The 72089-nt window shown below is 44.7% G+C and overlaps 3 protein-coding genes and 2 long non-coding RNA genes across 7 annotated transcripts; all 5 read left to right on the top strand.

The window, feature by feature from the left end:
* Positions 1-34169: 34169 nt before the first annotated feature.
* LOC133713356 (uncharacterized) lies at positions 34170-34967 on the top strand. Its single transcript, XM_062139351.1, has one exon. It carries the CDS (start codon positions 34283-34285, stop codon positions 34793-34795), a length of 513 nt encoding a protein of 170 aa, XP_061995335.1. The 5' UTR covers positions 34170-34282; the 3' UTR covers positions 34796-34967.
* Positions 34968-43780: 8813 nt separating this feature from the next.
* On the top strand, positions 43781-47594 carry LOC133714069 (zinc finger CCCH domain-containing protein 30-like). Of its 3 annotated transcripts, none has more exons than XM_062140081.1 (2): positions 43781-44080; positions 44801-47594. In XM_062140081.1, exon 2 carries the CDS (start codon positions 44820-44822, stop codon positions 46998-47000), a length of 2181 nt encoding a protein of 726 aa, XP_061996065.1. In that variant the 5' UTR covers positions 43781-44080; positions 44801-44819; the 3' UTR covers positions 47001-47594. The 3 variants fall into 3 exon arrangements, with proteins under 3 accessions (XP_061996065.1, XP_061996066.1, XP_061996067.1); XM_062140082.1 differs by lacking the exon at positions 43781-44080 and adding an exon at positions 44512-44651; XM_062140083.1 differs by lacking the exon at positions 43781-44080 and adding an exon at positions 44553-44697.
* A 5912-nt stretch (positions 47595-53506) lies between these two features.
* Positions 53507-58598, top strand: LOC133713371 (uncharacterized). The gene is made up of 3 exons (XR_009847958.1): positions 53507-53846; positions 54059-54125; positions 58489-58598. It is a non-coding gene; the product is annotated as an uncharacterized LOC133713371 (long non-coding RNA).
* A 510-nt stretch (positions 58599-59108) lies between these two features.
* LOC133714545 (proteasome subunit beta type-6-like) lies at positions 59109-62660 on the top strand (the record flags this gene model as incomplete). Its single annotated transcript, XM_062140681.1, has 9 exons — positions 59109-59304; positions 59549-59625; positions 59718-59773; positions 59885-59957; positions 60061-60172; positions 60644-60717; positions 61565-61663; positions 61743-61941; positions 62307-62660. Coding segments are annotated over 8 exons (768 nt in total), but the record flags the coding sequence as incomplete, so codon positions are not given.
* Positions 62661-63464: 804 nt separating this feature from the next.
* Positions 63465-65528, top strand: LOC133718654 (uncharacterized). Its single transcript, XR_009850458.1, has 6 exons — positions 63465-63505; positions 63846-63956; positions 64304-64461; positions 64562-64690; positions 64803-64906; positions 65185-65528. It is a non-coding gene; the product is annotated as an uncharacterized LOC133718654 (long non-coding RNA).
* The last annotated feature ends 6561 nt before the right edge of the window (positions 65529-72089 follow it).

Below are 72089 nucleotides of genomic sequence, written 5' to 3'. Positions count from 1 at the left end.
CATAATCACGGATAATGGTACCCAGTTTGACAATGATGAATTGAGGGCTTACACAGAGAACCTGGGCACCCGGATTCTGTATGCGTCCCCGGCCCACCCCCAGACCAACGGTCAGGTCGAAGCTGTCAACAAGATCATCAAGAAGATACTGAAAAAGAAGCTCGACGATGCCAAGGGACTTTGGGCTGCTAAACTCCCGGAGGTGTTATGGGCTATCAGGACCACGGCAACAGAGGCCACCGGAGAGACCCCATTCTGCATGGCTTTCGGGACAGAAGCGGTACTCCCTATCGAAACACAGGTCCAGAGTCCCCGGATCGAATACTTCGATGCGGGTACCAACTCGGAAGGCCTACAACTCGATGCCGATTTACTAGAGGAGCGAAGGGATGTGGCACACATGCATAACTTGGCTAACAAGCGCAGGATAGCTCGCTACTACGATGCGAAGGTACAATCCCGCACACTGAAGTTGGGGGACTGGGTCATGAAGCAGGTCTACCCAGAGCCCCGGGGGCTGGATCCATCCTGGACAGGCCCTTACGAGATCATTGAAGAGGTAGGCCCCGCAACCTTTTTTATCCGGGACATGGACGGAGTCGTATCCCGGCATCCATGGAATACCCAGCGCCTGCGGTACTATTACAAGTAGCTCCGGGAGCATCTTGTCCTAGCTTTTGCTTTTTGACCATACAGCTATGGCAAGCTACCCATCGGGTACTCATTCTGTATTTAACCACCATGTGGTATTTGAATGGAAAAATGAATTATTCAGACCATTTCTAGCATTTTTTTTTACCTACCCCGGACATGCCCGGACATAGCTATTGTCAGTTACTCTATTCCAGTAATAAGTGATGCAAGTAAATGCTTAAGGTACAAAATCCTAGAAATTTTAATTCCTTTCCAATTCCCATTCAAATTCAAAAAATTTTAATCCACAAAAGCCTGGACTACCAAGCACAGGAATTACGCCATTGTTCAAGGCAAGGGTTACTTCTACTAAAAAAAAAAAAAAAAACATATACAAAAAAAAAAGAAAGAAGGGAATCCAGGTATTACTGCTCCCCACCGGTACTCTGGGATCCACCGGCACCAGACCTGGCCGCCGCATCCTTGTCTTTCTTCTTCTTCTCAAGAAGGCCCCGCCTGAATTTGGCCTCGTCCAGGTACCCGGCCGCCACCCATTCCTTGAACTTCATGATAACTGTTTTGTCTTGGGCAGCAGCCAGCATGGCAATGAGCTCTTCGGAGGCCTTGTACTCCTCCACAGCCTCGTGCTTCTCCGCGGGAAGACGCTCCTCCAGGTAGTCTGCTTTCTCCTTCCAGGATGTGGCAGACTCCGCAGCCTCTTTTTCGGAGTCCCGGGCACTTTTCACTTCTTCCCGGGCCTCTGAGATTTCAGATTCAAGCTCCGCGATCCGCTGCTTGGCCGCGTCCATCTCGGCAACCAGGGGAGTCAAGGACTCAACCTTCTTCTTCAAGGAGTCCCGCTCCTTCTCCAGCTTGGCCTTCTCGCCATGAAGAAACTTCACCTGCCCGGAGAGATTGCTAACCTGCTCCTTCAGTTGAGTGTCTTCCTCGCTAGCATCCACCGCGTAGACATTGAAGAGTGCCTGCAAGCGCACCGATTAAAATATATATATGATAATAAAAGGCTACAAGGGTAAAGCCAACTCCGTACCCGCATCATGGATTCCCGGGCGATACGGCGATTCTCTTTGGGAGTATTGTCTTTCGCCCGCACCCGGTCGAGATCAATATCCTTCAGGTCACTAAGCATGGACCGCACGAACTTCTCGTCAGCAACCCCGTACTCACTCAGCAGCTGCTTGATGGGCTTTTTGGGGATTACCGGAAGGGCAGGAGAGAACAGGGCAAGCGAAGGCGACGACTCGGGTACGGGTGATCCTTCTTCTGTCTCTTAGCACCGGACCCCTTAACGTCAGCTGCCACTTCTTATTTTTGATTTGCCACCGGCCCCCGGCTAGAAATACTTTGTTCCTCCACCTTTTGCTCATCGAGGAAGGCATATCGGTAACTAGCGGTTCGTAGTCCCTAGCAGCAAATGTCACCGTACCCGCACAGGACAGCTTCCTCGAGTACAGGATCCTGTGCACCGCGCGGAATTCATTTACGGAAGGCCACCCTTGTTGGCACAAGTCCCACATGGCCAACATACTGTATATTTGACGAATAGAATTCGGGGTCAACTGCCCCGGTGACAGGTTCAGCATCCGCAGCAGATACTGTAGGCACCGGGGCAGAGGTAGCGATAATCCTTGGTGGAACTGGTTCTCGTGCAGCGCTACCCACCCCGGGGCAGGATTTGCGGCCATCTCTCCATCCTTGAGAGGCCTCAGCTCCACTGTATCCGGTATTCCCCACTTCAGTCGCATGGCGATGATCTCCTTCATCGTCATACTTCTCCGGGGTTCGTCGCACACGGTCCCGTCAGCAAGTATATACCTAGGCTTCGGTATGCCCTCGGGAATTGCCACTGTGACTACCGGGGCCTCCGCCGACCCTCCCTCGCTCTCACCCTCGTCTGACTCCTCACTGCTCTCCGAGAACACCCCAGTCGAGGATCCGGTGTTCTCTGCTAATTGACTTACTTGCGCTAAGTACCGATCGATGTCCACTTCAGCTTGCCTGGCAGAGGACTGGTACGACGATCCCGCATCCCCACCCTTGGTTTCTGATTCCATCCTAACTACGATACCGGGGACTTCAAACTCGATGTATCTGGAATCAGAAGCACAAGGGTTAGCCTAGCCAGATCTAAGACCATGGTGAAGCGCGGATCACTCCCCACTTCAAACGAAAAACCCAGAAAAACCCAGAAATTCAAGCAAAGTCCATAAACACCCAATCGGCTGTAGCAATCCCTACCCACTTTCACATATTGCTTATTCTGAAAAACCCAGAAAACGCAAACAAACAAAACCCAGAAAACGCAAACAAACAAAACCCAGAAACGCAAACAAACAAAAACCCAGAAAAAACCCAGAAGCGCAACACAAAAAAACCCAAGAAAAACAAAAAACATGCCAAACGAAAACCACATTCTCTTACCTTTTTTCCTGCAGTCGCTAATCCGGCCAAGGCCTTCTCTGTGATCGCACCTCAAGGCTTTCGTCTTCACTCCTCACAGCAACAGAAGCACACAGAGAGAAGGTGAAAAAGCAAACTCGCAAATACTCAGAATTTTGGAAAAAGTGAGAAGGGAAACAGTCTGTTTCCCTCTTAAATTCAATCTCCAAAGCATCAGGACCGTTGAAGACAAAAAGACTTCAACCGCCAGATCACTACACGTGTCCCACGTCTCGAAAACCGTCAGTTGAGGGGACGGGCATTTATTGCACTCAGTCTGCCCCACGTGGCTGACATGCACCGCCTACCTCATTGGGTACCGGAGTCTTACTTCCTCTACCCCATCGGGTATCAGAGCCACGTCCTCTCTCTACCCCATCGGGCACCGAAGACTCGCATCCTCTACCCCATTGGGTACCGGAGTCTCACTTCCTCTACCCCATCGGGTATCAGAGCCGAGTCATCCTCCACCCCATTGGGTACCGGAGTCTCACTTCCTCTACCCCATCGGGTATCAGAGCCGAGTCATCCTCCACCCCATTGGGTACCGGAGTCTCACTTCCTCTACCCCATCGGGTATCAGAGCCACGTCCTCTCTCTACCCCATCGGGCACCGAAGACTCGCATCCTCTACCCCATTGGGTACCGGAGTCTCACTTCCTCTACCCCATCGGGTATCAGAGCCGAGTCATCCTCCACCCCATTGGGTACCGGAGTCTCACTTCCTCTACCCCATCGGGTATCAGAGCCGAGTCATCCTCCACCCCATTGGGTACCGGAGTCTCACTTCCTCTACCTCATCGGGTATCAGAGCCACGTCCTCTCTCTACCCCATCGGGTACTGAAGACTCGCATCCTCTACCCCATTGGGTACCGGAGTCTCACTTCCTCTACCCCATCGGGTATCAGAGCTTCTCACATCCTCTACCCCATTGGGTACCGGAGTCTCACTTCCTCTACCCCATCGGGTATCAGAGCCAAGTCCTCTCTCTACCCCATCGGGTACCGAAGACTCGCATCCTCTACCCCATCGGGTATCAGAGTCGAGTCATCCTCTACCCCATTGGGTACCGGAGGCCCAACCCTCACCCTATCGAAGCGTGTAGATTAGCTACCTACCGCGTAACCCGCTCAAGATATCCCTTGAACGGGAACTTGGGGGACTCCCTATAGGCACACTAGTGCCAAACTTCCGAGACAATAATAAGTCCCCACCCAAGAAACATCTTGAACGGGAACTTGGGGGACTTGTACATACTAGGGAAGTCTCAACTAAGTTTGGCACTATCGGCTTGGCCCATCGGTACTCCCATGTACTATGCCATGGGCCGGGTTCACGACCCACCATGGCGGGGCTCATTTGGGATGCCACCCCGGGCACCTAGGGCCCTGGGCAAGGCCAGCACAGCCCAACTATTTACACACAGGAGAACTGATATGGCATCAGAAGAACAACTAGTGTCCCACATCGAAGATGGGGGAGACTTCCTTGACATGCTCGAGTATAAAGGCATTAGCACAACCACCTTTTACGGGTAATAACTCCTTCGTCTACTATTTACTTACTGTACACTTATATTAGCTTCTCACTCAGGCATCGGAGAGGTGTAAACCGTCCGGTACGGTTTACCCCTCTAAGCGTGTGTTCTTGGTACAGGATTTAGAAGGTGCATCGGTACCCCAGACGGTATAGCATTCTGTGTGAGGTACCCGGAGAAAGCCACCAGAAACAGTAACCATTCTCTTGGCCTATGGTATGCGCCTCAACCCAGAAAAATGTTTCTTTGCAGTCACCGCTAGCAAATTCCTGGGATACATTGTCAGCGAGCGGGGCATCGAGGCTAACCCAGACAAGGTACAGGCCATCCTTAATCTGGCGGACCCCGAGTATAAGAAGGACGTCCAGTGCCTCCAGGGCAAGTTAACCGCCCTTTCTCGATTAATCTCTCGACTCACTGATAAGTGTGCCCCATTCTTCAAACTCCTCAAAACAACGCACAAGAAGGTCATCGACTGGAATCCAGAATGTCAGGCGGCGTTCCAGGGCCTGAAGGAATACCTGGCGGCAGTCCCTCTCCTTTCTGTCCCTGTGCAAGGAGAAACCCTATTCATATACCTAGCGGTATCCGCATCGGCGGTAAGTTGCGCAATTGTCCGAAGGGAAGGCCAAGATGAGCTCCCAGTTTTCTACGCCGGCAGAGGCATGAACGGAGCAGAAACAAGATATCCTCCCTTGGAGCAACTGGCCCTCGCAATTATCGTTGCCGCCAGACGCCTCCGCCAATACTTCCAGGCTCACACGATCCATGTGTTAACCAATCAGCCGCTGAGGCAAGTGATGCAAAACCCCGAACATTCGGGGCGCCTCAGCAAGTGGGACATTGAGCTCAGCGAGTTCGACATAGAATATAAGCCAAGAACCGCCATGAAGGGCCAGGCAGTGGCGGATTTCATCGCTGAACTCACTAAGCGTCAGCCAGAACACGATACTGAGCTAGAACCCGGACCAGAAATGGTAACCGTTGAGGCAACTCCCTTATAGTCAGAGTGGAACCTGCATGTGGACGGCTCCGCCAGTGCCAAGGCCAGCGGCGCCGGAGTCATTTTAGCAGGACCCGGGGGACTGAACGCGGAGTACGCGTTGAAATTCAACTTCAAAGCTTCAAACAACGTGGCGGAGTACGAGGCACTTATCGCCGGTCTGCTCCTCGCCATTGACTCAGGGGCTGACAGCGTCAACATATTCAGCGACTCTCAATTAGTCGTTAACCAGGTCAACGACAGCTTCCAAGCCAAGGACCAGCAGTTAGCGGCATACTTGGGATACGTCAAAACGTTGCTAAAAAAGTTCAACTTTCACACCATCACACAAATCCCTAGGGAAAAGAACGCCAAGGCTGATTCACTGGCGAGACTGGCAACCGCCCAGCCGCATCAAAGTCCAGCGGACACAAAGGTGGAATGCCTTGACAAGCCAAGCATCACAAAGACCCTAGCGGAGATCTTCAACATTGAAATCAACCCCAGCTGGATGGACGAGATCACTGCATACAAGCGCAGCGGCACATTACCAGAGGATAAGGTCAAGGCACGCCAACTTCAGCGGAGAGCAACCCGCTATAATATCCAGAATGGCAAGCTTTACCGCCAGGGGTTCACTCACCCCAACCTCCGCTGTTTAACCCCGGAGGAAGGAAAGGTCGTGTTGGCAGGAATCCACGGCGGGGAGTGCGGAAACCACTCGGGCGCCAGATCCCTGGCCAATCGCACAATGCGACAGGGCTACTTTTGGCCTACGCTTGGTGAGGACGCCCGGCAGGTGTCAAGATCTTGCCACAAATGCCAGCAGTTCGCTGATCTCCCATATGCACCAGCGGAACCACTTTCAATCATCATCGGTCCATGGGTTCACTCTACATGGGGCCTCGATTTGATGGGAAAATTCCCAACCGCCAAAGGACAGTTCAAGTACATCATTGTTGCTATCGACTACAACAGCAAGTGGATAGAGGCAGAGCCACTGACGGCCATCACTACCGCCAAGGTCATTCACTTCCTCTGGAAAAACATTTACTGCCGCTATGGTGTCCCACATACAATCATTACAGACAACGGCACACAGTTCAACAACGAGGAGTTCATTTCATTCACCGCCAATCTGGGCACCAAGATGAGCTTCGCATCTGTCGCCCACCCCCAAACCAACGGCCAGGTCGAAGCAGCAAACAAGATAATCAAGAAGCTCCTAAAAAAGAAACTCGACACTGCCAAGGGTTTGTGGGCGGAAAAGCTTCCAGAAGTGCTATGGGCCATCAGGACGACTCCATCCTCCGCCACTGGTGAAACCCCTTTTTGTATGACGTTCGGAACTGAGGCCGTTCTGCCTGTTGAGGTAACTCAACCCACCGCTCGGGTCGAGTGCTACCGCCCAGAGACCAACGGCGATGGCATCAACCTGGACTTGGACCTCCTAGAGGAAAAACGACACAAGGCCCATTTGCAAAACCTGCAAAACAAGCAACGAGTATCGCGTTTCTACAACGCCAGAGTCAAGGCCCGGAACCTCCAACTGGGGGACTGGGTAATGAAGGAAGTCATTCCACCGCCAACAAAACTCCGCCCAACTTGGGAAGGTCCATACAAAATAGTAGAAGTCGTTAGCCCAGGCACCTTCTACTTAATGGACAAGGATGGCGTCACTACGACCCACCCTTGGAATACCGAACACCTTCGGTATTACTACAAATAGTCATGTCGCTACCCAGGAGCATCTTGACTTAGCTAAATTTTTGTTCAATATTTAGCTAAGGGAAGCTACCCAACGGGTACATCCCCACTTTTGTAAACACTGACCAGTCAGTGATCAATGAAACGAGGAATTATTCAAACCATTGTTACCAAGTCTAGCACTGAGGGCAGCTGGCAACGCCAGTAATCGTCAGCGGATCACATCCGCTATGTTGTGCACTTGGACCAATCTTAATTCCTTTAGTATTTCATTGATTGCAAAAGAAAATCCTAAGTCAAAACTCTAGCGGTATAGACATGTCATCACAAAACATCAAAAATTCCATAATTCATATATTCAGGGCTGGGACTCCCCACCCAAAAATATTCCTTACATTCAAAAAAAAAAAATATATATATATATATATATATATATATATATATATATATATATATATATTCAGCCTCAGCGGCTACACAATCATAAAAGAGCAAGTCCAGCATCTCAGGGGTTGGCCCCGGCATCGCCTACTTCGGACTGCGGCGGCTGTACGCAGCTTACTTGGTCAGTCCCTCGAGCGGTGGGACTTGGCGTCTCTATGGTCCCATCCGCCGGAGTATGGTACCCACTGCCTGAGCTGCCGCCTCCTGCTGAGGGACTGGGTACTGGCGGGATTTTCTTCGTCGGCGCTACATTCTTTGCTTGCGGCGCCTTGGGCAGGGACGCCTTCGCCCAGTCAATGGCACCCTTCGCTTGCAGCATCTCCACGTTCGCTAGGGCGCCGGCCTTCGCCGATTCATTCATCGCCTTTTTGTATTCCGCCGACTGTTTGAATTTTTCCACAGCGGCAGCGGCGGCTCGGCTTCCCTCGTCCCTCAGCCGGGTCACCTCACCCTCCAGTCTCTTCACCTCCCCTTGCCTGGTGGCAGACTCCCACTGCAGGATATCAATTTTCTTATCCTTGGCGGCCACCCGCTCTTGCAGCAAGGCCATGTCCTGCTCCAGCTTGGAGACATGATCATTTCGTTCTATGTCCCGCTGGATGGCCACTTCTAGCTTGCCACGAGCGTCCGCAGCATCACAGTCCGCCTTCATCAGGCGTCGCTCCACACCCGCCAGCCTGTCCTTGGCATCCACCAGCTCCCTCTCAAGTCTCTTAACCTCCTCCCGGAGCTGTACCTCAATTCGGGGTTGCTTGGAGGCCGCCAAGAACATTTCGTTCAGCCCAACCGCCAGGTGCCCAAAGGCTGAGCTAAAGGGCGACTGCTCGATCGCCGTTGGCCGCGTCATCCCTGCTAGACCGCTGAACCCCAACCGCTCGCACAGATGATAGAGAAACTCCTGCTCACTGTCGGTCATGAACTCGGTGAAGGCGGCGAAGGAGTCCAGATCGCTCACAGGCATCTCTCTCTCGGCCGTCAGGGGGGCCTTCAATGGGTCTTGTCGGGCCTTCTTCTGCATATGGACCTCGAGGGTCTCGTCATCATCCTCCTCCCCGGCCGAGTCACATTGGCGCCGCTTCCGCAGGATCCCCCGTGTATCTCCAGTGGGCGCAGCCCTGGACCCCTTGTGCGGTTGTCTCTCCACCGCAGTAGCGGCAGCCCCCGCCGGCTCCACAACTCTTTCCTTCTGTGGCCCACGTCGAGTGGCGACCACTCTTTCCTTCTGCGGCACTGTAGAGGACCCCTTTTTACCCCCGCCCGCATTTCCATCCACCTGCACGGTGGGCAGACCGTCGGCCCCTAGGTGGGAGTGGTGCGGCATGGGCAGCACCACCGGAACCTCGGATGCGCTCACCGCCAGAGTCTCCGGGTTCACAACCGTCATTTGGGCCGCCTCCCCTGAGGCATACATCGCCTCCAAGAAATTGTCGATCTCAGCACGATCCATGGCTTTGTCAAAAGCGTCGCGGCTCGCTTTGTTGCCTGGCGGAGTATCTGAGAATATGCAAACACCCGTCAGCTTTAACCAAGTTATCGAGAGATACAATGTGGCGGAGATCTCTTACCAATAGCGCGCGTTAGTTGTTGATCGACCAACAACTCCCAGCCGGTGAGGAGACGGAAGTCCAGCAAATTGTGATTCCTCCAACAGCCTTTGATACGCGCAACACGGCACACTTCCTCACGCGTCAGGTTATAACGCAGTCCCGCTACAAAACAAGAAGCGAGGCGTCAGTAAAACGGTTGCAATACATATACAATAAACCGCCAACTATGTTCAGCGGAGATCGACGGACAACCTCGGATTGGCTGAAACTCCGACTTAATCCTAAACGTCGGCTCCCCCTCGTTGGACTCCGCTTGATACTCCCACCCCGTCATTGCCACGCAAAACGTCCCCCGCCAGTAGGACATCGAATCCCTCAAATTCTCTATCAGCTTGGGCGCTCCCTACCGGCGGCTCAAATTTACTTGCCCTCTGCAACCTTGGCGATTCACGTACACCAGTTCGTAGAAGTGCAGTACCTCCGCCACAGTCGGCCCCTCGCACCCGGATAGCAGCCACAGTGAGTTCATCGCCAGCATCAACCGCCACATGTTGGGACAGATCTGCCCAAAGGCGACGCCGAACTCGCACACCAAGATCTGAAGGTTGGGTACAAGCGGCAACGTCACTCCTTGGCGGAATATTGCCTCGTGAACAGCGGCGAACCCCGCTGGAAGAATTGAGGCCTTCTCGTCCGCCGTCAGTTGACGAAGTTTCACCACTCCCGGCAGCCGGTATATCCGCTTCATCCAGCTGACAGCGGCGGCAGTCATCCGCCCTCCCGCCTCGTCAACGGGGGTCCCATCCTGGAGAACCCATGCCGACTCTGTTTCCTCCCCCGTCACATTTCCCCCGTCAGCGGAACCACTGGCGGCGCTGTTACTTGCTAGCCGCTCCTCACGCCTATTCCGCGCAGCAGCATCCTCACCCGCCATAGAACTCTCCGGACGCGACGTACGGCCCATGACTACTTCCCAGGGTATGGTTTGTAGCGGCTCGATGTCTAGCGGCTCTGGCAGTGAGGTTCCTGCACGGGCAGACGGACGCAACGAGTCAATAAAAACCCTATCCGCCGCACTGATTGACACGTCAGACCCGGAGTCCTCACTGCTCGAGATCTCTATGACGTTGGCCATCCCAAACCCTAAAACCCAAATCAGTTAGCCCACAGAAGGATCTAACCTATCCCTACATCAGGTATAGCAAAGAACACCAAGAACAGCTACCCAGAAAATACCAAAATATGAACACACCCCCTCAACCCAGATTCCACCATCTAGCAAAACCCTAAGTGTCAACTCTCTGTCAAACACCATAACCTACCCCCAAATCTCACCCTACACCCCCAACGAACACCAAGATAACGAGTTCACACACCAATCCCAGAAACAGCCACCAAACCCATAAATCGACAAAAACGAATGCGACAATAAGGATAACCAGAACACTAACCTCAGTCGTGAACTCTCTGGCGTACTGATGCTCGCTATGCCCCGACGACGGAAGTTTTCGTCTCTCCGACCACGAGAACCCCACCAACGCGCGGCACTCTCTCTCTTCAATCTGGGATGGGCAGAGCTTGAAGACGACTAAGGTTCGAATGGTTTTCGCAGTGTCCATTCTCGATGCGTTCCCCTCCTTTTATGTCCACATCAGAGGCTTTTGGGCCGTCCGCTAGAAAACGACATCACACCCCAGCCGTACACGTGTCCCCTGCTCGCACTAACCCTCCGGATTAACTGAGGCGTCGCCTCGGTTACGAAATCCATCATTACTCGCATTAATGGCGAGAAGTCGGCCAGACTGAGGAGACGCGTCTCCGCACGCTAACCCTCTAGTTATTTGCCACGTGTCAACCGCCGTCAGACGAGGGGTATCATGGAAGCAATCACAAATACACCCTTCTACAAGTGACTGTCTCCGCTGAGCGAAACCCCGCCAGCGGAACTTCTCACTTGTCCTCTCCAAGTGACTGTCTCCGCTGAGAGGAACCCCGCCAGCGGAACTTCTCACTTGTCCTCTCCAAGTGACTGTCTCAGCTGAGCAGAACCCCGCCAGCGGAACTTCTCACTTGTCATCTCCAAGTGACTGTCTCCGCTGAGCGAAACCCCGCCAGCGGAACTTCTCACTTGTCCTCTCCAAGTGACTGTCTCCGCTGAGCGGAACCCCGCCAGCGGAACTTCTCACTTGTCATCTCCAAGTGACTGTCTCCGCTGAGCGAAACCCCGCCAGCGGAACTTCTCACTTGTCATCTCCAAGTGACTGTCTCCGCTGAGCGAAACCCCGCCAGCGGAACTTCTCACTTGTCCTCTCCAAGTGACTGTCTCCGCTGAGCGAAACCCCGCCAGCGGAACTTCTCACTTGCCCGCCAGCGGAACTTCTCACTTGTCCTCTCCAAGTGACGGTCTCCGCTGAGCGGAACCCCGCCAGCGGAACTTTTCACTAGCTGTCATTCACGAAGTCTCCCAACAGCGGAACTTCTCCCTTGTCATCATGCAAACGGGGCGCCTTCCGCTACACACCTCTAGCGGAACCCTCTTTTATCTGGCAAGTCGCGTACTTTATTCAGCGCGGTACCGCTCAATAAAGTAACGCCAAGCACGTTTACTGGACGCTGTTTACTGCTATAAACCAGCGGGGGGACACCCGCCAGCGGCGGATCCCGAGGCCACGCCTCATTCTGACAAACGACCGCCACGCGGCGTTACAGTCAGATTGTCCCTACGGGACACGGGGACTAGTCAACAGTCTACGACGGCCCTGATCAGGTACGTTGACCCCCGTCACTCGGGTACTAAAGATTGGGCTCGCTACCCAACACCCTCTGCTCCGTGCAGCTCCCCCTCACCAAACAAATTTTGCGACCATCCGGAGGTCCATCTTAGTCGGGGAGTGGGGGACTCCCTGGGGGGCCTAGCAGGGGTCCGCCCGAAAGGGTATAAAGCGTTTGCTCAGTAATATCCATGGCTGACAACGCACTGACGCTAATTATGCTTTTGCAAAGTCTAGCGGAAGAAAACGCTTCAAACCGCCGATCAACTCCCCAACCAAGATTGCCCTCCTTGACTGGGGACTTGGGGGACTTGTACCTACATGTACATTTGCAAAGCATAATTAGCTATAATAAGCCACGCTCATTGTACCGCCAGAGGTACCAACTACCGTCAAAAGGAGTGACCCACGGATAGGCAGCCAGGCGGGCTACGGCCTGAGCACAAGATTACCCCGGGATCACCGCTGACGCGCCGCCACGCGCTGTGCCAAGACGGCATCAGAAGCTACTGAAACTGGGAACTGAAGCACTTCAGTCCCACATCGAAAACAAGGAGAAGATCGGACCTCTCCTCACCTATAAAAGGTCCTCTTCTCTCTTCATTAAATTACGCATTAACTAATTTATTATTGTGCTGCCTATATGTATCAACTGACTTAGGCATTAGAGAAGTGAAGACCGCCCAACGCGGTCTCCCTCTAACGCCCTGTCTTTCATTTGGTAGCCAGCGAAGATCATCAAGTATACAGAGTAGCGGTCCGCCCACCGGACCTGCGTTAAACGGAGGTTTGGCTACCGCCAGACTTTGAGCATTAACACATATAATTACTTTCGATAATGATTCGTTTCCGAAGTTGCTTATGATTTATTATTTTATTTGATGAATTATTTATTTCCGAGGTGATTTCCGGAATTTTACTTTTTAGTTATATTCCTATTCATGGATTTGAGATTTTTGGAAAGGTTTTCGAAATGGGATTTCGATGGAATTATTTTCTTGTTTATTTATTTGATCCTTGGTTTTGGCATTGGGAATGCCTTAGCAATAATGTCGGTTTGAGAACTTTGATTATTTGAAGATTTTATGGCGTGCGGGGTCACGTCATTGGACTATGCTTATTTTCTTTTATTTACTTTTGAATTTGAGTTTATCTTGGCGTGTGGGACACGTCATTGGAAATTCTTTTACGAGAGATGGGGAAGCCTTATGTATTTATGGATTTACTTGGTTTTCGGATTTTCTGTTGCCATACTTTGGGTGACTATTATCATTGCTAGCATTGATCTTCCGCCTTTGTGGCGAGGTGATGGGATCACCGAAGCCCTCCGCCTTTGTGGCGCTGGTTACTGTCTCTGTGATAGTAATTCTCAAGCCCAGTATCCTATCGCTACACATAGTGGCGTAAGGGTATATTACGGGAGTAATGGGAGTACTTTAGCCTGGGAGACTATCACCCGAGCCTGGGAGGCTCACTCGTATGGCTATCGTCTTCCCCTACTCATTATACTATTTTCGACTAGCGGGGCTAGTCCGATTTATTTTAGCCAGCGGGGCTGGTTTTATTTCCTTGAGTATCAGAGTTTCAACCTTTTCTTTTAATCGTTTGTGACTAGCGGGGCTAGTCGGTTTTCATGAGCGGAACTCCTCTTATTTTATTTTCGTTAATCATTACATGCATCGGGAATTTTTTTTAAGAAATAAATGTGGGAAAGTATAAAATCCATTTGGTTTAAAATTGTTTATTTTTGTCCACTCACGCTAACGTGTTTTTCAATACTTTTCCCCTGGGCCCTTCGGTTTTCAAATGCCCAGTTTGCAGGCGAAATTAGATGAGGTCGGGCGTACAATAGCCAACAGCATTGCTTCCGCGTACTCATTCTATTTCTGTGTTCTTTGTTACCTAATGGAATAGTATTGCTCTGATAATTTGTGAAATTAATCTTGTAAAATGTGGGTTGAGACTGTTATCCGATGAAATTGGAGTTGTGTTTTGGGGAGCAGGTGGCTCCAGGAGGATAAGGATGGGTTGATTTAGAAGTGTAAATGTTTTCCTACAGGGTTTGGGTAGCTTACTTTTAGGGGAAGTTCTGCCAAATTTTTGGTAGAGTTTCTTCTAAGGTGGGCCCCGCAGGGCCACTTCGGATTTCGGGGTGAAATCCGGGGCGGGTCCTGTCACTTATTGACATCGAGGAAGAAATAACCACAACATTTCCTCGAATCATATTTCGTGGCACAACTTGAACCTATAGAGCAGTCTTACTCTACCATTCCCAAGGAAAAGTGCAAAACAAGTAAACAATCCGATAGGCAGTGAAATTCCTGTGAGGTCGGCGTACAAGAGGCATAGCACACGAAGGGAAACCAACTAGACATGTATCTTACACACTTGATGAGTACATCAGCACCGAAGAGTAAATGATGGGGAACCGCTGCAGTCGGGCCATCACTCAGGAGGTACTGTGTAACATCAAGCATATGAGGTGACAAGATAGAAGATGGTCTACAGACTCTGACAACCTAATGCTCTGATACCAACTGACAGGACCTGCCCTGGATTTCACCCTGAAATCCGAAGTGGCCCTGCGGGGCCCACCTTAGAAGAAATTCTACTGAAAATTTGGCAGAACTTCCCCTAAAAATGGACTACCCAAAACCTGTAGAAAGACATTTACACTTCTAAGCAATCCATCCTTATTCTCCTGGAGCCACCCTGCTCCCCAAATCACAACATCTTCCAATTCACATTACACAAATCTCAACTTAATAACATTAATCCCACAGGTTATCAGAGCAATTCTAAAACAAAAGGTATAATAGAAATAAAAGTAAAGAGGGTCAAAGATCGATAGATCCAACAATGCGGAAACAGTGACAACTACGCCTCAACCCGTGTACGCCCGACCTCAACTAATTTCGCCTGCAAACTGGGCATTTGAAACCGAAGGGCCCAGGGGAAATGTATTGAAAAACATGTTAGTGTGAGTGGACAAAACTAAATAATCAAGGTAATTTAAATGAAGCAAACTTGAATACTTTCCGACTTATTTAGATTTATAAAACCTCGATGCATGCCACGTTTATAAAACGTATTTCTTTAAACTCAAAATCTCGTGAAAACATATCATCCCCGCTGGTTAAAAGAAATCGGACTAGCCCCGCTGGTCAAGTAACAGTAGGATATGGGGAAGAAGAAATTATCACCATACGGGTAAAGGAGCCCCTTAGGCTCTACCTACCCTCGACTGCCACTCACACATAGATTGTGTGAGAAGGAGAACTAATAACCTCGACTACCACTCACGTGAGGAGGAGAATCCTCGACTGCCACTCACAAACACAAAGTAAGTGAGGAGGAGACACTATAGAACGACCCCAGTATGGTGAAGAAAATAATCGAAAACTAGTAAGGCTTCCCCAATATCTCATGAGAGAATACGACGTGGCCCCGCACGCCAAAATATTCTTGAAATCATAAATAAATAGGCGAGAAATAATAGATAATTATAATCCCCTCAGAAAATCTCTTGCCAATAATATTTCAGAAAATCTCAAAATCGACGAATAAAATATATTACTAAATTCTGGAAATCACATCGGAAAATAATTCGTCGAGAATCACATAAATCATGATTTCAATTAAAATCGTATATCGGAGATAAACTATTGAAGGCTCAAAATCCGTTTCCAAAACATAATTGAAATAAATCATAATTAATCTCCGAAAATTAAATCATATTTCCGAAAATAAATCATCAGTCCAAATCCGAGTATAAGAGTTTCATATCCGAAATTCATATGGAAAACAATGCCAAAATTATAATCCAAAGCAAAATATTATGCTCGATAAATAAATTATTATTTCGGGAAAAAATAATTGCATGCATCATTCTTTGAAAATAAAAGTCCGCTCACAGTACTATTTAGGCGATCACGCATACGAGTTCCTTTGTCGAGCAATAGCTCGGTACGTCGCCATGTACACAATTATATTCCGTGAATAACTATTCAACAATTAAATACGATTCCCAAAATCAAATCCTCATAAATCATCTCTCCACTTCTTCTCGGATTCAACCCAAACTTCACTACTAATATCAATCAGTCGATTAACACATTCCCTATTGGAAACAAGGGAAATCCGAAGCTCCACCAATCGACATTCGAAACTCCAAACTTCAGAAATTCACAATCAATGTCAAACTTCACCAAAATCACATGTTCAACCTCTACAACAATTATAGGATTTAACTAGCTAAAAAATCGAAGCCAGAAACATGCTTTACGCGCCCCTATGCGCCACCTACCATGGCTGCACGTGGCGCGCCGCCGGCCACCAAATTTTGGCAGCAACACCTACTCAACAAGCCTAACAACTTTCTCAACTGTGACAAAGTCAGAAAATACCTCGAAGTGGTCGAACAATTAAGCAACCCGATTGTACAGTGAAATCTTCCAATTATGCTTTCTTCCTCCACGCTGCAAATCATTGCAAGAGGTTTGGAGAGCATGTAGAGTGGCTCAATGCGCTTCTAATGGACCTGGGTTTGTGGCCGGATTCACATCTGCTACAGTAACGACATGTTTCTCGGTGTTGATTCTTCATTTTCCGGCCATGATGCCGTGAAATACCACCGTAGGCGTCGAGAGGAGGAGGAGACGAAGCCAACGATGCCGGTTGCACGCCGTCAGGTGGCTTAGAGGCGGAGAAAGAGAGAGTTGCAGCAGAGAAAAAGAGTTGCAGAAGAGAGAGAGAGCACATGGGGAAGGAGAGAGAAAGAAAAAGAAAATTACTGTGCAGCATAGTAGAAATTCAAATTTATACCAACTTATCATGAACAGTAACTTCTGTTTTCCGCTTATAACTTTTGCATACGAACTCCGATTTTTACGTACCACATATGCACACACTCGGTTTAACGTCCTCTACGACTTCCATGAAGGAAACTTTCTCAAAATTTGACCCAAACAAAAAGTCAACTTTTAGAGCCACTAAAAGTATCGAAACAGAGTAAAAAGTGAAAGTAATTGCCGTTTACCGTCCAAATGACTAGTAAACTGGTAAATTGAGGTACGGGACGTAACAGTAACCGCCAAAATAGGCGAACATGGAACTGAAGTGGTAAATGTGGAAAGAGAGAGGGAGGCAACGCCTCTGGCCATGTTGGTGGCGCCACCAACACTAAGAGCCATCTAAATGACGCTTTCAAAGCTCCTCAATCAATGGAGTCTGAGCAAAGAGATGTATGGTCTCGATTTGGAGTATCCGGTCATTGGGCACACATTTGTAGAGCTCGTGAAGAAATTGTCACCGCATACAAAGCATATTGTGAAGCAAGAGAAGCTCACTATGTGTAACAAAAAGATCAAGAAGATGATCTAGAGTGAAGGGTTGAAGACTACAAATCTGGCTGGGATCAATAGATCGTCAATTCTGTTTAAGTCTTTATTTTTTCAAGAGATGTAATAGGCAACTGCCATATACTTTGTAGTAAATGCCATTGGTTTAGTTTTTCTTCACATAGGCTCATCCAAAATGAGTATGATGTCTAGGAAGGTTTTGAGATAAGTGGTACTTAAGCGAGATTTGCTCCACCGACATCTCTCTACTCACCTGGTCATATTTATTTTGGAGTTTCTGAAAGAAGTTAAACGACTACCTTTGTTTTGCATTAGCTAGCATTTGAATTAGATTCTCCTAATGGTTAAGAGACAATGATGTACTCTGTTGGCTCATGAATAAAATTTCGAGTTCTTTTCATTATTCTGAGCATATTACTTTTGTGACTACGATGGACATGGAATAGCTCAAGTTACCCTGCCAAATGGCACCTTGATTATTGTCACAGAAACTCTCTACGCTCTAAGGGCAAATCACACCTATGAATAGCCAACGGATTCCATGCGAAAACGCATGTAGAGAATGAAAATAAGTTCCTTTGCAATACCTCTAATGATTGCGAACAAATGCACATCTTAGAGAAGTTTGTGTCTCTCTAGTGGACTCTATGTCACTATTCGAGCTATTAAATCCAATAAAGTCATGAGAGAAGATCTCTTGGATTTAGACACATATTGGCTTTGTCACGAAAGGATAGGTCATCCTGGTCTTGATATGATAATCCATCTACTAAAGACTTCGCACGGACACCCATTCTCTCGAGCAAAACGAAGCATGAATTAAAAGTTGATTCTTGGACTAAGTGTGACCGCCGCAGCTGCCTCTGGCGCCGCCGCTGTCCACCACCAGCCTAGGGCTGGCACAGTCCCTATCCATGACGCCATGGATGGCGTCCATCATGGCCATGGCGCCTTAGGTGATGCTGCAATCACCAACTTTCTTCAAATAGCGTTTCAGACGCTCAGGGCCAACCAAAATCCTCATTGGTTGCTTTTAAAGCCTCTCGCTTGTTTTACAAAGCCTGTTCCTTAGGAAAATTAGGACTGAGACCATCGTATGCAAAGGAAATGAACATACTCATTCTACTCTTACATAGAATTCGTGGGGATTCTGTGGACTAGTTCAACCAACTTGCGGACGTTTAAATATCTCATGATGTTGGTTGGCACGCAAACACGCTGGTCACGTGTTGTGCCATTGTCCACTTGTAATGCTGGTTATGCTACACTCCTAGCACATATCATATGACTACGGGCTCACTCCCCGAATCATCCTATTCAGTCAATTGGATTTGACTATGCTAGAGAGTTTACATCGAAGACTTTCGATGGTTATTGCAATGGGACTCATGTTGGACATCATATTCCTATGTGCACACCCAAATGGTCTCGCGGAAACAACTACAATGGTAGTCAGGACATTGGTAATGCGCACCAATCTCCTTATATCCGCTTGGGGTGATGCAATATCTCATGCAGCTATGCTAATTCGTCTACGACCCACCGCCACTCAATCTAACTCTGCGTTACAGCTAGTGATTGGGTACAAGTATCGTACTTACGCATATTTGAGTGTGCAATTTATGTGCTAATTGCGCCGCCACAGCGCTCTATGATGGGTCCTTACAGACGAATGTGCAACTATGTTGGATTTGAGATTCCAACAATCGTCCGCCACTTAATGCCCTTGCTAGGCGATCTCCTTACCGCTAGATTTGCGGATATCACTTTGATAAGACAGTCTTCCTGTCGTTAGGGGTAGATAAGAACACGAATGTTCAGCAGGAACGACAGGAATTGTCGTGGCCTGTCCCCACTATGTCTCATCTCGATCCCCGTTAAAGTGACGAGATCATACAAATATACTGCAAACATGCCTGCAAGGATGGACGTCCCTACGAGAGGACATAGCGCCACCCTACACGGAGGTAGGCATGGCGCCAACGCCAAAGAGAGTGGCACTCTAGCGTTATAGGTCATGGCCCCAGCTAGGATGCGTGGGAGGCCCGTGAGTTCAAAGGATAATTTTGCACATTCCAATCCTTTGATCATCAAGACTCAAAATCCGTCTCATGAGTTTCTTCCGGGTTATGGTTATCGTTGGGGGATGCCTCAACGTCAGAACTTATTCCTGAGAATATAGAGCTCTATGAAAATTACACTAGTGTACATGAGACGTGGGATAGAAACTCCATCATAATTGATGATGTAGTCACTCATTTTGTTGCGCATGAGTTTGTTGAGTCCGATGATATCGAACCACACTCCGTTGGTGAATGAATGCCAACGTAGAGAAATTTGGCCTAAATGGAAAGATGTGATCCAGGTTAAGTTGAATCCTCTAATGAAGAGGAAGGTTTTTGAGCTAGTGATGCCAACACTTCCTGACATAAAACCTATTGACTAATGGGTCTTCATTAGAAAGCGTGCTGAGAAAAATAGATGGCAATCTTGCCTTATGGCGCAAGGCTTCTCGCAAAACGCCCTGCAATCGACTACGATGAGACATATTCTCTCGTATTGGATGTCATTGCACTCCACTACGTACCCTTTCAGTTTGGTAGTTTCTGAATAACTAAACATGCAGCATACAAATGTGGTCACTACGTATCTCTATGGGGATCTAGATACTAAATATATATGAAGGTTCATGGTGAACTTCATTTACCCAAGTCAAGTGGCTCTAGACCACGGAGCGCGTTTACAATAAAGTTGAAATGCTCACTAAAGTGACTACTTGATTGGGAAGGGATATGCCCACGCGTTTCTATATATAACAAGTTTCGGATTCTATCGCTGTTCATGTTGGACATGATCTTCATTGGAAGCCCTTAAAGAGTTAAGGAAAACCGCTGAACACTTGAGATCCGATTTTGAGATGAATGATTTTGGGAGAACACGATTGTACTTACATAGGCATTTGCAAGCATAATTAGCCATAATGAGCCACGCTCATACCACCGCCAGCGGTACCAACTCCCTCCTTAGGTCAGTTAGGTGTGACCTATGGAAACACAGCCAGGCGGGTTACCGCCTGAGCCCCGGCTCACCCCCAGATCACCACTGACGTGCCGCCACCCGCATCGCCAAGATAGCGGCAGAAGCTGGGGACTGAAGCACATCAGTCCCACATCGAAAACATGGAGAAGATCAACTCTTTCCTCACCTATAAAAGGTTCTCTCTTCTCTCCTCATTAATTACGCATTTAATACTTACCTACTGTTACTTTGTCAACATAAATACATTGACTAACTTAGGTATCTGAGAAGTGAAGACCGCCCAACGCGGTCTCCCTCTGACGCCCTCTGTATTTTACTTGACAGGTAGCGGAAGCTCTGAGAACATCGTAAGCAGCGGTCCGCCCATCGGACCAGCGTTAACAAAGGTTTAGCTACCGCTGAACTTTAGACATTAACATTGGCGCCGTCTGTGGGAACCTTGAACAAAAGGCCATCCCACCACAACATCCACCATGACTAACGGTAGCGGGGGAAACGCGGAGGAGCAAGCTGATCAATCCGCCAACCCCCACCCCACCAACCCAGCGACTAACGTTAACCCAGCGGTTAATGTTAATCGTGCACTGTTCAGCACACCGGCAAACCCCGGCGTGGAACCCCAGATCATTCCCAAGATCCCGCAAACCCAAACTACAGCGGAGGCTTAACCGAGCGGCAGCCGCCCACCGGTGCAGGACCTCGCCGCTATGTATGAGCTGGCACTGGCGGACCTTCACAAAGCAAATACAGAGCGCGAGCAGGAGCGCAGAGAAAAGGCCGAGGCCCAAAAGCAGGTGGCCACGCTGATGTCAAGATTTGACGAGTTGAAGAGAGCGCTAGAGGCAAACGCCAACCCAGTGTAAAGCGAGCAATCGCGGAGCACCAGACGCAGTCAACCCAACACCGGCGGACTGGTACCTGGGCCAATCATACAGATGCAGGTACCGCTGAACCCGCCAGAGCTACGGGGAATGGGACCACCTCCACTGCCCCAGCTAATGTTGGAGCAGGAGGCGGAGTCACAACCATACACTAGCCGCTCGGCAGTCAGGGCTAGAACGGAAGGTAATCCACCCGCTCCCAGACGGGAGCCGATTCAGCGGAACCTCCAGGAAGGACCCGCTGGTGACGCAACCGCCCTAATCCTGGAGCGAATGCAACAACTAGAGCAAAGGCTAATCCGGGCAGAGGCAGGCGCCCCAGCGCCAATTCCAAATCCACTCTTTGCGTCCAGGCCAGGACCATTCACCGCCAGGATCCTGCATGCCATCCGCCCAGCACACGCAAAGACCCCAAAGATGTCACATTACGGCGGTATGACTGACCCCTTTGTCCATATGGACACCTTCAAGAAAGTCACCAATAACAAGGGATTCGATGACGCCACCCTCTGCCACTTATTCAGCGAAATGTTGGATAGCGAGGCAATGAGTTGGTTCTTTGAGTGCCCGCCCGGTTCCATTGACTCATTCCACGCACTGTCAATTGCTTTCATTTCTCGGTTCATCCTATTGATCGCCGGACACCACAACACAGCTCAACTATTCAACCTCAAGCAGGGAGCGGAGGAAACATTGAAGGCGTTTGTCACTAGGTGGCGAGCGGCAACATCCCAGTGCTGCGACCTTGATAAGACAATGGCGCTGGCAGCTTTCAAGTAGGAAATCCTCAAGGGGCCATTTCTCTATCACCTAAATTACAATCATCCAAATGCCGCTTACGACCATGTCATGAGCGAGGCTGTCATCCATGCACAGGCAGAATTCATCACATATAGAGAAACCCCCCCCCCCCCCCACCACCACCAACACCTGTAAAGTCCACCCAACCCTCTGCTTGTCATCAGGAAACCGCTAGCAAAACCGCTGCTGCGTCGCCAACTGATAAGAAGAGAGAGTGGCAACAAAGCAGCCACCAGGGCAAACGGCAGAAGGACCAGCATTACAATAAGGGCAACCGCTCATCTCATGGGGATAACCGTAATAAACAGACGGAATCCTCCCAGCGGTATGTAGTGTTTACGGTCCTCACGGCCTCGTATGAAGAAATATACGACCAATGCAAGGACCAGATTCAGCCACCACCCCCAAGAAAGTACCCAAGGGTGGGTAAACCGCGAAATACTGGCAAGTGGTGCAAGTACCATGAGGACAGCGGTCACAACACCAACAACTACAATGCGCTCAAAACAGCCAGACTTTGTACCGAGATGGTAAGATGGAGCAATTCAAGGTGCACCAACCGCCACCTGTGATTGCCAACATTGAGCCCCTGGGCCTCATCAACACCATTGACGGCGGTGCTCCAATAACCAACATGTCTCATAGGGCAAAAAAGCGCTACGCACGTGCTAACCACCCCAATGAGGTGTGCAATATCCGCTACGAGAGGTCCGCCAAACTCCCAAAATCTGGTTGGGAGCCCATTACCTTCTCAGAGGAGGAGGAGTGCGGGGTGCATCTGCCCCACGACGATCCATTCCTGATCGACGCCATACTCGGTAAATGGTCAGTGGGAAGGGTCCTTGTCGACAGCGGATCCGCTGTAAATGTCATCTTCAACGGCTGCTACGACAAACTTCAGCGGAATAGAAAACTACTACAGGACCATGAGCCATTGCTTAGCTTCACCGGTGACGTCACACAACCATTGGGTTCTGACTACATGCGGCTGGTTATCGGCGCCAGTCCATGTATGGCGGAAATCCATACAGAGTTCATCATTGTGGACTGCTTCAATTCATATAATGCCATAATTGGTCGATCGGCACTTAACAAGCTCAAGTGCATCATCGCCGGCTACATGCTCCTCATGAAGTTCCCTACTCCCAATGGGACGGGCTGTGTGAAGGGAGGTCAACAGCTTGTACGCGAGTGTTATACAACGACTGTGTCGCGGTCGACGCGCCGCCACGAGATCCTTACAGTAGGAAACCATGCACAGGCACCAGATATCTTTGAGGACCCTAGGGATGACGAGAAGAAATATGTCAAAAAGGAGCCTATCAACCCAGAAACATCCTTGAGGGTTATCAGCATCTTCGACGAACACCCTGAGCGGACAGTCCGCATCGGCGCTCAGCTAGACCCAGAGTTAGCGGCTGAACTCACCCAGTTTCTACGTGACAAGGCCGCCGTCTTTGCATGGTCCTACACTGACATGCCAGGCATCTCCCTAGAGGTCATCACACACAAGTTAAGTATCAAGCCATCCGCCTACCCTATCAAGCAGCGGCGGAGGGCCTTCGATGAGGAGAGATACCGTGCAATAGGGGAGGAGGTTGCCAAGCTCCGGGGCATCGGATTCATCCGCCAAGTCAATTACCCTCAATGGATTTCCAACTTGGTCATGGTCAAGAAGCCCAGCGGAAAGTGGCGGATGTGAACGGGGCTTCTTCGGCGTCACCGCCAGCAAATTTATGGGTTACATAGTCAGTGAACAGGGTATAGAGGCCAATCCTGACAAGGTACAAGCCATCCTCAACATGAAGGCTCCAAAGTGGAAGAAGCACATTCAGAGCCTCCAGGGCAAACTAACCGCCCTCTCTCGGTTTATCTCCAGACTCACTGACAGATGTCTCCCATTTTTCAAAGTCCTGAAGACAACCCACAAGAAGGTCATCGACTGGAACCCAGACTTTGAAGCGGCGTTCCAGAGCTTGAAAGAGTACTTGGCAGCAGTACCGCTTCTCTCTATTCCTGTGCAGGGGGGAACATTGCATATATACCTAGCGGTATCACAGTCAGCGGTAAGCTACTCAATTGTCTGGCGGGACGGCCAGGACGAGCTCCCCGTATTCTACGCCGACAGAGGCATGAACGGGGCTGAAACAAGATATCCCCCTCTGGAACAACTCGCTCTCGCACTCATCATCACCGCTAGACGCCTCCGCCAGTACTTTCAGGCACACACAATTCATGTCTTAACAAATCAACCGCTGAGGCAGGTAATGCAGAACCCTGAACACTCGAGCCGCCTCAGCAAGTGGGCCATCGAGCTTAGCGAGTTCGACATTGACTACAAACCAAGAACCGCCATGAAAGGCCAGGCGGTGGCAGACTTCATTGCAGAGCTCACCGAGCGTCAGGTTGAACGCAACGCAGAAGCAGCCGCCAGTACGGAAATGGTAACCGCTGAAGAACCAGCTCCCCAGCAGTCGGACTGGAACCTACACGTGGACGGCTTCGCTTGTGCCAAGGCCAGCGGCGCCGGAGTCATCTTGACAGGGCCAGGGGGACTGAACGTGGAATACGCGTTAAAGTTCAATTTCAAAGCCTCAAACAATATGGCGGAGTATGAAGCGCTCATCGCCGGCTTACTCATCGCCATCGACTCAGGAGCTGACAGTGTCAACATCTTCAGCGACTCCCAGCTTGTCGTTAACCAGGTCAATGACAGTTTCCAGGCCAAAGACCAATAGTAAGCGGCGTACTTGGGGTACGTCAAGACACTCCTCAAGAAATTCAAATTTCACACCATCACTCAGATCCCCAGGGAAAAGAACGCCAAGGCAGATTCACTGGCGAGACTAGCAACCGCTCCGCCACACCAGAGTCCAGCGGACACAAGGGTGGAATGTCTTGACAAGCCGAGCATCACAAAAACCCTAGCGGAGATCTTCAACATTGAGGTCAATCCCAGTTGGATGGACGAGATCATCGAATACAAGCGCAATGGCACACTGCCAGAGGACAAAGTCGAAGCATGACAGCTCAAGCGGAGAGCAACCCGCTACAACATCCAGAATGGCAAGCTATACCGCCAGGGGTTCTCTCACCCCAACCTCCGGTGCCTAACCCCAGAGGAGGGAAAGGTCGTTCTGGCAATGATACACGGCGGGGAGTGTGGAAACCACTCAGGCGCCAGATCCTTGGCCAATCGTACAATGCGACAAGGCTACTTTTGGCCCACGCTCGGTGACGACGCCAGGAGGGTTTCAAAATCTTGCCACAAATGTCAACAATATGCGGATCTCCCATACGCCCCGGCGGAACCACTGTCGATCATCATTGGTCCATGGATTCACTCCACGTGGGGCCTGGACTTGATGGGCAAATTCCAAACCGCCAAAGGCCAGTTCAAGTACATCATTGTGGCCATCGTCTACAACAACAAGTGGATAGAGGAGGAGCCATTGACGGCAATAACTACCGCCAAGGTAACTCACTTCCTCTGGAAGAACATCTATTGCCACTATGGTGTCCCCCACACAATCATCACAGACAACGGCACACAGTTCAACAATAGGGAACTCATATCTTTCACCGCCAACCTGGGCACCAAGATGAGTTTCGCATCTGTCGCTCACCCCCAAACCAACGGCCAAGTCGAAGCAGCAAACAAGATAATCAAGAAGCTGGTAAAAAAGAAGCTCGACGACGCCAAGGGTTTATGGGCGGAGAAGCTGCCAAAAGTTCTATGGGTCATCAGGACTACTCCAACTTCCGCCACTGGCGAAACACCATTTTGCATGATGTTCGGAATTGAGGCCGTCCTACCTATTGAGGTAACTCAACCTACCGCTAGAGTCGAAGTCAACTGCCCCGAGACCAACGACGAAGGCGTCAATCTCGACAGGGACCTCCTAAAGGAGAAACGACACAAGGCCCATCTGCACAATTTGCAAAACAGACAACGGGTATCACGTTTCTACAACGCCAGGGTCAAGGCCCGGAACCTCCAACTGGGGGATTGGGTAATGAAACAGGTCATTCCACCGCCAACGGCACTCCGCCCAACTTGGGAAGGTCTATACAAAATTGTAGAAGTCGCCAGCCCCAGCACCTTCTACCTGATGGACAAGGATGGCGTCACAACGACCCACCCTTGGAATACCGAACACCTTCGGTATTACTACAAATAGTTATGCCGCTACCCTAGCGCATCTTGACTTAGCTAAATTTTTGAATCAATATTTAGCTAAGGGAAGCTACCCAACGGGTACAACCCCGCTTTTTGTAAACGCTGATACATCAGCTATCAATGAAACGAGGAATTATTCAAACCATTGTGTCCAAGTCCTAGCACAAGAAACAACTGGCAACGCCAACAATATTCGGCTGACCACGTCCGCTACATCGTGCACTTGGAACAATTTTAATCCCTTTAATGTTTCATTGAGTCACAAAACAGCAGTCAAAACGCTAGCGGTTCAACAGTATTTAAACAATACAATCGGAAAACACATTCATCTCGGAAACAAAGAAAAGACATCTGTATATTACGGGTCGGGACTTCCCGCCCAGATATATTGTCAAAATACAAAATAGGCCGGCACACACAAAAAAAAAAACAACAAAAAAGAAGACAGAGGCCGCAGCGGCACTACATCAGGCTTTGGAGCTATCTTCATAGTCGTGGAGGGGCAATAGCGGCAGTCTCGTCCTCCAGAGGCAGTTGTTGCTCAGACTGGCGGCTCATCTGGTCAGACCCACGAGCGGTAGGGCTCGGCGTTATGATGGCACCATCCGCTCGGGTGTGGGCGGCCAGAAAGCCAGCACGAGAGATTTCGGACTGAGTCGGAGGAGGGGTCCGCTGCGAGTCGTCCGCCGAACCCACGCCACTCTCTCCGCTGCCTGAGCGGGCACCCTCAACCTGGGCGGGAACCACACCCTTCGCGGGCGGTGCGTTCTGACCTGACTATCCAGCGGGCTGCGACGCCTTGACCCAGTCGATGGCGCCCTTTTGGTTCAGCAGTTCCACGTTGGCGGTGGCACCAGCTTTCGCCGCCTCAGTCAGCGCTTTCTTGTATTCCGCCGACTGCTTAAACTCAGCCACAGCGGCAGCAGCCGCACGGTTCCCCTCAGCCTCCAGCCGAGCAACATCGTCCTCTAGCCTCTTCACCTCAGAGGATTTGGCGGCAGAATCCCGTTGAAGGATCTCAACTTTCTTATCCTTAGCCGCCACGCGATCCTTCAACAGGGCTATATCCTGCTCTAGCTTGGAGACGTGGTCATTCCGCTCCAGGTCCCGCTTGAAGGCGACAGCTAGCTTGCCGCGAGCATCCGCAGCATCACAGTCTGCCTTGGTCAGGCGTCGCTCCACATCCGCCAACCTATCCTTGGCCTCCCCCAGCTCCCTCTGGAGACCGTTGACCTCCTCCCTGAGCTGCCGCTCAACCCGGGGCTGTTTCGACGCTGCCAGGAACATCTCGTGCAGCCCAACAAAGAGGTGCCTAAAGGCCGAGCTAAAGGACGATTGAGCAACGGCGGTCAAGCGCACAATCCCCTCTAGGCCGCTGAACCCGAGCCGCTCGCAGAGGTGATAGAGAAATTCCCGCTCATTATAGGTCAGGAACTCTGAGTACGCGGCAAACGAGTCCAGGTCGCTCGCTGGCTCCTCCCTATCGGCGACAGCAGCTACCTTGGGCTGAGCATGTTTTGCCCTCTTCTGCTGAAAGGCCCCGATGGTCTCCGCGTCGTCTTCTTCCTCCTCCTCATCGGCGTCGTTTTGGCGACGCCTCCTCTGAAACACCATCCGCGTGGATCCAGCGGCGGAAGGCCTAGGTCCCATCTGCGGCTCCGGCCCCGCCAGAGTGACTACTCCAGTCGGCGGCACCACCTTCTCTTTTTAGGGCCCACACCGGTTGGCGGGCACTCTGTTTTTGTGCTGCACAGTTGCAGCAGGGGCCTTACTCCAGCCGGCGGCCCCGCGGTCCACGCCAGCTCCCGCCTGAATAACGGGCGAACCATCGGCACCAAGGTGCGAGTGGTGCGGCATCTGTAACACCACGGGCGTCTCAGACTGGCTTAGCGCCAGTGTCTCTGGGTTAACGACGGTCTTCTGGGCCGCCAGCCCAGAAGCGTACATGTTCTCCAAAAAGTTGTTGATCTCAGCGCGATCCATGGCTTTCTCAAAAGCCTCACGACTCGCTCTGTTTCCGGCGGAGAATCTATACAAAAAAACAACCAGTTAGCTCGGTGAAAACCGAACGAAATGACACATCAGCGGAAGGTACTTACCAAGGGCTCGTGTCAGCTGTTGATCGACCAACAACTCCCACCCAGTGAGTAGGCAAAGATCTAGCAGGTTGCGGTTCTGCCAACAGCCTCGAATCCTGGCCACGCGACACTCTTCCTCACGCGTCAGGTTATATGGTAAGCCCGCTACACAAAAACAAACGGAACGATCATTACAACATAAGGAATTATTATACAACAGACCAACCATGAGTAGCGGGGGCCAGCGACAACCTCGGATAGGTTGAAATTCTGACATAATCCTAAATGTCGGCTCCCCCTCATTCGACCCCGCTTGATACTCCCATCCTGCTGTAGCAACACAGAAGGTCCCCCGCCAGGGTGACATGGAGTCCTTCAAGTTCTTGATTAGCTTTGGCGCCCCCTGGCGACGACTCAGATTCTCTTGCCCGCTACATCCTTGGCGCTTCACGTACACCAACTCGTAGAAGTGCCGCACCTCCGCCACGGTTGGACCCTCACAACCGGACAATCGCCAGAGAGAGTTGAGCACCATCAGCAACCGCCACATGTTAGGGCAAATTTTCCCAAAGGCGAGGCTAAATTCACAAACCAAAATCTGGAGATTTGGCAGCAGCGGGAATGTCACTCCCTAGTGGAAGATCGCCTCGTGCACGGCGGCATGCCCCGCTGGCAGGAACGACGCTCTCTCATCCTTCAGCGGCGGCCGCAGCTTCACCACACCCGGCAGGCGGAACACACGCTTAACACGGTTAACGGCGGCCACCGTCATTGGTCCCCCCGCCTCGTCAACCGCTGTGCTATCCTTGAGAACCCAGGCTGACTCAACCTCTTCCCTGCCAGTCTCTCTCACCCCATCAGCGGAGCCGCTAGCGGCGCTACTGCTCGCCAGCCTCTCCTCCTGCCTTTTGCGATTAGCGGCATCTTCTCTTGCCCTAGAACTCTCAGGACGACCAGCACGACCCATGGCAACTTCCCAGGGTATGGTCTGTAGCGGCACAATGTCTAGCGGCTCGGACAGTGAGGTTCCTGCAGGGGCAGACGGACGCAACGAGTCAATAAACACCCTATCCGCCACGTTGAGCGACTCGTCAGACCCGGAATCCTCACCGCTCGAGATCTCTACGACGCTAGCCATCACAAACCCTAAAACCCAAAACCAGTTAGTTCCAACAGAATCTAAACTCACCCTTATCTCTGTTTGCACCTAAGAACACCCATGCCCAGAAAACCCAGAAAATGCCAAAACAAGAACAACCCGAATCCACATTCAAGCCCAGATTCGACCATCTAGCAAGGCAAGAATCCTCCACCTCCTATCAAACACCTAAAACCCACCCCCAAACACAACTCTAGACCCTCAGACACACCGAAGAGCGCGAGAAAACCAATACAAAACCAAAAACCCAGAAATCGACAGAAATAAACAAAAAATCCAATACAACAGGGAAGAGATTTGGGATACCAACCTCGGGGATGCAAACTCTGGTATGCTCGAAGATTCGCGTCGCCGCTTCACAAAGTCGCCGTCCTCCAACAATCGACAGCTTCACGGAAATCGCAGGGTATGCTCGGATCCCAGAGCACGGCTTAAAGACGACGATAATGAACAAAGGGTACAAAGTGTTAAACCTCCAGGTTTCCCTATCTTTTATGTCAACATCAGGCCAATCTCGGCAGTCCGCTGAAAAACGACATCGCACCACGGCCGTACACGTGCCCCTCGAACGAACTAACTCCCCCGATTAACCGAGGCGTCGCCTCGGTTACAAAATTAATAATTACTCGCATTAATGGCGAAGAGACGGGCGTGCTGCGGGGACGTTATTCCACACGCTAACCCAATACATGTCAGCCACGTGTCGGACGCCTTCAGACGAAGCGTCTGTACGAAGTAATATTTCACAAGGCGAGAATACTAACCGTCAACAGTGAGATAGTCTCCGCTAAGCGCAACACCGCTAGCGGAACTTCTCCCTTCGCATCCCGCAGGCGAGATAGTCTCTGTTAAGCTCAACACCGCTAGCGGAACTTCTCTCTTTGCATCTTGCAAGCGAGATATTCTCCGCTAAGCGCAACACCGCTAGCGGAACTTCTCCCTGTTCATCTTACAAGCGAGATAGTCTCCGCTAAGCGCAACACCGCTAGTGGAACTTCTCCATTTTCATCTTGCAAGCGAGATATTCTCCGCTAAGCGCAACACCGCTAGTGGGATCTCTCGCTTGCAAACCTCGCAAATGAGGTCGTCCCCGCTGACCACAACTCCATTCACTGGGCCACCGCCAAGGTCCCACAACACTGTGGGCCACTTACTCTCAGCGGAGGGACTTCCGCCAACGGCGATTCCCGAGGCAACGCCTCACTTTGACAACGACCACCACGCGGCGTTGCAGTCAAACCAAGGTCCTCCGGGACAATGGGGGACAGGCATGTTTGACCCCCGCCACTTGGTTATCCAAGATTGGGTCTTCGACGGCCCTGATCAGGCATGTTTGACCCCCGCCACTTGGTTATCCAAGATTGGGTTCGCTATCCAATACCTTCTGCTCCGCGCAGCGCCCCCTCAACAAACAATACACCGGCCAACCGGAGGTCTATCTTAGCCGGGGAGTGGGGGACTCCCTGGGGGGCCTAGCAGGGGCCCACCCGAAAGGGTAAAGCGTTTATTCAGCAAGTCCATGGTCAACAATGCACTGACGCTAATTATGCTTTTGCAAGTCTGGCGGAAGTAACGCTTCGAACCGCTAGGCAACTCCCCAACCAAGATTGCCCTCCTTGACTGGGGACTTGGGGGACTTGTACTTACATAGGCATTTGCAAGCATAATTAGCCATAATGAGCCACACTCATACCACTGCCAGCGGTACCAACTCCCTCCTTAGGTGTGACCTATGGAAACACAGCCAGACGGGCTACCGCCTGAGCCCCGGCTCACCTCCAGATCACCGCTGACGCGCCGCCACGCGCCGCGCCAAGACAGCAGCAGAAGCTTCAGAAGCTGGGGACTGAAGCACATCAGTCCCACATCGAAAACATGGAGAAGATCAACTCTTTCCTCACCTATAAAAGGTTCTCTCTTCTCTCCTCATTAATTACGCATTTAATACTTACCTACTGTTACTTTGTCAACATAAATATATTGACTAACTTAGGCATCGGAGAAGTGAAGACCGCCCAACGCGGTCTCCCTCTGACGCCCTCTGTATTTTACTTGACAGGTAGCGGAAGCTCTGAGAACATCGTAAGCAGCGGTCCGCCCATCGGACCAGCGTTAACAAAGGTTTAGCTACTGCTGAACTTTAGACATTAACAACGATGATGTCTCGGTTTGAAACTTGAGCATTGTGTTGATAGATGATTAGGCATTTTGACAAGGTCAAGCCTTCAAGCACCCCCATGATCAACCGTAGTCTTGATTCTGAAAAGGATCTTCTTCGTCCAAAGGATGATGGCGAAGATGTGCTAGAGGCAGAAGTGCCTTACTTAAGTACAATAGGCGCATTATTGTACTTACCTCAATGCACAAGACTGGACATCTCATTTGCAGTGAACTTGTTAGCTAAGGTATAGCTCTGCGCCAACGCGACGCCATTGGATTGGTGTAAAAGATATCTTTCGGTACTTGAGATGTACGATTGATATGGGCTTGTTCTATCCCTACAGAGAAACGATGGATTCGGACCCATCACACACCAGGAACGCCGTCAACACTGGCCTGCGTCCACTATCCGCATCCCAAAACGACATGTGTTTTGGAAGGTTTTGCTGATGTTGAGTATCTCTCTGACCTACAAAAGGTCATTCCCAAAATGATTAAGTGTTCCCCATGAATAAAGACCGTGATATCTTGGAGGTCTACAGAACAGACCCTAGTCGCTATATCTTCGAAAAATGCAGAGATTATTGCTCTTCACAAAGTGGTTCGTGAATATATATGGATTGGATCCATAATTACGCATGTTCGAAACAATTGTGGTTTGAAGTCTACCACAGATGAGCCTACAAGCATTTAGGATAATGCTGCTTGCTTTGAACAAATGAAGCAATGGCTACATCAAAAGCGACAACACTAAGCATAATCAGCAACAACAGACTCTCCTCAAGATCAAAGTGAGGGTTTGATATGAGGATAGTGTGGCAGACTTGCTCACTAAGTCATTGCCTAAATTCCACTTTCGAGAAACATGTTGGTAGCATCGTTTGCGGAAGTTATCCGAACTCCCATGATCGTAGTCATCAGGGGGAAATGTCTACATGTATGGTCTCGAAACGTGAAGGGTGTGTTGTGCTCTTTTTCCCCTTCGACCGAGGCTATTTTTGTCCCACAGGGTTTTTGTTACTCGGCAAGGTTTTTAATGAGGCAACGAGAGGAGCACCACGTTTGGGCGACACAAGGGAGAGTGTTCAAGTAAATCCAGAATATGTGTCTAGCCCAAACTCGAGGTTACTTGCTCTAGTTGAAATAGGGTTTATATTAGATATATTCTCGGAGAATCTTAGGAGATATCCAATCAATGTACGATTATGTTTCCATATACAACTCTATCTCTATGTTTGTAATCCTCTATATAAAGAGGCCCCTATTATCAATGTGAATTATCTCCTAATTTAGTTTTTCTTAAACACATTAGTATTTCTTGAAAATTTCTTGCTTTTTTTTTTTGCTCTCCCTTTTTTCTTTAGTTACAACATTTTCTATTAATATTTCTTTAAAATTTAATTCTAAAATTCTAGAAAGCATGTTTGACAAAAAAAAAATTTATAAGCAAAGTTACATCCTGGATTTTAGAACTAGCCCACCCCAAAGTTACATCCTGGATCCGCCACTGGTCTCAACACTTCTTGGATCACTGTTGTAGTGATGAGTAATGTTCAAGAGCTTTCCCTAGCTCTCAGAGTCTCAGATGTCACATATTAGCTCTCAGAGTCTCAACTGTCACATATCGTCCGAGGGAGTGAGGGACCATTTTTGATGCCTAATTACTTTTCTTCTAGGTCAATTGTGAAGCTTAAATTGGATATGTTTGATTCAGTCGAATTAAATCTCTCCGCGCGCGTAGCTACGTTATGAAATTAAAGTTGACGTTTAGTGTATTCACTTGATGGTAATTTCTTATCAGTTGATATGAGACAAGTGTTTTCAGAACTAGCACCATCCTGTAATCTGTCTACTGTGAAAAATCTTATTTATCATATATTAGTGTATTAATACATAAATTACTAATTCGATCTAGAAGTAATCTAATTGTATCCGTTGGTAGACTAGTTAGTTTAAATCTACTTTACTTATGCATTGAGTTAAATCTACCTATGTATGTATCAAAATTTATGTTATGTATATTACATCCATGTTTCATGAAATTTTCCTATTTTCAACGACGGTTCTACTGATCTACTCTACAAATTCTTTAAGAAAAAAAAAACTTGAATTATTTCAAAAAAAAAAAAAAAAGAAGGAAAAACTTGAATACTTTGGGAGTAAATGCAACGCGTCAAAAGAGAGAGGATAATATCCCTATCCATAGAAGGACCATGATCCAAATCTCTGAAAACAGCAGAGCTGACGACGACGAAGCACCACGTGACGACACACGTGGTCCATCATACTCCTTTGCATGCATGCACCACGTGTGCCCTCAATCTCTTTCGCAACCCCGCCGCGTGTTCCAAACCCTAATAACACCTTCCCAGTTTCCGACACGTAGCACGTAGATTGAGTCCTTTATAACGCAGATAGAACCTCTAGATTCTTCTCATTCTTAGTTTGAGACTAACCTCATAGCAGATTTGTTCGACGTGAGAAAAAGAAACAAGTGTTTGTTTCCCGGCCGGGAAAAAGATCGAAGAAGAAGAAGAAAGTGATGGTGGCAGTAACAATGACAACGACTACGGCCAATACGGAGGAGCCGATTCTGTCGAGGCTGGACCGCCTGGACATTATGCTTCGGCAGCTAGAGGAAATCAATGGGTGCAATCCCATCCATCAATCCTCACACTCGGCCAAGAGCTCTTGCGAATCCACGCCGTCCAGTGGAACCCTAACTAGTGATTACGCACAGGTGTCGTCGACGTCGTCCGCCGACTACTTCTCTCCCAAGAGCCTGGAGAAGCACTGCCGTCCGATTCAGAACGTGATGATGGAGACGGACGCCAAGGGGACGCTGATCGAGAGGCTCGATCATGTAGAGGATCGTGTTCTGAAGCTGTGTATGCAGTTGGAGGAAGAACTGGAGGCCGCTGAGAGGAAGAGAGAGGATAGAGATCGGGTCAAGGTTGAGACAGAGGTGAAGGTCGTCGAGGAGAAGAGGACTCCTCACAAGAAGAAGGGGTTCAAGCAACTTGTAAAACAGTGTGTTACAGGGAAAACAAATTAACCTTGAAGATGAAACCAACTTCTTTTTTGTTTGTAAACTTTTGTTTTTCTGTTGTTTAGCTCTCCGAGCCACTTCTCTACTTTTGTGTCGAGATTAGGGGCATGGTTATGTTACACAACTTGTGTAAACAAAATGAGAACAGAAAAAAAATGAACGCAAAGTTCAGTCTTCGTTGGGATTATGAATTTATATAATTTCTAGTTTGAAGAACTGGTTGCTTTCACCGATAATTAGAAACATGTTTTTTTGAACTTTTTGGTGGAACACTTGGTTAATTGTTTGTATTATTGGTTAGAACATGGTACAAATGAGAATGAAATTTGCAAAATTCACTCTAAATTCTTTTTAGAATGAAATTCACAATCTCAACTCAAATATATGAAATAATCTATGAAAAAGTTTAAGGAATGTACCCTTATAATTGTTGCCTTGGAACAAAGAGAGGCAAGGTCCAATATTGGGTGGAAGCTTTATCTAGGCTCTTGTAAATATACATATTATCTTGGGCCTTGGGGCTCTCGGTCAAAATGAAAATTTCTTTTTAATTGATTGAATTTAAATGGACAGTTGTAACTGTTCGTCCGTTGTCTATACTTTCTAAAGAGAAACACATAGTAGAGTTTGCCGGCACTTGAATCTGATAGTTGTATCCTGCAAGATAGACGTCTAAGGAACTACAAGCACAAGAATAGGGACAAATTTATGTCTTAGGAGATTGCTGCAAGCAAGCCTCTATCAATCTCAAATCAAGTTAGTCATTTCACAGTACTGATCACCTGGTCAGCAACTGACCAGGGATCATTTGCTCAATCACCGTCCGATTGAAATCAGACGGTTCACAGCTAAGTGATGAGAGAGAAGAAGAGAGTTGTGAACCGTCCGATTGAAATCGGACGGTGATTGAGCAAATGATCCCTGGTCAGTTGCTGACCAGGTGATCAGGATCGAGTCATTTCATTACTTCTTTATTTAATTTTAGTAAATTTTCAATTCATTAATATATTAGGATTGAATTACATTTGTAATATCATTCCGTAATTTTATTTGTATTTGTTTACAACCATTTTTTACAGTGTGTGGATACAAATGAGGAGTCTTAAATTTACTATCACGAAAAGTCCAGACAAGAGTTATAAAATGCAATGTGGGCGCGTTCTTAGAGTTAGAGCAAAAGATCTTTGAAATGACATTGCAGGTTCGATCGGTTTCATATGCACAACCCTTAAAAAAAAAAAAAAAAAAAAAAAAAAAAAAAAAAAAAAAAAAGAGAGAGAGGCATCCCTAATCACAGCAAACAGAGGCATCCTCTTGCAGAATGCCTTTGTATATTTAGATGAGTTTTTTGGTATTTAACGAGTGGTTCTATTCATATATCCAAAAAAAGTATTTAGATCTCCCGTAATTTTTAGATAATTTTAATTCTGATAATACCCTCCAAAGTAAATAAGAAAAAAAAAAAAAAAACAACTCGGTACCCAACCGTGCGCGATTGTAGAATAACTTCTTGCCCAGCAACTTTCATGCCGAAATGAGAAGCCGAGTATTGATTGACATATCATTCAACCAAGTAATAGTACGTAAAAATTGTTTGCATACAAGAGCTGGTGCGCATGGATCTGGTTTATCTTTCACAGCTGTAGTACACGAGATTGCGCGCCCTAACTTTCACTAAGAAATTATCACCTTTTAGGATTTGTTTTCGTAGGAATTCAACCACCTAATACTTAGATTCAATCACATGATGTAAAGGGGTTTACAAGCATACCACTTGGCCACAAGAGCTAATTTGAACTGAATTCATTCCTATAGTATATGAAGATTGCACTCACTTTTCATACAAATATAATTTTTCTTCTTATGTCCCTTTTTTTTTTTTTTTTTTTTTAAATTCGTATATAGAAGAGAACATAGATTACAATCTTGTCGTGCTCATTGCCAACTTTACCAAGTTGTAGAGAAATTTTACCTTAGTGGATATATACATCTATTTTGTATCAGCCAATGAAACCACCTATTATTCATAAGGAATCTCAAATTTTGATCCGCAAGGATTGTGTCTATTTTTTGTTAGAGGGTATTACGGAATTAAAATTATACAAAAATCTTGAGAGGTCCAACTGACAATTTGAGAAGTATGAATAAAACATCTCTTGCATAAAAAAGTTGATAACTTCGATATAATATACTGAACAAAACGTAAATAGGCGAGATTCAAATTCCTCGGGCCTAAAAAATGAGCCTCGAGGACCAACAAAAGTTTGGAAAGAAGAATCAATTTATCCCAACCATATCTTAAATTTAAGATTCCCACATATTGCGTTTCTTAATTACTTTCCAGAAAAAAATAAAAATAAATAAAAAAGAATACATCCATCCTTTCAGTCCACTGATTTGTTATCCGAATCGAGATGAGGGGACAAAAATTTGTTCAACAGAGGAATCAGTATCTTGTGGCCTAGAGTTTGAAAGTGAAGGAGCTACATGAAAAATTGACGTTATATGATGGAGACCACGGAAGCAATTATCGGATTGCCAAGTTTAAGGCTACGAGAACACGGACAAGAGCTGATATCAAATCATTACCCGGGCATATCCAACTTGGTTCTATTTCAGGGAGCGAATTTGATTCGCCATAAAGTGAGTCATTGTCAAAAATATTGGGGTGGGGTGTTCATTTGATCGAGCACATACCATACACATAACCTGTGGCACCAAGCACAGCTCCTCAAAATAAACAAGAGCCACCTCCAACAGGGTTTTGATCTGTTATATATGATAACAGAAGTTGTGTCGATGGTATCACATTAGAACTTGTGATTACATAAGATGAATAATTCATCATTATATAGAATCAGAAATGAAAAAATGAAAATAAATTCCAACTTCGGCAAAAATGAATTGTGCAGTTCTTATTTGACTTTTAGAAAGATTTCAAAAATTAGGCTTTTACTTTTTAAACTAATTTGCAAGCAAGTTATGAATTATTATTTGTGAAACCGAGGGTAAAAGTCTTTTTTTTTTTTTTTTTTGAGGCGAAAATGTCAACTATTTTGTAAGTTCAACAAGCAGTTTAATAACGACACAGTCTTAGGGGTCGAAAATTAGAATCGTTACTTATGACATGTTTACTTACTTGGAATAGAAAATAATCATAAATTGGAGACAACGGGAATGAGAGAAGAAATGAATCGGTATTGATTCCGGAGGAGTTTATTCCTAAACTCATCTCCCCCCTTCGTAATCAAATTCCTGAGCATTCAGGAATTGATTCCTTGTAAGGAGGTGAGACCTACATCCATTCCGATTCCTTCATGTGTTAGTAAACGCAGGAATAGTTTTATCCCGTAATCATTCCATCCCATTCTAAGTAAGTAAACGTGCCCTTAGAGTACACTACAAACCTCGCGCTAACCGAAAAAGCAAACTACCAAGCAGACTCCTAACACACCCACCTTTAGGATTAAGCCCCAAATAAGGAAAACTAGACATCCGAAGAGGATTAAAAGAGATAATGAAGCGTCTGATTTCCTTGTCGATCTCTTCACTCAAAAAAAGAAGGAAAAAAAATAGGCCCATCATCCTTTTGTAAAAAAGGACGAAGACCCAAATCTAAAATAATAAATAAAAGCCTAAATAACCTATAAGCCCAAAGTCACCAGGCCCACTTGAAGCCCAGAGTCCCCTTTTGAGCCCAATAAGCCTAGCCTTGAGACACTCTAGACACCCAAAGCCACTAAGCCCAGTTGAAGCAACAACAACTTGGTCTGTTGGCCTCCTGCAAATCACCACTGCTGCAAAAGTCGGAAAAACCACCACGCCCACCGACAACGTCACCACATCCACCTTAGCCTTGTACTCCAAGATTCACAGTCGGATAACCTAAGGAAATATCACGACAATTCAACAACCGGATCATCACGAATCGAAACCTAAAATTCCTGAAACTATGAGAATCTGATCGCTCACCAAACGTTCATCAATGTTAACAAACATCTTGGGGAAAATTTAAAAATAGTCCCCGAAAAATGGCCTACTCCAAAGTCTTATACATTTAGTTTCTAAAATTTCAATATGGTACATGACATTCTAAACCTGACCCAAAATTGGTACATGTCGTTACATCTTCCGTTATTCAGTGTGATTATATGATTGATGAAAAAAAAAAAATTAGAACCGAGTAGTAATGAGACAGAATAGCTCTGTCGAGCTTCCTTCGGGAAAATTTCACCGTCTCTGACCTTTTGATTCTCTGTTCATCTTCCACCTCCGCAAAACCCTAATGCTCTCGTCCTCGAAATTGAAGCAGGTGAAAGCCTCACGGAGGCCGTAGATTCTGTGAACAGACTTCTTGTTGAGAGTGAGAGATCTCGAGAATAAGAAAGGGAGTGACTCAGAAATCAGCAATTCTTGGCCCGGCAACCCCTCCTTCCACAATTGCTCGCACAAATTCGCAATTGCCAATGCCAGCGCCTAGTCTGACTCCAGAATTATCAGATTGTTGTGAAGTGCTTGAACTCTCGACAATAGATCCAATGGCGAGAATGTGTATGTTGGATCCCCGACGCATAGTTGTGCCATACAGGCGAGAATCAGAAGCTTCGAGAGCAGTTGATGCTTCTCTTCTTTGGGATTCAGGTTCGGATGGTGGTTTGTTTCGGGTTCGGGTCGGGTCTTGGAGCTCCAACTGGACCTGCGGGGGAGCTTGGTGGGGGGAGAATGGGGAGATCTAGGGTTAGGGTTGGGGCTAGGTTGAAGAAGGGTCTGGAAAGATTGGATGGCTTCAAAAATGGAGTGGGAGAGAGAGATAAGGAGAGAGGAGGAGAGGTCGGATGAGGGTTTGATTTTGTGAATTAGGGTTTTGAGAGAGGGCTTTGAGGATTTGAGGATGAGCTTGGTGGCGGAGATAAGAAACTCTTCGGCAGAGGATTAGAGAGAGGAGCAGAGCCGTTTCTCCATGACGACAACAGTAAGTGTTTGAAAAAGAGAGAGAGAGAGGGGGGGGGGAAATACTAAATTACCCTTTGAAAAATGAATAATGGCATAGGGTTAACAGTGTTATTGACTCCATGTACTAAAAGTGTGTCGGGTTTTGAAAGACATGTACTAATTTAAATTTTTTGAAACTTAATGTACAAAGCTTCGGAGTGGACCATTTGTCGGGGATTGCTGTTAAAATTTTCCCAACTTCTTGTCTACATGTTCTTAGTGTTGAGCTCTTCCTAATGAGCCAAATCAATGGGCCAAAAGAGGCGACACGCGCCCCTACGTGTCGCCATTAGTGGTTGCGTGTAAGCCCCACGCGCTACCGTTTCGATTTCGAAACTGAATGATGTAACTTATTTCAAAATGATCACTGAAAGCAAGGACTAACTTTCATACATGTGACGAAGATCAATTTGGCGTGGTTTGGCTGGAATTTTTTTTGAAAGCTTCAGGAGTTTGGAACTTTCGATTGATCTCCCTCTCTCCTCACGACGAATTGATTAAGGATGATTATGGGTTTTTGATCTCCTGAACAAGAGCTTCAAAGCGCAAGAGATTTCAAGGCGGATGGTGGCCAGAGGACCGAGGTTTGATCAGGTCAACCCATACGATTCCGCGTGCTTCTCGGCCTCAATCCTTGCTGTATACCGCAAATTGAAGCAAAGGAAGATAATGGATTGACAGAGGAAGGACAGGCGGTCCTTTTCTGATCGGCGACGAGGTTAGTGGTGGCCAGACGATAGAGGAAAGACCGGGTTTTGAAAATGGGTCGGATCAAGATCCAGGTTAAGGGTTTTCCCGAAATGTCCTAATCTGGGACCTCTGTCCTTTGTGCCCAAAAACTTATAGGGTCCCACTTATATACACATGATGAGAAATGTTGATATTGTCCCTATACAAGTCTTTGAAAATTTAGGTGAAATAATTAAACTTTTGTATACCATAATTTAGTCATATGAATTTTGATTTTAATGCACTGCATGTCCACAAACTTGGTTTAGAGTGCTCTACATATTTCATGAATAAAGTTTCCTAAAAAAACAAACCGAAGAAAAAGTCAATTTTGGAAATTCCATAAATATTCGAAATGAAAGTAAAACGTAAAGAATTCGTTCATTTACCGTCCAAATAATTAGTAAACCAGTAAATCTAAATACGATGTGTAACAGTCGCAACCACATTAACAACAACAACACCTTTGTTGGTAGCCGTAGCAGCACCTCCATTTCCCTTTATCTCTTTTTTTTTGTTTTCAAAAAGAATTATGATATTGTCTACATTAAATGTCATTACTAACAATTTCTTTTTCTTTTTATCCACAAAAAATAGTTCCTTTATTTTCTTTTTCCCTAAAAGTCTCCAAGTAATTATATTTAAAGCCTCGTTTCAAAAAAAAAACTTGGAACCTATATCTATAAGAGCCCTAGGCCTAGGGTCGAGTCTGATTCTCATCGATGATGTTAATCTGTCTTATTGTAGAATACCTTATTCTACGTAGAGAAAGCGTTATGTAGGATAAATCATGTATATTTCCTCAGCAAAATCCTAGATTGTAATAATTATATTGATTTTGAGCGGTGAAACTTTCATTGTATTAATGAACCAAACAAGTTCAGAATAGAACACACACCAAAATAAGTAAAATTAGGCCTACACTAGTAAACGACAATTCCATAAGAATTATGCACTCCAGTGCCTATTATAAAACTAAAGTGTCTAGCTTTTAAATGGAAAAATATATTCTGCTAGTCACCCATGCCGAGTACGCAATTGTGATATATGAATACTTAGCTCATAGAAGCACCAATTGCCTGTATAGGCTAATCAACCTGCAAAAAATTAAGTAGTTGCAACCTCCTTCCCTTTAGGGTAGAGTTATTAGAGCCTTTAGGAAATGAAAACAGGGGCAAACCATCCTCCCCCACATCAACTTTCTTCTTCTTTTGACTTGAGCCTTTGCATTTCTTAGGTGAGATTTTAGTCTTCACCAAATTTGATGACTTACTTACAACAGAAGTCTTGTTAGGAACTTTGTTCTTGCATAAGCTAGGGCGTTCCCTCTTTTTTAGCTCAGACTTCAGTATAGGAACTAGAGCAAGTACCATACTGGCAGGATCCAAGCTGGACCTGCCCACCACATTGCCACAAGGCTCAACCGTTGCTTCTTTGGTGGCGACTCCACTTGCTTCTCTCTTGGGCGGCGTATTAATATACTTTGTAGTCCATTACTCGATAATAAAATGCTACGAAAGTTCCAATCTCATGTTGCGATATCAATTGTTTTAAGAGTATATATGGTCCAATGTCATCTGGGTTGTGATAAAAATAGGCTTAATCAAATAATTAACACTCTGACCAATTAATTAACCCTCTTACAAAAAAAAAAAACCAAGTAATTACCCATAAGAGTAAAGAATGCGGATTTACATAACAGAGCACATATTAATGTTTATTGAACTTTTAGGTTCATCCCACTATCTAATCATTTCTCATTATATACAGCTATTCCAAAAAACCCTAACTTCCTCCTAGCCGAGAGCCGCAAGCGTCAAACTCTAGCTTCCTCCTAGCCGTCCGGCGATGCGCCTTCGGGTTGTCGTCGTCGGACGGATCGATCTACCTTGCGAGAGGAGCAGCGGGTTTGATGGGCGTGGGACGAGATCATGACTGGATTGGATGGACGGCGTGGGCTTCTTATTTTTTCCGATCTGGTTTTGTGCAGTGGTGGTGATCGACAGGTCGGAGGACTGGGAGACTGGCGGCTGGACTCTTTGTTGATTGGTGAGTGTTGGTGGCAGGTTAGTTGGGCGGGTGGAGACGTCTTTCTGCCAGAATCTGATGCGGTTGCATCGTGCCCAGAGGCAGCGGTCTCTGATCTGGGATGGGCATAGTGTTGCCTTTTCTGGTTCGTTGGCCTTGTTTTCTGAGTTTTATGGTTGTGGAAGGGAGTCGTCGTCGGTCGTCGGAGCGGGGCGGCAGTGTTGGATGGTTGCAACGCAGATCTATGGCGGTGGTCTCTTGGTTTGAGGCCTGTGGATCTCCTTGATGGGTTGGGTTATGATTTTGGGCCATGGGCCATGGACCGTTGATGTGCTTCTTGCAAGTCTTTAGTTTAGTTTTTAGCTTTTTGTCTAGGTGGGCTTTCTCCCGTTTCGACGCACCTGTGTGCATTATTCGGTCTAGTTTTTTCTTAGTTCTTAGCCTATCAATTGGGCTTGGTCTTCATCGGCTTAATTCTTGGTTTCTCTAGTTGTACACCAATTGAGGTCTCTAGGCGACTAGTTTTACTATGAAGGGGAGTTTGGTTGTGAAGGTTTGGGTCCTTCTGGTTTTTAGGCTTAAATAAGTGAGCGCATTTGTTAGCAATGAGGGTACCTGTCTTTTGTTAATTTGCTCATATCATTTATGATTTTGGTATGAGACAGCATTTGATGTACGTGCCTTCTGGCCAATGATATATCAATGAAAGTATCTACTTCCTCAAAAAAAAAAAAATGTTTATTGAACTTTTCGTGTGTATACGATTTTAGTACACGTTTTCTAAATCAACCCTTATGACTTACTATAAACTACTGGATACGGCAGTTAAAATCTTACTACTTTAAGATAAATTCATGGATACGCCATTGTAAAATGTAATTTAAATACCAAATCAATTATCATTCCTACCTATATTTATAATTTTGGTTCTAAGAATATAGTCTTTGCTACTCCATGCCTTTTCCTTGGATTTGACTCCATAAAATTGACCACTGCCCTAACGTCCGTTATTTCCCATTTAACGCCAAAACCTCATTGGCGGAACCCAAACACCCAGATTCCAATCCGATTAAACCCTTCATCTCACATCCACTCCACCGTCCCCACCTGCTACACCAGTCACCCCCTACCCCTAATAAAACTGAACAGATCAGCCTCTTCCACCGGCCCAACCGGTGTCACTTGTCCCCCCCCCCCCCACTTTCAAATATTCTGACTTTGAATCTAGACTTCATTTCACTCCCATTTGTTGTGAATTTCAATGCCCCCCTCCCTTGCAAATTAAAATAACTTCCAAATTGCATTTCATCTCCATTTCCATTCCAAAATTTTCAATTTCCTTCTAGACGCTACTCTCTCTCTCTCTCTCTCTCTCTAAATGTCTCTCACTGTCTTTGTGTGATGATTCCTCGGTCTCATCGATGGAGATGGAAGCTTTAAGGCTTTGGCTCTCTTAGCTTTAAAGTTGTTCTTACATTTGGACTCCTTTGGTGGTTGGAACGCCCCTGATCTCTCTCTCTCTCTCGGAAACTGTTTTCACCGGTGAGTCAACTTAAGCTCCTGTTTGGTCGCCGGAATTTTTATCTATTTCGATTTGGTTCCTTTGATTATTTTTTCAAGAATTTTTTTTTTCTTTACTAAAATATATATTCTTGTGAAGTGAATAATGTGCTTGATTATTATTTCATGAAAGTATTTGTTTTTATAGGTGACCCTGGATTGTGATTTGATTTGTTACGAGTGTAAGAATTCTTGCCGTGAATTCTTGATGCTTATTCATGTTCTGGATTCTTGATATCACAAAAGATAGCACCTTTCTCTTTTAAAATTTGTTTGTATGCTGAGAATAAGAATAATTTCTTTTTCCAAACTTATTCAAATCAATTTGTTAGATGATTCTAGATTTGCTTTTAAAGACGTTATGTGAGGTAGGTTATGGTTGTCTTTGTCGATCAGTTTCTATAAAACTCATGTTTTTGGTACTCATTCCTTCTTTATATTTTATTGCTTGGTTTTCCTTTTGAATACCTTGTGGCTCAGACGGTTTCTAGATCATATGTAAAAAGTTGAAGCCTTTTGGGATGTTTCTCCACCAATTTGTGATGCGATGTTGGTATGACCCAAATGGATGGCTGATTTTATATTCATGTTCAAAACATGTATGCTTGTGTGGTTGATGAAGGTTTTTTTTTTTTTTTTTTTATAACGGGTATAAATCATTTTGAAATTGATCTGATCTGTTTTTCTTTTTGTGTTCTTCAGTATTTCAGCTATTTAAAGCATGTGTGGTGGTCCTGAACGTTCTAAAACAACTTCATCTGAGTCCGCTGAAACCAACTCTAACCCCGAAAACATGAATCATCTAACCGTTGCAACTGAAGATTCTTTTTCTAGCTCACTTGAATTTGCTTCTGACAATGATGTTGAAGGATTTAAGCAATTGATTGATCAGGATGCTTCGTCAATTAATCAGATTGGACTATGGTATAGCCGTCCGAAAGGGTCCAAACATATTGTTTCCGAGCAAAGAACTCCGTTAATGGTTGCTGCTACCTATGGTAGTGTTGATGTTGTGAAGTTTATTGTCTTGCACCCTGAGGCTGATGTAAATTTCTCATGTGGTTTGGATCAAAGCACTGCCCTTCACTGTGCTGCTTCTGGTGGATCTGTTAACGCAATGGATATTGTCAAGCTCCTTCTATCTGCTGGTGCTAATCCGAGTTGCATGGATGCTAGTGGTCATCGCCCAATTGATGTTATTGTTGTTCATCCCAAGCTGCAAAGCATGCGTTCTGTTCTTGAGGAGCTTCTCTCAAAAAATGCTTCTGATGGCTCAGTAAGTGACTGCAGTTTACGCCTATCGATTATTACATCAAATTCTGATTCACTTGCGCTCTCTTCCTCCTCGGAAAATGGATTGCAATCTCCATCAGAATCAGTTTCTTCTCCTGCTTCAAAGTTTACTGAGTTGCTTGTTAATTCTAACTCAGAGAAGAAGGAATATCCGTACGATCCATCTCTACCTGACATTAAGAACAGCATTTATGCCACAGATGAGTTCCGCATGTTCTCATTCAAGGTCCGACCTTGCTCACGGGCATACTCTCATGATTGGACAGAGTGCCCTTTTGTTCACCCAGGGGAGAACGCCCGAAGAAGAGATCCCCGCAAGTTTCACTATAGTTGTGTGCCCTGCCCTGAATTTCGTAAGGGTGCTTGTAGACGTGGGGACATGTGTGAGTATGCTCATGGGGTCTTTGAATGTTGGCTCCACCCTGCTCAATACCGAACCCGGCTTTGCAAAGATGGCACAAGCTGCAACAGACGAGTATGTTTTTTTGCACACACGACTGAGGAGCTGCGTCCCTTGTATGTGTCAACTGGATCTGCTGTCCCTTCCCCACGCTCTTCTGCATGTGGTCCTACTGTCATGGACATGGCTGCTGCTTTGAGTCTTTTGCCTGGTTCACCTTCATCAGTCTCTGCTATGTCTCCATCCCCGTTCAGTCAGTCCATGTCTCCATCAGCAAATGGCATATCTCAATCATCAGTAGCATGGCCTCATCCAAATGTGCCGACGCTTCATCTCCCTGGATGCAACCTCCAATCAAGCCGCTTGAGATCTTCGCTTAGTGCGCGGGACATTCCACCTGAAAATTTAAATTTGTTGCGTGAATTGGATGCTCAGCAACAGCTCTTGAATGAACTGAACTGTTTCTCGCAACCCCGACCAAGTCCCATCTCTGTTGGTCGTTCTGGCCGCTCTAAAACATTAACCCCCTCAAATCTCGAAGAGCTATTTTCTGCTGAATTCTCCTCTTCACCTCGATATTCAGACCATACAGCTGCTTCTGTTTTCTCACCTACCCACAAATCAGCTGTACTGAATCAATTTCAACAACAGCAGAGCATGTTATTGCCCATCAATACCAATGGTATGTCACCCAAAAATGTTGATCATCCTCTTTTACAGGCTCAATTTGGAGTTCAATCTCCTGGAAGGATGTCACCTAGGAGTGTGGAGCCAATCTCCCCAATGGGCTCTAGGCTCTCGGCATTTGCCCAGCTTGAGAATTCGCACCAGCAACTACGCAGCCTCAGCTCAAGGGATCTTGGCAACAACTTCTCCTCCATGGTTGGGTCTCCTGTAAATTCTTGGTCAAAATGGGGATCTCCCAGTGGAAAGTTGGATTGGTCTGTTAATGGGGAAGCTGAGGGCAGAATGCGAAGATCATCTTCATTTGAGCTTGGGAACAATGGGGAGGAGCCTGACCTTTCCTGGGTTCAATCTCTAGTCAAGGAATCACCACCTGAGATGATGAAAGATAAGTTTGCAGCTCCGGTTTCAAGTGCTGTCACATCCGGTGAGGTTTTGAATTCCAATTCTCAAATTGAATCCATTGATCATTCTGTTTTGGATGCTTGGCTTGAGCAGATGCAGATTGATCAGCTAGTAGTCTAGTTAAAATGAATTCATTTTACTCATTGAACTAGGTATTTAAGTTCAGAAGGTACATATTCTTTTTCTGGGTTTCTTTACTGGAAATCGAAGTTAAAATTAAAAAGTGTTAACTGGTGGTGGTAAGGTTGAAGGTGGTGGAGAAGGCTGGCTCAAATGTTCCGGAAGATAGTATTCAATTTTTTTTTCCATTTATTCTTTTCACAAGAAATCGGAGAAGGATGAAAGATCCTCTGGGATTAGAAAACATAGTCTAGTTTTGGAGGTTCTTCGCATATTTTTATTTTGTGCATTTTATTTTCATTTAATTTTGTCTCTGAAGAAACTACAGTATTGACTGCAACAAAAACAAAGAGCTCTCTGTATTTTGTTATGTCTCATTTTTCTTCAATATTTTCTGTTGTCAATCTCTGTAATTGTGGTTAGGCAAAATGAACTTCGGAGGGAGATTATTTTCTTGTGAAGGTGCAAAAGTGTTGTACCCTTGAGATTTGCATTGTTGTGGTAGTGGGGCAGTTTGCAAATGGTTTCTCCATTAATGTAAAACTGAATCAATTATATTATTATTTATATGAATTCCTTTATCATTTTTTATAAGGCTGCCTTGATACTAATATGCTATACCTCTAACTTTACTAAATTCATTGTGCTTCTGTCTTTGATCAGTTTGATGGATGATTGTGTATGTTTTTGGTGGGTTATGGGGTGGAGGTGTCTTATTCATTGTAGGATTTGGATAGGCATTTATGGGATTGCAATGGGATTGATGTTTGTTCTTCTTTAATTAGAAATTGTGGATCTTTAAAGTTGATGGAGGTGTTGGGAGATAGCATCTTGTACCATATTTTGAATTGATGCCAACCACTCATGTGTAGTGGATAGGCATATATGGGATTGCAATGGGATTGATGTTTGTTCTTCTTTAATTAGAAATTGTGGATCTTTAAAGTTGATGGAGGTGTTGGGAGATAGCATCTTGTACCATATTTTGAATTGATGCCAACCACTCATGTGTAGTGGGTGGGTGGGAGTACTTTATTGGAGTTGGGATATAGTTAAAAGAGTTGGGGAATTTGAGTGAGATCTGATATGTGGGGGCATGTGGTAGGACTTGGGAAGGTATTTGCTTTTAATGGTGGGTTGATTTAGAGGTTGCTGGAGTTTGAAGAATACTTAATGGTTTTGGTTTGAAGCTTCCATTGATGTCCTTATCATTTTTTTGCTTTTTTTCTTTTATGGAGTATCTATCGGGGTCCAACTCGATATTGGTTTGTATATCAGTGTCAATCATTCTACTCACCATCTTGCTGCACGGATGATGCAGTCTGATGAGTAGTCACCATCTTGCTGTAGGGATGGAGACTGGTGAATGCATGAATGCTTTTGGGGTTGAGATGGTACCTGTATTGAAATGGGGTGTTTTATAGAAGAGTATTGAAATTCTGGAGACGTTATGTTTAGTTTAAGGAGTGACTAATCTAGCGACTCACATTCTTGTACCGTTTAGTACTCGGAAGCAATATATCTGCATTCATAGTTTTTCTTGTTCTAGTCCTCATGCATGATTACGATATAAAAATTAAATGAAAAATTGTTTAGTCATATTACCATTGGTATTCAGCAATGAACTGTTCTCCTGTACACAGCACAACGTTTTCATTACACCTATGGGCCGCTGTGCATCTTTATAGAGCAGCTGAAATCAGCGGCACCCTCACTCGTCAGGGCTTCATTCATCCCCCGAGTGATACTTTTGTGAGTTTGTGTCCCTAATTCAGTGGAATGACATCCTGTAGCGTGATGGGGTTCCAACTTCGGCGTGTTGGGACCAAATGTGGGCTAATAAATTTTGAGTCATATTTCTTTTGGGGCAACACTTGGCTTCCCATAGGTGGGAAGCTTTCTCTTATTTGGGTGGAATAATATTCTACTTTTTCATATATGATGCATTGCTCAACTTTTTTGTTTTTGGTTTCGATACAATGAGGTTGGCGGTCAATTAATTGGCAGCGGTTGTCATCTTTCGAGGGCAATGGTGGTGGTGATGCAGGGGCCTTGGAGGAAAGGCTTGCTGTATGATAAAATAATTATAACAAATTACATATAAGTTATTGACAAAAGATGACTTAACAAATAAATCCATTAAAGATTGAATTAAACATATAAGGACTAAATCTTACAAATAAGGACAATGTGCTCTCCACTTGCCACATGTTATGAGTTAATTTACTTTTTTATCCTTAACTACTTCTTTTGACTTCTAATCTCTTTACAATGATTAAATCTTACAAATAAGGACAATTTACTCTCCACTTGCCACTTGTCATGATTTAATTTTTTTTTTCTTTAACTACTTCTTTTGACTTTTAATCATTTTATGTTACTTTTCTTTTTTCGGAGAAATCAATTTATGTTATTTTTTTTCTTCTGAGAATAATCCTTTTTTTTTTTTTTCCTGAGAACAATCGGTTTATGTTACTCTTTTTTTCTTGAGAATAATCTCTTTATGTTACTTTACAAAACCTCACTCTCCTACTACTGTCATCTCATCGTCTAATCCTGCTACTGCACTCGTCCAATCCTGCTACTGCACTCATACTCGTCAAGTTCTGCTACTGCACTTGTACTCGTGTTCTGCTACTGCACTCGTGATCGCCTAATCCTGCTACTGCACTCACTGCACTCATACTCGTCAAGTTCTGCTACTGCACTTGTACTCGTGTTCTGCTACTGCACTCGTGATCGCCTAATCCTGCTACTGCACTCACTGCACTCATACTCGTCAAGTTCTGCTACTGCACTTGCACTCGTGTTCTGCTACTGCACTCGTGATCGCCTAATCCTGCTACTGCACTCATACTCGTCAAGTTCTGCTACTGCACTTGCACTCGTGTTCTGCTACTGCACTCGTGATCGCCTAATCCTGCTACTGCACTCACTGCACTCATACTCGTCAAGTTCTGCTACTGCACTTGTACTCGTGTTCTGCTACTGCACTCGTGATCGCCTAATCCTGCTACTACACTCACTGCACTCATACTCGTCCAGTTCTGCTACTGCACTTGGACTCGTGTTCTGCTACTGCACTCGTGATCGCCTAATCCTACAACTACACTCGTCCAATCCTGCTACTGCACTCATACTCGTCCAGTTGTGCTACTCGTGTTCTGCTACTGCACTCGTCCAATCCTACTACTGCACTCATACTCGTCCAGTTCTGCTACTGCACTCGTCATCACCTAATCCTGCTACTGCATTCGTCCAATCCTACTACTGCACTCATACTCGTCCAGTTCTGCTACTGCACTCGTCATCACCTAATCCTGCTACTGCACTCGTGATCGCCTAATCCTACAACTACACTCGTCCAATCCTGCTACTGCACTCATACTCGTCCAGTTGTGCTACTGCACTCGTCCAATCCTACTACTGCACTCATACTCGTCCAGTTCTGCTACTGCACTCGTCATCACCTAATCCTGCAACTGCACTCATCCAATCCTGCTACTGCACTCGCTGCAGTTATACTCGTCCAGTTCTGCTAATGCATTTGTACTCGTGTTGCTACTGCACTCGTCATCGCCTAATCCTGCTACTGCACTTGTCATCGCCTAATCCTGCTACTGCACTCCTACTCATCTAGTTCTGCTACTGCACTTGTACTCATGTTCTGCTACATTTTCTTTTTCTTAATAACAATTTTGCATGTGGTATCCAAGAGCTTAATAATAGTTTTTAGTTTGCCAAATGAAGTAGCAATGGGAGCAGACACGCACAATGATACATAAAAACAGGTAAAACTCGATTCACCAAACAATAGCTAGTCATTGATCTTATGTAATATCCAACTACGATTTTCGCAACGGAAATAAATCCACCATAGTTACTAATACTAGGACAAATTACTGCTACGAAATCACGAATTGAAAATCTCAAACAAGCACAAAGCCAAATCACTAACTGCTAAAATCACAAAAAATTAGACCAAAAAAAAAAAAAAACAACTGCTAAAATCACCTACCTAATCATCAACATCAGAGAACCCAACAACCATCAAGACCTCTACAAATTTAGCAATGCTAACAAAACTAGAAAATCAATCAAAACCTAACAAGCAAATAAATCCAGAATAAAATAAAATGAAATCAAGATAAGGCAGTGGAGGAGTAGAGCGAGACCACTCCCTCCCTCCCTCCCCGACGGATCGCAGATTTCCGTTGACGACTTGTTCCACGACAGCCAGATCCGGCCAGATCCTACCGGAATATCCGGTTTTCAACCGAGACTCCTCTTCGCCCAACGCCTATGACGGTGATTCTTCCAGCCAAAAATAGGCCTTTTCTTATTCGTCTCTAAGGCAGCTACTGAAGAAGTTCTTCTTCAAAGACCACGACGCACCGTCGATGTTGGCCTTTTCTTCTTCGTCTCTAAGGCAGCCACTGAAGAAGCTCTTCTTCAAAGACCACGACGCACCGTCGATGTTGGCCTCTGAATTCGATGAGCACGAAGCTCCTGGAGGAACCTAATGTGAGTGGTCCAAAAACGCCAAGGAGGGAAATTATGATTTTACAACAACATGGATTTGAAGAAGGAGAAGGGTGCTTCTGGGTCTAGGTCAAAGTCTTCTTCTTGGGATATGGCTGATTCTGAGTTGCAGAGGTAGAAGAAAAAGCCCGTAAATAGGAGTTAGTGGCAATGTCTGTAAATTCTGATGAAACTTGAGCATTTTGGTAATTTTGCATTAAATTTGGGAGTCAGGCTTGCATCATTTGACTTTTGGGCCTGGGCTCCTGTCCTTATTTGTATAAATCTATTTAAAGGTAGTTTTTTTTGTGTTTATATCTTTGGTCATGTGCTACTATGTAATTTTCTATAAAATAAGAGCCATATTAGCCGGAAGAAGGAAAAAATAAAGAAGTGACGCAGAATCAAAAAGAGTGGTTGATTGGTAATTCAATTCACGCAACCTCGTGAAGCTAGCTTCTAGAGTATTCAAAAAGTTTTGGTTGTTGATTTTTCGGGGTGCCCGTAATATCTTTCTGAAAAGGAAACAAGGAGATCTATAAGACTCATTTTAATGGCCCTGTTAGATTTAGGCCAAAAGATACCATCTACATATTCCAATTCGGGATTTATAGACCAGTTTTATTTCTTCCTTTCCAAGACTTTAATTTTAATTGTTAGAAATTTTTTTTTTTAAGGATTTGGATGCCTATAAAAACATCAGGTAATATTTTGTATTATGATGAACTGAATATCAAATGTAATAAAAACAAGAGAATTTTCTTTAATTTTACTGGGTTTACCAATTTTTTTTATTTTGATCTTTTTAGAGTTTGAAGCTTGTCTAACATATTTATTATGTGTTTGACATTGAGTCAGGACTTGCGGAGATTTGGGCGGAGCGTTCTCTTAAGTTTATTTCGAGATTAGTGCCAGCATCATAGAGTGTGGCTCTGGTTAGATTTTTTCTGGTTGGCCAACTTGGGGTTTCTTAGGCAAGACCTTCTTAGAATTGCCTATTCCTTATTCATAGGTTTCTCCCCAGGATTTGGTGGGATACTTAGTAATGCTTTATGGGCCGGATATTTCTGTTTATGTTGAGCTTCTTCAACTTTTGGTGATTGAAGAGAGTTTCTTCCTTAAACCCCATGTATCAAAGTCCCAAATTGCAGAAGAGACAACAACCTACAACATATAGGTATCTGATTTGATACTAATACTACAAACGTCTTTTTAAATAGAACCCTTTGCAAGAAACCAATATAATTACCACAAGTAGTGAGTGACATAGATCACATGTACATTAGTTGGTATAACTTATAAGAGTCAAAGATTTGATTGAGACCTCGGGTGAATCTAGGCAAATGGTGAAGGTGGCAACTTAAAGAGGCGATATGTAGAGCAACTGGGATGTGGTAGAGTGGGTCAAAGACTCAATGAAAATACATATGAGAGAGCTTGACATATGAAGTGATTTGGAGGCTAGATAGAGTGGGTTCAACTTAATAAAATAATATGTATCTATTATTTACTGATCAGAGGAGTTAAAAAGAATTATGACCTAACTGTGATGGTTGGTGAGAAATTTTGCACGTCGCCAAAATAGAGATTGCTGAGCTTGTGTGCCTCAACACAGACCAAAAATGACAAAAAGGAAAATCCTACGTAAAACGGTAAAAGAAGGTACACAACAACAAACAACATACAAGAGAATGATTACTGCTAGTAGGATTAATGCTATTGATATAAAGCCCGACAGATACAGTTTAATGGATTTCAATGAGTGTATGTCCTCAATTCATTCTGCTACAGAAAACAACATTTCAAAGTTTCAAGGTCTGTATCTTACATCTATGTGTGATATGACAAAAAATTTAGCATAATACTTGGGTGAAGACTATTTTTTGTTACACCCCTAATAGGTGGGTCATGTAATCTAACTCTCGCTTCACATATCAATTTGACGTTTTTTTTAAGTTAAAATAAAAATAAAAATTAGCATATTTACTATATACTAATTCTCAACGCACTGTTCATCGGCTTATGAACAGTGTCGGCTCCAGCCGAGCCGATATAGTAAAAGACGATTTTGCCCCCGCCTGCGTTTCTTGCCTCGACACCTGGCGTACTGCTCAGTCCTATCGTGTCTTCGCTACTTCACTCCACAGAGAGGTGGAGAGAGAGAGAGAGAGAAACAGCGAAGGTGGTACTGTTTGAATTTCGGTGCATGCAATTCTGGGTGAAAACTGAAAACAGAATACCGAGTTCACTGATGGTGGTATTTTGTTATCTGTAGAGGACTGAAATCGGAGAGGAGGAAGGGAGAATTTATCAAGGCCAAGAAAGGTATTGCTTCTTCTTGCTCTGGGTAATTGGTTTTCAATTCGTTTTTTTGTTTTTGTTTTTGAGTTTCTTGCTTGCATGCCTACATTTCGGTTGGTCTTGCCTGAATCCTTTGGTCGGAGGTGTGGGTAGTGAGTGTGGGGCCTTTTTTTCGTTTGATTCCTGATTTGGTTGTTCTCTGATGCCTTTTTTTCTTTTCTTTTTTTGATATGCAGGTGGTTGTTTGTGAATTTTGCAGAATGGAATAGCAGAGAAGAATTGGTGGGGGAGAGTTTGGGTTGGGTAAGCTGCCAGGGGTTTGATTGTATACAGTTGTAATTGATTTTAAATATTTCTTCGAATTTTCATTTTTTGTTAGTTGATTTCGTTATTTGAGAATTGAGTTGTGATTTTCCTACTGGTATAACCAACCTCACCATTTCTCCTCTTATTTTTTCTACTTTCATTCATATTGCTTTTGAGCCAGTTGAGTCCTTAAGCTTTATTCATGGAAACTGTTGGGAAAATTAATAGAATGGAAATAATAACCCCAACCACAAAAGGATAATATGCAAAGAAATAAAGGGGTAAAAGAAAGAGAACACCGGATATAACGTGGTTCGGCAAGGTGCCTACGTCCACGGGGCAGCAACAACAAGAACTTCCACTGTGATAAGGTGGGTACAAGAGATACACAACTTCAAGAATACTACTTGAAGGAAACTCTCTCTCTCACACTTGTTTTGCTACCTAACAACTACAACACTCTCAACTTGGAGTGGACACTCTTCACTCTCAACTTGGATGAAGATGTGATTGGATTGGATCGGATGAGACTTAATTGGAATGGGCAAATGACCTCTCCTTATATACACCAAGGAGGAACCCTCTAGATGACTTCATTAATGCTCCATTCAACCACCTTCATTTAATGCTCCTTCATGAATCTTCCACATTCATCTTGATCCAAGCACTTCAAACTCTAGAACCAAGAGATGTTTGACCCCTCATAAATTCCTTGTGGGAAACTAGAATACATTATTCTAGAACCAATAAATCATTCATGAACATTCTTTGAATTTGGTCTGGATAATTAACAATCTCCCCCTCCAGACCAATCCGGGGAAATGTGAAGTGAGACTTCTACTTGAAGCCCATCCCAGCGGACTTGCTGCAATACTCCAACTTCTGCTGTGGAACCACTTTAGTCAACATATCAGAAATATTTTTGTTGGTGTGAATTTTCCTCAATTGGAAAAACTTCTTTGACACTACATCTCGAATCCAATGATAGCGATGATCAATGTGCTTAGTGCGAGGGTGATACATTGAATTTTTGCTCAAGTGAATAGCACTCTGACTATCACAATGCACCACATAATTTTCTTGCTTCACACCCAATTCTTGAACGAACCTTTGCAGCCATATCATTTTCTTGCCAGCTTCATTTGCTGCTATATACTCAGATTCTGTGGTGGATAAGGCAACACACTTCTGTAACTTGGACTGCCATGACACAGCTCCCCCAGAAAATGTAAATAAGTATCAAGAAGTGGACTTTCTATTATCAAGGTCTCCTGCCAAATCTGCATCTGTGAAACCTTCCAAGACTGGTCCTGAACCACCAAAACACAAACACAACTTTGAGGTGCCCCTCAAATATTTGAGTATCCATTTGACAGCTTCCCAATGCTCTCTGCCAGGATTAGAAAGATATCTACTAACAACACCAACTGCATGTGCAATATCAGGGCGGGTGCATACCATGGCATACATAAGACTACCAACAGCTGATGAATAAGGGATACCTGCCATATTGTCTTTCTCCACTTGTGTAGTTGGGCATAAACTTCTGCTTAACTTGAAATGATTTCCTAGAGGTGAGCTTACTGGTTTAGCTTCTTTCATGTTGAACCTTTCAAGCACCCGTTCAACATACCTCTCTTGTGACAGCCATAATTTCTTCGCTTTCCTGTCACGAGCAATCTCCATGCCCAAAATCTGCTTAGCTGGCCCTAAGTCTTTCATGTCAAATGACTTTGATAAATTTGCTTTCAACTTGCGAATCATAGAAACATCTTGGCCCACAATCAACATATCATCAACATAGAGCAACAAAATTATGAAATTACCTCCAGTAAACCGCTGGATATAAACACATGGATCTGCATCAGTTCTCTTGTACCCATGACCCACCATGAATGAGTCAAATTTCTTGTACCATTGCCTCGGCGCTTGCTTAAGCCCATATAAACTTTTCTTCAACTTGCAAACCATGTGCTCTTTTCCCTCAACCTCAAAACCTTTTGGTTGCTCCATGTATATTTCTTCTTCCAAATCACCATGAAGAAATGCCGTTTTCACATCTAATTGCTCCACCTCAAGATCCATGCTAGCAGCCATGCCTAAAATAACTCTGATAGAAGTCATCTTGACAACTGGTGAGAAGATCTCGTCAAAATCTACTCCTTCCTTCTGCCCAAAACCTTTCACAACCAACCGAGCCTTGAACTTTGTTAACTGTTCATTCTCATCTCTCTTCAACTTAAACACCCATTTATTTTTGAGTGCTTTTCTGCCTTTAGGAAGCTTCACCAACTCATAGGTGCCATTCTTCAATAAGGACTCCATTTCAGACTTCATCGCCAACATCCACTTATCACTGTCTGCATGAGTTTTTGCCTCCTCAAAACATTCAGGCTCCCCATCATTGGTCAATAGAATGTATTTGGAATATGGATCATCTCCATCACTAGTGACCAAAATATATTGTGAAGAAGAATACTTGGTACTTGGCTTTGGCACTCTGTTGGATCTTCGAACTAGTACTTGAGCATTTTCTAGCTGCTCCCCCTGATTAGGCTCCCCATGATCATGATCCTCCTGATCATTATCTTCAGGTTCTGCTGCTTCTGCTTCTGCTTCCGCCATATCAGGAACATCTTCATTTACCATATCTTGAGTTTTGTCACTAGATTCTTGTAGAAGCGGTGATGAATCGTAGGTGAGGCGGTCGGCATGTTCTACTTCCTTTTTGTCAAAATCCGCAATGGTTTGACCTTCATGGAACACCACATCTCTGCTTCTGAATAACTTCTTGGTCTTTGGATTCCACAACCGGTAGCCCATCTCTTCATTGCCATACCCAAGAAAGATGCATGGCATGGACTTGTCATCTAGCTTTGATCTTTGCTCCTTTGGTACATGTACAAATGCTTTGCACCCAAACACCCTCAAGTGGGAATATGAAGTACTTTTACCGGTCCACACGCCTTCGGGAGTCTCCAAGCCCAACGGTACACATGGTGTTCGGTTGATAAGGTAACATGCAGTTGTCACTGCTTCACCCCAAAACTCTTTTGCCAGGTTGGCCGTCTTCAGCATGCTTCTCACTTTTTCTAGAATGGTTCGGTTCATCCTCTCTGCTACACCATTATGTTGTGGGGTGCCAGGAATTGTCTTCTTGTGTTTGATGCCATGCTTCGAACAATAATCTCTGAACTCGTTCGAAGTGTACTCTCCGCCATTGTCACTACGGATACTTTTGAGGGTTCTTCCTGTCTCCCTCTCCACCATGGCATGGAACTCCTTAAAAGTTTGGAACACCTGGTCTTTTGATTTCAACAAATAAATCCAAACCTTTCGTGAAGCATCATCAATATAAGTGACAAAATATTTATTATGACCTAGTGATTCAACTTCCATGGGGCCACATACATCTGAGTGTACTAGGTCTAATACATTTTCTTTCCTTATAAATGTTCTTGTGAAACTAACTTTATGTTGCTTACCAAATAAACAATAATCACAAGGGTCAAGTGAGGTACCTTTGGCAAAGGGAATTAGAGACTTCTTTGCCAAAACTTGCAATCCCTTCTCACTTATGTGGCCTAGCCGCTTGTGCCATAAACTTGGAGAAGAATCATCTACAACATTCAACTCTCCTTTGCATATCTTGCCATATGTCTTGTAGAGGGTACAACACAACTTCCCTCTAGCAACCACTAGTGATCCCTTGGTAAGCCTCCACTTTTGATCACCTCCATGATGATGAAACCCTTGTCGATCAAGCACACCGGTTGACATCAAATTGAGACGTAGACCTGGAACATGTCTAACATCTTTCAACACAAGCTTGTTGCCCAAATCGGTCTCAAAACAAATATCTCCAATTCGTGAAATCTTGGAGTAGCCATCGTTGCCCATCTTCACAATCCCAAAGTCACCACCTTTGTATGTAGTGAAGTACTCCAAGTGTGGAGTGGCATGGAAAGAGGCTCCGGAATCAACGACCCATGCAACACCGGGACAATCATAAATTTCTCAAACTGGCAAGTCTGTTGCTTTGTTAAGGCCCAGAAAGAAATGTTCATGAAGAACAAATTCAGATTATTGAACCATATTGTTTGCATGCATGATTACTTTAAATCAAGCATCAATCTATTCTTTCGACTCAGTTCAATATGATCCCTATATTTGTTGAGTTTTACATGATATTCATCTTTTAATGTTCTTTTAATATATTAGTTTGTGGGGTTATTTTTTTGGCATGCATGATCAGAACTGTATCTATACAGATTGATTTTCCAGGAGGGAGTAATATCTATAATCTCTAATTGGGTAATATTTAAGATGAGGATTTTTCCTGTCTGTTTTGGATGTACAGGTTTTCGTTGGGATCGACAATGGTTAGTAGTAAACTACAAAGGGAGGGCATATGCTCAAAGAGTTGAGCCAAAGCTTGCTTTGGTTGAGGTACAGCTGCCAAATGAGGCATTCACTACTAGAAATCTGTTCATAGACATCGCATGTTTTAAATCGGTCAGACTTGCACACGATGTAAAAACGTAATCTAACATCGTTTTACGAAAATACCGATTTAAATGTATATCATTAACATCGGGTCTTAAAATGACCGGTGTTAAAAGTTTTGTTTGAAAATTTGCGGGAACCTATTTTTGCAAAACGCGCTAAGTGTTTTAAGTGAATTGAAGAAGCGGGTACTAAATCTAAAAACTTTTACACTTAGAAAAAAATTTGCGCCCGACCCCAAAACTGAAACAGAAAACCCTAGCGAGACTCCTTCATTCTAAACTCACCCCAAACTGGATCTCCTCCCAAACTCAACCTCCATTCTGGACCCTAAGCTTACTCGAACTCGATCGCCGCCATTCTAGAGCTCCTCATTGCTTCCTTCTTCTACGTCCTCGGCTTCTTCGGCATCGACTCCGTCCAGTCCGTCATCTTACGCGCCTCCCACTACGACGGTGACGACGTCCTCATCAACTCCCGCTGCTGCCCTCCCCCTGCCAAACCCAAATTCGATTTCTTCTGCTTGAGGGATTCGAGTTGATTTTGCTTCCTCCAAAACCCTTTTCAACTCTTCACAGTTCGCCCTCCAAAGCGTTTTGTCCGAGCTCGTTGAAGGACAAGGTTTATAGGATCTTCTGCAGGGAAAAGCGTAAGCTCGCCGGTAGAAAGGGTAAGCTTCGTGATACTTCGCTTTTCTTTTAAGCTCTATCGTGAACTGGATTTTTCGATTTCCGATTTCAGATTTGTTTGGAATCATTCGGTTGTAGAGAAACTGTATTAGAACTATGTCTCCACTGGTCAGTCGCCGCTCTCTCACTCATCAAAACCCTAACTTTTTCTGCTTGAAATTTTCTAAATTCGTCGCCATTGTTGTTTGATTTATAATTCTGCATACTTGTTTGTGCTGTTTATAGGTGTCTATGTTGAGAATCAGTGCTCGGATAAAATCACTCAGCTCACGGATAATGTCTACGTTTGTCGCTCTGGATCGGTACGATTCTCATCTTCGTTACTGCCTAGACCTATCTTAATTTGTTGTCTTTGATCGAATTTTTGAGCATGTGGAGTTTTCGCAATTTGCAGGCTGCAGATTCTCAGGTTGTTTCCGACTATGTGAGGCACTTTCTTCATCAGCACACGTGAGTCTTTTTCAGCCTCTGTGCCTTTTATTTCACTGATTCGTATCGATTTGTATTGCGGTTTCGGGTTAATGGTTTACTGGATTTAATTGTGTATTTGTGTTTGTACAGCGTTCAGCTATGGCAGCCTGCTACTGTCAAAGTTGTTGCTAATCTCATCAAGCTACTGTCATATGGCAACAAGGTTAGGTTTGGTGAATTTCTCGCTTATTGATACTATTGTGTGAGCTTATTTGTAGTTCAATTAGTTGTTTGGGGTTTAAACTGTTGTTTTTTGGGCTTGGCAGAATATGTTGCAAACTGGGTTGATTGTTGGAGGCTGGGACAAGTATGAAGGGGGAAAGATTTATGGAGTTCCGCTTGGCGGCACAGTCATAAAGGTGCCATTTGCCATTGGAGGTATGCACGCTAAAGCTTTTTTATGACCCAGTTCTACAATTTCCTTTTCAATATAGGGAGTAGACATTGTGTGAGTGAATTTGTCTTTGTTTGCTTTGGGTGTGTAAAATCTAGTACTTGTGCAAAACAGTACAGCATATTGTTAATTGGTTGGAATTAGATGCTTAGTGAGTTATGGTCTCAAGTTAGAATACTTGTGAACTTTATGGATTATCATAATCTTGGATTTGGCTAGTATACGTCTGGATTACATGCCAGGAATTCATCTTGTGGTTAATGATATTGGCTTGTATCTACTGCATTGAAGGCTCAGATCAGGATGTCATAGCCTTGTTCTCTTTATATCGTGAGAACTGATTTCAATAGCATGCTTTGGTTCTAACTGGATATGATTTCCACTTTATGAAGGAGGTTCAATTAATGCGATACTTTTGCCTGTGGTTTGACCTGACATATTTTTCTGTGTTATAGGTTCTGGCTCCAGTTACTTGTATGGATTCTTTGATCAAGCATGGAGAGAAGGAATGACCAAGGACGAAGCGGAGGTATGAGTCTCTTGATGTTTGAAGTTTATTTGTTCAGTAATTAGCTCGAAACAAATTGGTCATGAAAAGTACTTGAGTTTCATGGGACTTGACCTGGTTTTATTTTAATCCCCTAAATGACTTGAAAAAATTAAAGGAGATTCTAAACTTTTTCATTTTTATGGATCTGATACACTACATTTAGGTAGTGATGATATCTTTCAAGCTTCTGCTGTGATAGCTAATGTTCAGTAGTTAATTAAGCTAATGGAAAAAAAGGATTGCTTTATGTGCATGATTAAAGACTTGAGCTAATCTCTAGCTTTATACTTCCTTTCCATGGGAAACTTAATTCCTTAATCTCAATGTGGTCCTATCACTGTTTCTCTGGCTGTAGTTCTTCTTTGCACTTGCGTGGGAATTGAGATACAATTGTGTGTGATTTCATTTGTTGGTTAGTTGGTTTGCAGGTTGCTTAGTTAACTGATGATGTATTTACTTTTGGCGTTATCATCAAATTATATTAGTACTCCAAAATGGTATAACATAAATCTGATTTTGAACAGGTTATTTAGCTTACATAATTGTTTGTTATATCAACTTTTTTACTTGAAAACAAGATATTAGTAAGTTTAGGAAAGACCTCCAAAAGTTACAGTTCGCAGTTCTGTTGTAGATTTGACAAGTCTGCAATTCTCTAGTTGCACTTTTCAAGTTACAGTTCGCAGTTCTGTTCTCAAGTTCTTTTGCCTCTTCGAATGAATGATATTCTTACTTCTCTAAACAAGGCATCTGATACCTAATATTTGTTCTGGCAAAAGAGGTTCCATTTTATGCTGCCGCTGATGAGAGGATTATTGAAATGCAGGGAGAAACCTTAAAGGTGCTCAAAGCTCTAGAAGCAGTCGTGTCTCACCTGAGGAAGTTTTTGGTTGATCATAGTGTTCTTCCTCTTTTTGAGAAAACTGTAAGCTTAAATTCTGCTGATGTTTTCTGTGATTTAATTTCTTCGCATTGTTGTTTATTGACTATGGGTGCATCTTCAGTACACTGCTCCAGTTTCTCAAGAACGCCAACCAGATCCCTGGGCTGACAAGTCGTTGCTTCATACTGCAACTCAGCCGTGAGTCGCAATTGGAATCACAACTCCCATCCTCTGGACTTTCCATTTATGGACAAGAGGCTTCTCTTTCTTCAATACGTTCTTCAGGACTTGGCCGTCCTGGTGCTCCTATTGTTACTCAGGTTCGTCTTTCTTACTGTTTCATCCTTTTAGCTTATACTTCTTACGTTGCAGTAACAAAGCTCATTTATGTCTTGACTTGCACTATAACACACAACCACAATCGACTTTATTCTCTTAGCTTTGGCTTTTCTAGTCCTAAACCTGATTTACATGGTATCATTAGTAATATTTGTGTCATGTTTTAAGCTCTAAATCTGAGGTCATGCACTCACTATGAAGTTGTATGTTTTACAAAAGGACTCGGTGTATTTGAGAACAAATGTCTTGATGTCGGTATTTCTTTTTGTTGAGTTTAGTAATACCAAAAATCACTGTCATTACGTTTATGTTGCACTGTGAAACTGACTTTGTCATTCTCTTGCAGGGCCTTGGATTACAAGTTGTGAAATATTTGGCTGCCAAATATGAAGAGCTAGGGTGTGAAGTGAAATGGATGGGCAAGCCTGATAAGGTGATCTAGTCACATTGGTCTGGTTACCGGTGTTAACTTCACTTCATGTGAACCTTTAGCTTAATACATATTTCTCTTGCACTTGACTGCCAAGATCAATTTTGAGCAAGGCTAGTTTTTGCTTTGAAGCAAAGTTTGGTGTTGAAATTTTGTAGATTGTTGCTCATATGTTTCTAGGCTAGCCTTTGTAGGTTTTGGGGTTTTCTTTTGTGACATATGTTCAATCATGAATTTGGAAAGAAAATTAATGGAAAGCCCCAATTTTTGGATGATTATGAAATGCATTTCTTTTCCTAGCAGCAGCTAGATGCAAACTTAGCTCATCACGCTTGTCAAAATGAAGTGAAGTATATATATAAAAGCATAACAAAACAGTAATGCCAAGGAAAACGAAGTCACTTGAGAGTTTAGAAATCAGTATCAAAATGAAAATCGATGTCTTATGATTATCAATGTATCGAGTTGTGTCCGCAGAACCGATGTACTCAAAACCACTGCACATCGATTTTGCAAAACAAAAGCGATGTCTACAATGAAACAACACATCGGTTCTAGAAAAAGCAAGCGATGTACATAAAACCATTGAACATCGTTTTGCTTAAATGAAAACGATGTACTGTGTTAAATGAAACATCAGTCCTTAAAAAAAAACCGATGACGCCTAAAGATACAGACATCATTCCTAAGAAAATAATGTGCCAAACTACATGTAAAAATGCCCACGAACAAACAATACTCATGGCAACTGATGTCTACAAGTGTACTAGACATCGCTTCTGGAATAGAAATCGATGCAAATGTTCACGTAGGTATTGTTCGACATATACTTTATTAAGCATAAAATGTGAAAATATGAAGAATTAGACATACCTAACATACAAAAATATGATGATTATAACGATTATACATCGATTTGTTTTTTAGAATCGATGTTGGTTGTTGTCTGGGACATCGGTTGAAAACGCGCTTATACTGATGTCTATACTTTTCTCTACACCCACTAAGACATCGGTCGAAAATTAGTTTAACATCGGTCCAGAACCGATGTCTATGAACAAAATTCTAGTAGTGATTCCTAGAGAATTGGGAACCTACTAAAAGCTCTTATCTAGGTGAGAATATCAATCTTCTTTTCTTCTTATAAAAGCTCTCTCTTATAAATTTTTTTCTTTTAGACACCACAGACCAAACTATGCATTCTGCAGCGGAAATTTATAACTAAGCTGGAGATGTTGTGATTTACTTATGCTTAATTCTGGTTTACTGATTATCACTTTGTCCGTCATGTTTATTTGGTTGTGGAATTTAGTGCTCATGTTTAAATGGATTTGTGTACTTCCTTGCTTTTCGCATCCTTTGTGTACTTAGAAGTAGTCATGTTCGTAGTCAATGCCACCAACACTTGGGGAGTTATTGTTTTAACTTGAGAACCACCTGCCATTCACTTTGCAGTATTAAAAGCACCTGGCATGAATGTGCTGAAGGTTTCCTTGAGTACACCGCAAGAAATAGCAGATGGGGTTTCAGTATGGGAGTGGTCTGGTGCTGCGCTAGATAATTAAGGTTAAGTTCCCTTTCCGAATTTAACACTACATATTTCTTGATCACACTACCGACCGTTGAAGTGTATTTAAATGAAGTTAAATAGCTCCACAGTTGAGACTTCAATAATTTTCCTTAATTCATCATCAATTTTTGAGTTTATAAAATTTAGATGATGTACCAAGAAATGGCATATATATATATATATATAATGTATGTATGTATGTATGGCTTATATTGAAAAACAAACTCAGTGAGCTATAGGTGGCTTGGAAAATTTGGTGAAAGAGACTCAAAGGGTACTGTACTGTATATGAATATTTCTAGAAATGTAGTCACATGCTTCTTCTTTTTTATCTTGCTTCCAGATATGCCTGCAATTTGCTTCGACAAGGAATGAAACAAATAATAATGAACTCAGAAACCCATGAAGCTAAAGCGTTGGAGAAGGTGGAGGATAAGTAATGAGAACTCTGAAGCATTGGCTTTTATCATTGATGAGAGTTCACTCGCTTACACTATAGAGGTATTTGTCCAGAACCTCTTTTATCATTTGTTTGCTTGATCTTTAATACCTATATTGATTTGAGTTGAATTATTTACTGATCTTTAATATTGTTATCAAGGCATAAGCTATGGAGGAGGTTTCTGAGAATCTTAAGAAACAATTGAACAAGTTAGTGCTAGATGATGAAATTAAACATCTCCTGTAAAAGATATTGTAAACATAGACACAGCAAGGTGCTCTGATAGGGGTAAGTACTATACTTATTCCCCCATTGAGTTGTATCTCTGTTCGTACTAAGACTCATAAACGTTACAACATTTGTTGGCTTTCGATCTCATTACCAACATCATCTTTTGCAGGAAATTGAAGCAAATGAGAAGCATAGATATCAACTCCAACTTGAGGAGGCCATTAGTAACAATGGCAACAAAACTTGCGCATTCTTAGCCAACACAGGCTATTGGTGAGTCCATACTAAAGCAATGCTGAAAAAACTTATATTTGACCTGGTATATCTGAAGCGATTGTTTTCAATTGAATATAAAAGGTTGCAAGTCTCAAGCAAGATGATAGGTGAACATGTTATACATATATTTGGTTAGAAATGCAAGGAAAAATAATGGTTTTCCTATGAGTGGCATTGGTTTACCAAACCTACATTTTTAAAAGCACAATGTCTAGGATTCAAATATATGCTATGGATTTTCTTTTGGCCTAACAATTATGCTTTGTTACTTATAGGGTTAATGGCTAATGCTGAGCTTCAATTCAAAATGGCAATGAGGGATAAAGTCATTAACAACCAACGGAAGGCGGTGAGAAACATATGAGACTTGCTGATGATTAGTTACTCAATATAACCGTACAATCATGCACCTCTGCGAAGTTTCGAAAAACCAGAGTAATGTAGGTGAAAGTGCGGGGATTTTTTGTTAGATTAAGGAAACATATATACTTGAGCTACAAAGGAGGTAACTCTCTCAGTTTATTTGTAAGGTATATGATTAATTAGGCACTGCTCTTTTGATTCACGTCAACTTGAAAGTGAATGAATCCATATTGGTAATATAATTAGATAATGAATACCTTGCTGGATAAAGTTTTTAAGCTTAGGCAGAAAAGTCTGCAAGTGATCAATTTATCTTTTATATGTTCGTCAACGTAACATAACTGCATTTTCTCTCCCAGTATTTGGTTGTTGTTACTTTGAATTTCTCTTCCTTTTTGTACTCATCAAGTGTTCTATAGCTGGACCAGAACTTTCTGTTTTTGTCGAACTATTAGTCTATTACGTATAAAATTCATGAAAAAATAATCAAACCCGCAGCAACGCGCGGACGCTTTTTCTAGTCTGATTAAAATGAGGACAATATTCTACTGTCACTAGTAGTGGGCCAATTGCTCACCATTTTGTTGCCCTAAAGTTGATTAAAAACATTATGTCTAGAATGACCCAACATTTGTGATTTGATTTCACAATGTTTAACTAATTAATTTTAAATGGAAAGCACATGTGCTTTTGAGTTTTAGAAAATTGTTAATGCTCAAGATTCAGGGGTGACCTAATCTCGTTAACGCGGACACGGGTCTTGAGTCTCGGTTGATTTAGTGAGGGGAAGCGTTAGCGTTACCTGTGACGTCGGGAGGGAGACCGAGGTAAGTCAGTCAATGTATTTATGTTGACAGAATAACGTTAGATAAGTATTAAATGCGTAATCGATTAGGAGAGAAGAAGAGACATTTTATAGGTAAAGTGAGGAGTGACATTCACTTTGTTTCCGATATGGGACCGATATGCTTCAATTATGCTTTTCGGACCTCTCTGAGAGGTCATGTTCACGTGGAGCGTGGCGGCGCCTCAAGGCGTCTTACTGCCTGAGGCTTGGCTCGTCTTGCGGTGTTTCCGGAGGTCACACCCATGTGGTCGTTCTGACGATAGGAGGTAACTCCAAGTCGTTACTGATTATGCTCATCAGTGCCTTGTATGTACAAAAACAGTGTTTAGTGCTAAGAAGTGATGTATTTTGTTTTTTCTCTCTTTCTAAGGCATAGCTTGAAATCATCTCGATATAGCTAGAATATAGACATTTATACAAAGATACAATTCCTCAATCTAAAATTTGAATCTTGTTGCTTTGGCAGAGTAGTGAAAAAATGCACATCAATTATTGGTCATTGGTACCCCATCTTCATTCATGAAATACACTAGATTAATCCAATTAATTATCAAGGACAAGAGATATGGAATTTCTTCATCATTGCCTTGATAGCTGATGCACATGAGCACATCAGATACATGTGTATTGAATCCTAGTGAATGAACCAAAAAAAAAAACAAGAATTACTAGACCTCAGCTACAGAACCAACAGAAGTCGATGGATCGACAAGTGAGTTTCTGCAAACTGGGCATGTGGGGTGAAGCAGCAACCATTTATCCACGCACATTTGGTGAAAGAAATGGCCACAATTAGGGACAGATCTCAGTACATCCTTGTCTTCAAAATCAGCCAAGCATATGCAACAAGAAGGAGAAGTACATGAAATTGAATTAAACATGTGCAACTCGGCTTCTGAGTAAAGCAGCTTTGGATATGCACATATTGTAGCTTCCTCAAGGCCTTGTTCAGTTGTTGCAGATGACTCATCATGATCTGACGGATTGACCACGGCTTGCCGGCGATGACAGTAAGAAATTACAATGATCAGTATGATTATGGCAAGAACACCAATGAAGACTCCACCAGCATCCTATAGTTCATCCCGATCCATTTTCTTGGCTGATGCACAACCATGCAAGAAAAGGGTCTATTCTTTTTCATTTTTCTTCTTACTGATTGTTGGGATAGAAAACGAAATGTTAACGTTATTATGTATGAGATGGGAGGGCGGCGATTTGTAGATGATTACTTTTGTTTCGGTTTTGGAGCTATACTATCTGTATCTGGTGAATGAACTCAGTTGGTATCTGGGGTCTGTTCCAGTTGTGGAGTTTCCATCTGTCATAGTTTATATTATCTATCATTTTCTTTACAAGGGAAGTTGGCCCTAATTGGTAGACAAGATTGCTTTGTAGTTCCAGATGTCAGAAAACTAATTTTATTATCTTTCCTTGGACTTGGAACGTGAGTAGATAGCAATTAGGCCTATTATTTTATTATTATTTTTCTTCTAACAAATTGGTTTTCTTCCTGATTGTAGCTATAGAAGCTGGAAAGTTGAACGGCACATTAATATACTAATACGTCGAGCATACTAGATTTGATACAAATATAGATTGATTTCATGCATAAGTAGATTAGCTTGACTTGAGACTAAATCCCTCACTAGCTTGTCCCCCCTTGTATTCGATAGTTTCATTAATCAAGACTTGAGGGCAGCCGCACCAGCCTTTTATTAAAAAAAAAAAAAAAGACTAGCTTGACTTGAACTCAAATCAGTCTACCCGTGTATCGAACTAATATTTCTCTGTATTAAATTAGTGTAGTTAATGTATTGGTACATTAAACGAATCCATAAAAATTATGTATTTGATGCATTATCTGTTAACTTGACATTGTTTTATGCAAAGGAGGTCCTACGTGACTAAGACGACTAGACGATTAAACATATGCTTGGCAGATTTCTTTTTCTTTTTAGTTTTTACTCATCTATACTCCACGTTTTGAACTGTTAAATTTGATCATATGTCCTAAAAAATTCAAAGTGTATATTTATTTTTGAATCAAATCAAAACAATTTCATTTAACTAAAGCCAGAATGACCGTTACATATCCTTCCGCTGAAATTGACTAGACATCCAAGAAGTTGTGGTTGTATCACGATGGTACATAGGGATAGACCACTCATTAGACATCTAGTACTCACTTATTAAAAAACAAACCTACAAACTATGATAATAGTAAGACATAGTTTAACAACAGAAAAGAAAACAAACTAAATTTCTCCTTGCCCTTCAAGCTAAGGCTAGGAGGTTTTGCCGGGTATGTTAAGCTCAATACCTCGTCAGCAACAACTGTCACGCCCCGACTTTCAAACACAAGTAATAAACAATTAAACGAATACAAACACACCGGACGTGATGGTTGGGACATCAACACTAAATACCTGTAATTTTTTTCCTTAAAAACAAGTACTCGATAACGTCCAGAACCCACACTAAATATCTGTAAAATTTTTCTTTAAAGCCAAGTTCTCAATGACGTCCATAACCCACAATGTCAATACAGAATCGTTCTTTAGAGTCACATATTACATTGCATAAAGTTTACGAATTAAGTAGCGTTAACAAAATAATAAGTAAACGCTCATTCTGAGCTTACCATAAAATGAAAGTCTAATAAAATCAGAGTATAACAAAATTAGCTTCCAACTTTTACAGTTGCGACCGCAAGACTTCAACTTCAGCTACGATTACCCTGACTTGCAGGATTAACCCCTACACCATTGAATAGTGCACCGGTTGCAACAACAAACCTGGTAAAGCTTTCTAAGCTTGTAAGCAATAAAACAAAAACACATGCTTAAGTCATCTCAACCTAAACAAGCAATAAGCATATATCACAACTACAACCATTAGTTTTATGTCCTTCCATATCATGCTTACATAGGTCAACTCGTGACTAAAACCCACATGCTCTGATTCTCAACCTAGCATCTAATTACACAAATTTTTGTCAAACAAAACCACCTCAAGAAATGTTTGAAATCATTGTAACGCGCAATGACGAATTACAAAATCACACTTCGTTTGTCTCAACAAAAGTAGTTGTCACCTCAGTGATATTTTGTTAATGTCTAAAAGTTCGACGGTAGCTGAACCTTTGTTAACGCTAATCCGGTGGGCGGATTGATACTTGTGATACCCTTAAAGCTTCCGCTACCTGTCAAGTGAAATACAGAGGGCGTCAGAGGGAGACCGCGCTGGGCGGTCTTCAACTCTCCGATGCCTAAGTTAGTCAATGTATTTATGTTGACAGAGTAACAGTAGGTAAGTATTGAATGCGTAATTAATGAGGAGAGAGGAGAGAACCTTTTATAGGTGAGGAAGAGGTTGATCTTCTCTTTGTTTTCGATGTGGGACTGATGTGCTTCAGTCCCTAGCTCTGGGAGCTACTGATGCTATTTTGGTGCGGCGTGTGGCGGCGCGTCGGCGGTGATCTGGGGGTGATCTGACGCTGAGGTTGTAGCCCGCCTGGCGGTGTATCTGTATGTCATTCCTTTGGTTGGAATTAGTATCCTTAGCGGTACAATGAGCATGGCCCATTATAGCTAATTATGCTTGCAAATGTACATGTATGTACAAGTCCCCCAAGTCCCCAGTCAAGGAGGGCAATCTTGGTTGGGGAGTTGTTCGGCGGTTTGAAGCGTTTTCTTCCGCTAGACTTGCAGGAGCATAATTAGCGTCAGTGCGTTGTCAACCATGTATTTTACTGAGCAAACGCTTTATACCCTTTCGGGTGGGCCCCTGCTAGGCCCCCCAGGGAGTCCCCCACTCCCCGGCCAAGGTAGACCTCCGGATGGTCGTCAAATTGTTTGTTGAGGTGGAGCTGCACGGAGCAGAGGGTGTTGGGTAGCGAACCCAATCTTAGTACCCGAGTGACGGGGGTCAACATGCCTGATCAGGGCTGGCGTAGCCTGTTGACACAAGTCCCCGTGTCCCGTAGGGACCGTCTGACCGTAACGCCGCGTGGCGGTCGTTGTCAGAGTGTGGCGTGGCCTCTGGATCCGCCGCTGGCGGATATCCCCCCGCTGGTTGCAGCAGGAAGCAGCGTCCAGTAGACGTGCCTGGCGGTATTTTATTGAGCGATACTGCGCTGAACAAAGTACGCAACGTGCAAGATGATAAGGGGCTCCGCTAAAGGTGTGTAGCGGAAGATGCCTCGCTTGCAGGATGACAAGGGGGAAGTTCTTCTGGCGGGGTTTCGCTCAGCGGAGACTTCGTCGCTTGGAAGGTAACAAGGGAGAAGTTCCGCTGGCGGGGTTTCGCTCAGCGGATACTTCGTCACTCGGAAGATGACAATGGAGAAGTTTCGCTGGCGGGGTTTCGCTCAGCGGAGACTTCGTCACTCGGAAGATGACAAGGGAGAAGTTCTGCTGGCGGGGTTTCGCTCAGCGGAGACTTCGTCACTTGGAAGGTGACAAGGGAGAAGTTCCGCTGGCGGGGTTTCGCTCAGCGGAGACTTCGTCAGTTGGAAGGTGACAAGGGAGAAGTTCCGCTGGCGGGGTTTCGCTCAGCGGAGACTTCGTCATTTGGAAGGTGACAAGGGAGAAGTTCCGCTGGCGGGGTTTCGCTCAGCGGAGACTTCGTCACTTGGAAGGTGACAAGGGAGAAGTTCCGCTGGCGGGGTTTCGCTCAGCGGAGACTTCGTCACCTGGAAGGTGACAAGGGAGAAGTTCCGCTGGCGGGGTTTTGCTCAGCGGAGACTTCGTCCCTTGGAACGTGACAAGGGAGAAGTTCCGCTGGCGGGGTTTCGCTCAGTGGAGACTTCGTCGCTTGGAAGATATGACAAGGGAGAAGTTCCGCTGGCGGGGTTTCGCTCAGCGGAGACTTCGTCACTTGGAAGGTGACAAGGGAGAAGTTCCGCTGGCGGGGTTTCGCTCAGCGGAGACTTCGTCACTTGGCGGTTGGGGAAATCATCGCAAGTGGTTACTTCCACCAGACGCTTCGTCTGGTGGTGGTTGACACGTGTCCAGCCCGTATAGGGTTAGCGTGTGGAGGCTTGTCTCCTAAGCCTGGCCGTCTTCTCGCCATTAATAACAGTAATTATGGATTCCGTAACTGAGGCGACGCCTCGGTTAATCCGGAGAGTAAGTGGAGATCCGCGACACGTGTACGGCTGGTGTGTGATGTTGTTTTTTAGCGGACGGCTGAGAACGCGCTGATGTTGACATAAAAGGGGGGGAAACTCAGCGAGATTTGACACTTTGGTAAAAGCTTCAAACTCAGTCGTCGTCTTCTTGCTCTGTTCGTCCGAGACCTGAAGAAAGAGGTTGCCGGAGCCTTGATATAGCGTTCCTGGAGAAACGACGATCTCACCCCCCTAAGATTGCTGCGCACCATCACATCGTAGTCTTCACCACCGAGGTTGGTACCTGGATTCTCTTTTCCCTGTTTCATTGAATCTGCTATTTTCTGGGTTTTTGTTGTTTTTGGGTTTTGGATGGTTTCTGTTCTTTGGCGTGTTCTGAGGTGTGAAGTGAGGTTTTGGGGGGGGGGGGGGGGTTGGGTTATGGTGGTTGGCAGTGAGTTGGTGTTTAGGATGAGCTAGATGGTCGAATCTGGGTTGAGTGTGTTTGTTCTTATTTTGGCATTTTCTGGGTAAATTGTTCTTGATGTTCTTGGCTATAACTGATGTAAGAATAGGCTAGATCAGTGTTTGTGCTAACTGGTGTGGGTTTTAGGGTTTGGGATGGCTAACGTCATAGAGATTTCAAGAAGTGAGGATTCCGGGTCTGACGTGCCGTTCAGCGCGGCGGATAGGATATTTATTGACTCGTTGCGTCCGTCTGCCCATGCAGGAACCTCACTGCCAGAACCGCTAGAGGTTGAGCCGCTACAAACCATACCTTGGGAAGTAGCCATGGGTCGTGGTCCACGTCCAGAGAGCTCTAGGGCGGGTGAGGCCGCTGCTGCCAAAGCGAGGCG

This window comes from Rosa rugosa, chromosome 6, assembly GCF_958449725.1.
Source record: "Rosa rugosa chromosome 6, drRosRugo1.1, whole genome shotgun sequence".
Classification (NCBI taxonomy): Eukaryota; Viridiplantae; Streptophyta; class Magnoliopsida; order Rosales; family Rosaceae; genus Rosa; species Rosa rugosa.
Note: the sequence above shows the minus strand (reverse complement) of the source record. Positions and strands in the feature narration are given on the sequence as shown.

What these genes read in the sequence shown, in the direction of transcription:
- LOC133713356 (XM_062139351.1), top strand. Translation starts at nt 34,283, where the DNA reads ATGGTGGCAGTAACAATGACAACGACTACGGCCAATACGGAGGAGCCG.
- LOC133714069 (XM_062140081.1), top strand. Translation starts at nt 44,820, where the DNA reads ATGTGTGGTGGTCCTGAACGTTCTAAAACAACTTCATCTGAGTCCGCT.